This window comes from Dipteris shenzhenensis, chromosome 21 (genome assembly GCF_047967505.1).
Source record: "Dipteris shenzhenensis isolate YYH24624 ecotype China chromosome 21, Dip_SZ_1.0, whole genome shotgun sequence".
NCBI lineage: Eukaryota > Viridiplantae > Streptophyta > Polypodiopsida > Gleicheniales > Dipteridaceae > Dipteris > Dipteris shenzhenensis.
In genome coordinates, this window is record NC_141616.1 from 53,635,839 (window position 1) to 53,707,927 (window position 72,089).

General features: G+C 41.6%; 1 protein-coding gene across 2 annotated transcripts; it reads left to right on the forward strand.

Annotated features, from left to right (window-relative positions):
* Positions 1–14,658: 14,658 nt before the first annotated feature.
* EMB2816 (Small nuclear ribonucleoprotein family protein) lies at positions 14,659–34,731 on the forward strand. Of its 2 annotated transcripts, none has more exons than XM_087392666.1 (5): positions 14,659–14,798; positions 14,878–14,959; positions 32,324–32,395; positions 33,102–33,158; positions 34,306–34,731. In XM_087392666.1, exons 1-5 carry the CDS (start codon positions 14,796–14,798, stop codon positions 34,353–34,355), a joined length of 264 nt encoding a protein of 87 aa, XP_087248792.1. In that variant the 5' UTR covers positions 14,659–14,795; the 3' UTR covers positions 34,356–34,731. The 2 variants fall into 2 exon arrangements, with proteins under 2 accessions (XP_087248792.1, XP_087248791.1); XM_087392665.1 differs by having other exon boundaries at positions 33,102–33,154; positions 34,306–34,728.
* The last annotated feature ends 37,358 nt before the right edge of the window (positions 34,732–72,089 follow it).

The following is a 72,089-nucleotide window of genomic DNA, read 5'->3' on the forward strand; positions in this document are numbered from 1 at the left end:
GGGGAAAACCATACGGTGATGAGAGTACCGAGTTAACGACACTTAGAAATTAATAGGATACCAAGTTAATGATACTTCATTGATAGAGGCAAAGGAAATCAACTCATATATTGATCCAAATTGTATGTACAACCAAGACGCCTCAGCTTGCACTAAAGCTTCCTAACCTAGCAATCTCAGGTGAGAGGGAGAGCGTGTGCTCGTACTATCACTCCACTCATTTTCCCTATTACAAAGCTTTTTCTAGATGAAGCAAACCCACCTTGTAAAAGGTGGTGTGCTTGGTTGCTACATCACTACTCACCATTGGTCGACTTCCCTCTGCTTCACCATGTGCTGCTAAACCATACCTCTTGTGGCTTCTCATTCTAGCCATTGTGGCACTCGAACTCCTTGTAGGAACCACGCTCGCTCTTGTGGTAAGTTCCTTTGTTGGCCTGACTTAAGGGCTAACATTTTGCCTCGACTGATCTTTAACTAGATTCTCATGTGGTTATGGACTAGCAAGTAGTCATTGCTCGAAAGAGGCTTGGGGGTCAAAGCTACGGGGTCACCGTGCAAGATTACAACATCATCAAGGAGGCCTAGTAGAGGGTACTGGTGCAGTAGAGGGGCTAGCTTTGTTGGGTGCAGGAGGTCGGGGAGGCGAATCTAGATTAGAAGGGTCAAAAGGCATTAAACTTCACCGTTCTTTGAGAGGAGGCTATGTCTAGTGAGCTGATGTCCACTGATGGCCTATCTAATTGGGTTAGCTAATCCACTAGCCATAGCTCGGCATGACAAGGTCTTTATCTAGATTGGAGATGCCCAGTGTGATGTGGAAATGAGTTTCATACCTTTGAACAAGTGTGACTCGCTCTTGCCACTTTTTGAGGGGGTCCTTACATAAATCACGGATATTATTCCACATCATCGCTACCTCATTAGTGTGGCTAACTTTTGACTTCTCTGACTCCCACAATATGTTTGCATAATAAGATGGGGGCATGCGCATAGAGGGCTTAGGGAGTTGAAGGATGCATGCAACAATCAAACGCCACTCATACTTGAAAATGTTGTGATGGCACGGTACTCGTTCCTTGACAAAATAGTTGAAGGCAAGTATGGCTTGGTCATTAAAAAAAATCTCAGTTCGACTCACCCATCCTTGATGCAAAGATGGTGGGGGAGTAAAATTGATCTCTATCTCTTCAATTTGTCACCACCCCCTATATCGGATAGGTAAAACTTCTCAGCCTGGTACCCAATGAAGAAATTTGTGCCCTAGCATAGCATTAGGGAGATCCTGCCTTGGCAACATGGGCTTAACATCAAAACCTACTCGGATGATTGAGTCCTTGAGTCATAATTATTCGTCATTGCCAGAAATGAAACCTGCACTCCTACCTTTGCAAAATTGTTGTGGGTCAAGGTGCCCACGTTCTCATGCAATTTAGTTTCCACTCGGCCTGTACTTTGACAACGTACTCCTTCTATGATAGGTAAAGGAGTTTCTTCCTACAATCCTCATGCAAGGAATATGACCAGCATCACCCAAATCCTTCATGTCGAAGGCCTCATGTAGCTTCTGATTTAAAGCATCCACCTCACAAGTGTTCTTCCTAATGATAAGCATAGAGTCAATAACTAATTGGCATAATATAACGGATAATCCAATCCCCATCTGGTTGAGCAAAGATAATGCCTAGTGCATAACCAAAAGCATCCACATGCACATTAAAAATAACATCCCACCTTGGTTGCCTGAAAATCGAGGTAGTCACTACTTTGTCTTTCAATTCATTGAAAACCATAGACAACTTAGCAATCCATTCAAACTTGGCATCTTTCTTTGTCAACAAATACCATGGAGTTGCAATCTTAGCAAAGTCCCTAATAAAGCATCTATAGAAGCTGATAAAGCCCACAAAAGAATGCAATTGAGTTAGATTCTCAGGCTCTAGTATTTTTTGTATAGCATAGATCTTACCTGGCTCTGTTACCTATGCATATACCATCTTGAGAAATAACATAATCGAGAAAAATACCAACCCAAACACAGAACACACTTTTAGCCACATTGAGTGAAATGCTTGCTTGCTTGCATGTCTGAAATACCTTCTCCAAATAACCGAGATGATCCTTATCTAAGGAATAAACACAAAAATCATCCAAGTAAATGGCAATGAAGTTAGTGAGGTAGTCTCAAAAAGTTTCTACCTAAATTTTAGAAAGGTTGATGGGGAATTTCTCAAACCAAAGGGCATCACTCGAGTAAGGTATTGGAAATAGGTCAGGGACAGTTTGTGCATTTAGTTTTTCGTAATCCACATAGTTGGAGTTTACCATTTTTCTTTGGTACTACCACAATGGGAAATAGCTTATCACTACGGTCAATAGCATAAATAAAGCCAAATCATGAAAGTTGATCCAACTTGGCTTTCACCTGTTTGGCATAGTTTGGATTCATCCTATACCTTTGTTAATGAATTGGTTTAATATCTAATATCCAAGGTATTCTATGTTGACACAACTCAAGAGGAACTCCATAAAGGTTAGTATAGTTCCAAGCTAAAACATCCTTATACCTGGTGAACAATTCTTTCTTAACCTTTAGTTGCTTGGGAGAGAGATTGGCGCTTACCACCACCATTGCATGTTTTTCTTCTATTCTGAGATTAAGTTCTTGGGTTAGTTCTAGCACCAATTGTTCAGTACCAACTCGTGTTATAGTCACTAGTACCTCAGCTAACTCCCTTTTTCCTTCAATGTATTTAGTGTAGTTACTCGAAAATAGATCTTTTTCCTTGGCAATCTACTTGGCCTTTAATTTTTGCTTGATGTCTACAACCACTTGGAAAATGTCAATCTCACCCCACCCACAGAAGTTCCAACAATATTGACTCGACATCCTAAGGGAACGGATATATAACTTCCAAATCCTTAGGTCGACAACTTCTCAAAATCTTTCGAGGATTTGTAGAAATGTATACATCTTGATTCTCTATTTTAATTATCATTTCTTTTAAACCCCAATCATAGAGTATTTTTACACTTTTAAGCCAAGTTTGTTCCAACGATATTAGATAGGCATGTTGCTCCATGGAAATTATAATAAAATTCACTGTATAATAAATACCACCCACAAAAATGACATCTTGTAGCCTACCTTTCGGGTCAACTAGCTGTTGATCTACTATACGTCTCCAAAGAGGGATGGTTTGAAGCACTTGGACTTCAACCTCTTAGCAATTTCTTTAAAAATAATATTTACTCTAGAACCACCATCTATTATTACACCTGGTATAGTCTACTACTTAAATTTGATGGTAATCATTGTTGATACTTCTTCATCGACCACTGGAGTGTCAATGACAAGTATAGTGACTAAAGAATTCACCTCTTTTAGCTGCTTGGATGATTCTTTAATCTGCTAAGCAAAGAAGTCCCGAAAATATGGAGCTATGTACATCAACTCAGCAAATGTTAAACTGATTTGCATGTTCTTGAATACTTCCCATACTTGGGCTAGTTCTATGCTAGGATCTTACACAGTGCTTGGTTGCGACGCACTTGTGTTAGATTGTGAAGATTCGTCTTGCTCGAAAATAATATTGCTAAGACTACTCATTAGGTATCTCAGCAACAACTCCTTTTGATCTTTCCAACTAATACCTTTGTCTGAGGAGCCCATTTTTGCAAAAATTGTAGTTCTAAATCGTTTTTCCTAGTGATCACTTAGGCATCAAGTACATCTAGTACCTCAGCTATAACTACTTAGCATTTTGGATCCACTTCTTTCCATTCCATATTAGTTTTGAGGAATTTCAAGTGTTCAGCCCAAATTGAACAATCAAAACGGAGATGGTTTTCTCCACAACAAAATCATTTGATCTTAGATGGATCTATTTTTTCCTTACCATTATTACCTTTATCCTTATGCTTGGGAAGTGGTGGTTTACCACTTGATGTGGCTGAGTGTCAGTATGAGAGATCTCAACAACAGAAGCCAAATGGAATAGGGAGAGAGAGAGAGAGAGAGAGAGAGAGAGAGAACCAAAAAAGAGCCACACAAGTTTTGGTGGGTGTAGAACACCCTAATCTTCTATGTCATTCATTTATATATGTGTTTGAGTATTATACATAATCGGGATTAAGGTACACTGGCCTTTAACCCCCACAACCTCCCACTTAAAGACCAATGTGCCTTTAAGAGAAATAGCCAATGAGAATATTATCTAGTGCCCATCAATACATGACAATACTGAAACCAGTGACTCTTCGTCAGCATATCTGCAAGGTTATCCACATGCCTTGCATAATCTGACTCTGTGTACCCAAATACATGCATCTCTCCTCTGCCAAAGTAGATACACATCTCCTTGGTACCCTTCATGTACCTCATGATGCCCTTAACTGCCTCCCAATGCCTCTTTCCCGGATTAGCCATATATCGGCTAACAACTCCCATTGCAAATACAATGTCTGGTCTAGTATACATAAGACTCCCAATTGCTGATGCATAAGAAACCTTGGCATCATGACCTTCTTTTCATCTAATTTGGGACTATCTACCTAACTCAGATTCACATATGGACCCAATGGATTACTTACCACCTTCCCCTCCTCCATATTCAAATGCTCCAATACTTTTGTAACATACTCCTTTTGTGAAAGCCAAAGGAGTTTCCTACTCCAGTCACGCGTAATGCGCATACCAAGAATATGACATGTAGGTCCCAAATCCTTTATGTCAAAGGCTTCATGCAACTTGGCCTTTAATGCATCCAGCTCATAAGTGTTCTTGCTAGCCATATCATCCACATAAACTGCCAGGAGTATCATGCTAATATCATTAGCCCTTTAAATGTAGAGGCAGTAATGATCAATCTCATTTCTTCTAAAACCCTGAGACTAAATGAAAGCAACAAACTTCTAATATCATTCTCTAGGTACTTGCTTAAGACCATAGAGACTCTTTTTCAGCTTGCAAACCAAATGTTCGTTGCCCTTTTCTTCAAAGCGTTTCAGCTGTACCATGTAAATTTCCTCATGCAGATCCCCATGCAAGAAAGTTGTCTTGACATCCATCTACATAAGCTCCATAGCCTATGTTGTCACAAGTCCAAGTACACTTCTAAGTGCCTTCATCTTCACAACCGGAGAGAAGATCTCATCAAAGTCCATGCGCTTCTCTTGCTTGAACCCTTTAGCAACCAAACAGGCCTTATATTTAGGCACATCATCACTTGTGAGCTTCACTTTGTAGACCCATTTACACGACAATGCTTCCTTTCCATGTGGCAAAGAAGCCAAGTCTCAAGTCTTATTCTTCATGAGTCAACTCTTCTCTAATTTCATAGCATACTCCTACTTGTGCTGATCCTCGCCCATCATAACCTCTTAGTAGCAAAAAGTCTCCCCGTATCAGTAAGCATCACATAGTTTGCCCCTAGAACAAATCTCTCGGGTGGTCTAGACACTCTAGCTAATCTTCTCAAGGGCATTTCAACTTGTTTTCCTATCTGCATATCAGCCACATTTGGCTCATAATTTCCACCAATAGCTGATTCATCATTTGCCCTTGATTGTGTACCTGTGGGAGTACCCAGTGGCACCATTTCTTGCACATTCAGTGCATGGAAAGCTTGATGTCAACATATGCGGGTGGATTCACATCCTAAAAAGTGGTTCTCCTCATTTTCACATCCCTCATGGGTGCCTTATGTATCTTCATCGCATTGAAGACCACATCATGACTTTGTATTATCTTCTTTGGTTCTGGATCCTAGAGACAATAGCTCATCTCTCCATTTTCACCATAACCTAGAAAGATGCATGTCCTAGACTTAGGATCTAGCTTCTTCTGAAGCTCTTTTGGCATAGGTGCATATGCCTCACACCCAAATATATGCAAATGAGAGTAAGAGGGATTCTTGCCACTCCATGCCTCTTCTGAAGCTCTTTTGGCACAGGTGCATATGCCTCACACCCAAATATATGCAAATGAGAGTAAGAGGGATTCTTGCCACTCCATGCCTCTTCAAGAATACCACCATCCAAACTCTTACTAGGTGATCTATTGATCACATGCACCTCAGTTTTCATTGCCTTAGCCCAAAAACCACCAGAAAGACTTGCATTGGAAAGCATACATTGCAACGTTTCATGAATGGTGTAGTTCATCTTCTCTGTAACTGGATTTTTCTTTGGAGTATGAGGGAATGTGAGCTCCCTCTTGATCCAACATATATCACAGAAATGATGAAAATCATGAGAGAGATACTTTCCACTATTGTCAGTCCGTAGCTAATCAAGGATTCTACCTGAGTGATTTTCAACCAAAGCCAACCATTTCCAAAATACTTGGAACATAACACTCTTCCGAGCTATAGCAAAGCCCACACTTTCCTAGTTGCATCATCAATGAATGTCACATATTATTCAGCCCCTTCTAATGATCGTGTAGGCATGGGACCACATACATCTGAATGCACCCAATCAATCTTTTTTAACTCTTTTTTTTCTCTTCTTTTAAGAGCTAATTTAGTCTACTTCCCATAGAGACAATGCTCACAAAATTCAAAGTCAGAAAAACTCAAATGCGGTACATAATCCAAACTCCATAAGAGTTACATTCCATTTTGGCTCATGTGCTCCAACCGAAAATGCCACAAAGAAGGACTTTGCAGCTCAGTTATTGCAACAACATTATCAGACACCCCTGATACATGTAAGGGATACAGAGTCCCACACTTGGCACCTCTTGCCAAAACCATAGAGCCCTTCTGAATTTTCCAACGCTGAAAGCCAAAGGTGGTCTTAAAACCAACATCATCTAGCTGACATGCTGAAATGAGACTCTTGGCTAGCTTAGGCACGTGTCTCACATTTTTCAAAACAAAAACAGACCCATTTGCAAAAGAAAACTTTATGTCAACGGCTCCCACTATATCGCATGCATACTTACTTCCAAGATGTGCACAACCTATCTTCCCATTGTCATAATAAGTGGAGAACCATTCCCTATGGGGAGTAACATGGAATGAAGCATAAGAATCCAAAATCCAATCCTGGGAATATGCATCACTTGAAGTGGTAAGCAAGTCTGCAAGTAGACTAGACATGAAGAGAATGTCATTGTCACTATTATCAGTGACTGCATGAATCTCCTCATCTTAACTTTTCCTTTGTCCTCCCTTGGACTCCCTTCCTTCTTATTTACACCCCAATTTGCATTAATTTTCTTATTCTTTTGCTCTATTTTTAGCTTGTAGCAATCCTTTTTCATGTGCCCTTCTTGCCACACTGGTAACACTCAATGTTCCATATCGTGGATTTGCTATGAGACTTCCCTCTTTCTTGGGACTTCCCCATGAATTGTGATTTGCCCCTTTGCACATTTAAGGCTCCATCTTGATTTTTGCATAGAATTCCATCTAATATCCTCAACCAATAAGCTACTGTGACATGAAGTTGGGGGTAATAAACTTCACGCACCTCTTCACTTCCTACTGCTTTTGAGCCGAGTGACAAAGATGTTTATCAATGAGAAAGGGACGTTAAAAAGAAGCTTTTATGCCAAGATACCACACCATACTTTCCTCCCTTATATGAGAATGAAGATGGTAACATCCCAAGTAACCTTGTACTCAAGCATAAGGAGAAGGAAAGGATCATCAAAGGCCATAATCCCAACAAGCTGGTCTGCACCAAAGAGAAGAGCCATACATTGTTGAAAGAAGATCTTGCGGCTCAACATGACATGATCTGATATATATCGAGGAGTTTGAAGGGCCTGATTGGGTCAGATGGGTAGATTCCGGGGAAACATAACACCTCCTTCATAGATACCTTTACAATTAGCTCAAAACACTAAGAGGCAGCAGAAGCTCCAAGACTACTCATAGAGAGAGAATGAACTAGAGAGAGATGGACTCAAGAGTCTACATAAGAGAATATCTACAAGAGGGAGAGAAGGATCATGGAAGAGGCTTGATGAGCCTAGAGCTACAGCAACAGGAGGCCTAATGGTGGAAGAGATGATGAATAAGGGAGAGAAGGGCTCCTTTTATAGAGATTTTGTCACCCTCGTTCACCCATTTACAATTGCTTCCTGTAGATTCCTTTCCCCATCAATCACATAAGCCTGTTTGTCACCATCCATGTCCTTTTTGGCTACTCTTGCCATGTGTCCCATCAAAAGATGCTCAAGACTCTTAAAATATTGACAAAGTCAAAAGTCTCCCCACATGGAGCCCATAGGGACCCTCTCTTTTAAGGAATAAAGGTCAAGGTCCTTGGTGAGGGTGACATGGCACTAGACTAGGTGGATCTAAGGCTAAGGGACCTTAATGCATTAAATGTGCCTAGGGACAGATGAATTCAAAGATATCCCAAGAGAGGGGTAAATGATGCATTAAGGAAGGACCCTGAATTGAGGACATGTGGCATAACGAGATCCGTGGTGTGTATGAAAGAGGGCCCTTTCTTCTTGTCTTCTTGCCTTTGCATCCTCGTATCTTGTCCCCCATCTTTTCATCACATCACTATTAAGCATGCAAAAGAGGTTGATACTATTATGCAACTCCGTGTCTATTACTTTGTTGTGTCCTTTCCCTTGAGGCACAATAGAGGTCATCCTTAGGTCTTCATCATCTCTCCATAGTCGTGGGAGAGAGCTATCCACATCAACAAGAAACTCAGAATTATATACAAGTGACTCTTGTACCAACCAACCCTCGGCCATGCTACCTTTGGGTCTTGCATTTTGTCTCACGAAGCCCTTCAAGGTCTTCATGAAGCGCTCAAGGAAGAACAACCATCGTGCATGTGTAGTACCGCATATAGCAATCTCATCCACCAAATGCACAATAAGATGTAGTTGGCTTGTGAGAATAGAACGTGGAAATGTCTCCTCCACTAAACAAACCACCTCCATTGACATAGCTCAAGCATTCTCAAGCATGGTGGGATCTATTTCCTTTGAGCCTATGAACATATAGTTTCCTCTTCATTCCGCTGCTTACTAAGGGAGAGAACTCCATCCCTCCCTCCCTTTCAGAACTCCATCTTCTACTCCCATCCCTCCCTCCCTTTCTTACCTCCATCTTCTACACTCATCCCTCCCTCCCTTTTCGGTTTCAGGCTTGACACTCCCCATTCCTTCGAACAAGGAGGTCATGATCCTTCATCTCTACCAGATCTCCATCGACATCGAATTCCAGGATCTACAAGTTCATAACTAGAATAGCAAATTAGCAATATGCATTCGAACTTGCATGGAGCATTGATATGCATCATATTTTGTATCATGTAAAGTACCTCACAAGCTCGCCCATCTTCTTTCATGTCCTTCGATGCACTACGTGAAATGCTAGTAGGTAGTATGAACTGAACCCACGAGGAGGTGGTTGATTAGTTGCTTATAATTATTCACTCACAAATTTGAAAGGAAAAATATATTATGCACATAAAATACTTACTTGGAGCATCAATGCTCCACATGCCGTCTAAAATGGTCCAAAAGGCCATTTTTTAATGGTCCTTAGGCTCCAAAAAGTGTCTCCAAGCTTAAATACCATGGAGAAAATGGTCTCCTTGAGCATTTTGAACAACATGTTGACAAGCTTTCCAAAATGCTCCAGAGGACAACTATTTTCATGGTCTCTAAGCAATGCCTTAGTGGTGCCTATGGAGCATTTAAAAATGGCCATTTGGAACATTTTAGATAGTGTATTGACTTGACACGATCTAAAATAGTCCAAAAGTACTTTTGAAAAAATACTCAGAGGGCTCCTCACAAGCATCGTTTCCAAGGTCAGAGACCATGAAAAAAGATGAGTAATTGCATTGTTGGAAAAGGGGCCTTGGTGTGGTCCTAACGCCCTCATGGTACCATGGACAAATTAACAAAAATAAAGAAATAGAGGGCTAAAAAAGGCCCTTAGCATGCGTAGTTGACACATGGATGTAAGGGAGAAATCCCATAAAGACTATGTGGTGTATGGTTCCTTGGTATATATTAAGGTAATGGTCAGACCCTCCTTCAGTCTTGCCAGCCTTTTGCTAGGGGCTGAAGGAGGCTATGCATGGTTAGTAGGTCAGGGAATGGGACCCCCTCATACTTGACACATTCAACAACAAGTTACCATGTAGTAGCTTTCCTACATTCTTCTGAGGTCAAGGGTCCATGGGACCATGAAAATTGGGCCACCTTGAGGGAAAAGGGGAACCCCATGAAAAAATATGCTCCATAGGGGCATGGACTCCTTGCTCAAACACTATGACAAAATTGACATTTTGGAGCAGTTTAGACAGCTCGTCTGTCCAAAACACTTCAGAATGCCTTTTTTTGTCATGGTCTTTGAACATGGAGACGTTGCCTTATTGGAACCCATGGACCATGAAAAAAAATGGCCTTTTGGAAAATTTTATATGGTGTGTCGACATGCTACACACAATTCAAAAGGTTCCAAAAGGCCATTTTTTCAATGGTCCATGGACTTCCCAAAAGGATGGTTTCCAAGATCAAACATGATGGAAAAAAAGATGTAGGAGCATTCAATTAGTGTCTTCTTGGCACTCAAGAGACCATATAACTAAAGGACCATGAAAATTGGGACCACCTTAATGAAAAAGGGGAGCCCTAGGAAAAGTTGAACTCCCTTAAGGCATGGACTCCATGCTCAAAGACCATATCAATAATCGCCATCTAGATCATCTTGGATAGCTTGTCAACATCTTCTCCAAAAGCCCTAGAAAACCTTTTTTTTCATGATCTTTGAGTTATAGCAGTGTGTCAACATCCTATCTCTAAAAGACCATTTTTTTAATGCCTATTGGGCTGTAGAAATGCATAGTTTCCAAGCTTAGAGACCATGAAAAAATGGTCTTCTAGGACTAAAATACTTTTTTTCATGGTCTCAAAGCATGGAGTCCATACATTGGTGGAGCCCAAGGACCACTAAAAAAATAGTCTTTTGGACCATTTCAAATAGTGTGTCAACACACTATCTAAAATGGCCCAAAATGCTAATTTAAATGGTCCATGGGCTCCTCAAAAGCATGGATTCCAAGCTTAAAAACTACCCAAAAAAAGTTGCAATTGCATTCAATTAGTTTTTTTTTGGAGCTCAAGAGATAAAGGGACCATCAAAATTGGGATGAACTCGAGCAAACTAGGACTCCCATGAAAAAATGGGCTCTATTAATGCATGCACTCCATCTCAAAAACCATGAAAAAAAAATCTTTTAGGGCATTTGGGACTGCTTGTCCAAAATGCTCCTGAAGACAATTTTATTCATGTTCTCTAACCTTGGAAGCCATGCCTTTCTAGAGCCAAGGGAGCATTTTAAAAAATGGCCTTTTGGACCATTTTAGACCATTGTTGACACATTGTCTACAGTGGTCCACAAGAAAATATTTTAAATCATCCTTTAGCCCTAAAAAGGCATTTTTTCCAAGCTCAAAGTCCATGAAAAAATGGGTCTTCTAGAGCATTTTGGACAACATGTTGACAAGCTATCCAAAATGCTCTAGAAGACCATTTTTTTCATGGTGGAAATAGAGCTAATATGAATAAAGTCTTGGAAGAGCAATAGGTGAAATGGAACACAAACAAGAGGTTGCTATCCAAAAAATAATTTTGGATACAATCGGAAAGTAGGAGTTGCTATGGAACTTTGTAAGTTGGCTTATTTTGTTTGAGTTTTGTATATGTCGTGAATTACATTGATCTTAGACATGGGGATGTGCGGTAGTCAAGGCTATTTTCATTGTGTTTATGATGGCTATGACTCTTGCATTATGTTGGATAAATTGAGGTCACTTGCAAATGTTGACTTGATAATGGAGGAAAAGTGGTGTTTCTGTTGTTGGTAGAATCCAACATTTTCATGGATATGTATTTCATCTAGAGTATAGATGGTATGCTTAGTATGATGTAAGTGGGGTGTAATTGTAATGGACTCATCCCTGTTGTTGCCATGTGTTTAACATATGGATTACTAGAGAAGCATTTCTAGAGGAACCCTTTGTTGTCTTAGAGGGTTTTCTTTGTGGTTGTAAGCATGGTTCAACCCCTCTAAACCCCTCAAATTACTCCCTTTAGTAATGCCTTGAGGACATCAAGCTAAAGGGAGGAAGCACATCTTTTTGGCCTTAGAACTAATGAGGATAGCTGGATAAAAAGGGGCTAGAAAAGGAGATGATCTCCAAGCCGAAAACTTGATAGAGCTAGAACAAGCAACACATAAAATGGGCTTCACATAGTGGTAGACTTAAAACCATTACTTTTATTTGTTTTTCTAGCATTATTTCCATGATGTTATTCAATGTACAACATAGTATAAAGACTGATGTTGCAACAAAAGATGTTTTGACTTGTTTTTGTGTGTGCATGTACTTTTTATTTTAGGTTCCTCCTTCATTTGGTAAATAAGTGAAAAATTGTTGAGTTGCCCAGGCACTGCAAAGGCTAGACTGAGATTGGCAAGCCATCATCATGCATGTACCTACCATCCATGCATTCTTATGGGAGCTAAACAAGCATCCATGGTGGATTTTTTTTTGGCTAGAAAAGTCCTCACTAGGGAGAGGGTTTCCTTCAAAATGCATTCTTCAAAATGCGTTCTTCAAAATACAATCTTCTAAACCATAGGTAAATGTGGGCAAAGAGAATCCAAGGAGGACCACAAAACAAAAGAATGTAGGACTTGCCCCTATAGGTGAGTATTAGCTTGTCTGCCAAGTGAGATTTTTTTATTTGTTTTGAGATATTATTTTAATAGGGAAGGATGTTTATGTATGTAGAGATTGCTGTGGATAGCCCACCTTTGGAGGTGCACAATGATGCACAACAGGATGTTGGAGAAAGCCAACATGATGGTATGCATATTCCCCTCCTATTTTATTAGTTGGTCATGTTGGGGTGAAGAGTTTTGAAAGTGTTTGGTTTGTTAAAAAAAGGCTAAGATGATCAAGAGCTACATGTAATATAGACCACCACCTTGCATCACTTTAGTAACTACAATAGTGTCGCCCATGATATGGATGCTTGGTGGGAGATTATATCTCTAGGGGGGGATGATTTTGATTTAGGGAAGAGGAATGATAAGTATTCAAAGATCCATGATTTTTTCTTGTCAGTTGCAAGTTCTGAGAGAGCCACATGTGAATGGATTAGAAGGTGTAGTGGGCTCCTATAAGTATTCAAAGATCCATGATTTTTTTTCTTGTCAGTTGGTAAGTATTGAGAGAGCCACATGCAGATGGATTAGAAGGTGTAATGGGCTCCTAATTTTATTCTGTTGGGCTTGCCTACTGGTTACGATTTTGAGGATAGAGATGGGGTTCCAATGTGGAACGTATTGATCGAGGATGACATCCAACATGCACTACTAGTGGCTACTGCTACTTGGTAGGAAGTGGGTGGATGGAAAACATATGTCCCCTATCAGGTTGATTTCTTATTTCTTTTTGTATTGCATTTAGGGAAGCCTCCTCAAATTATGGGAATCAAGTGTTGGTTTTTGCATTTCCATGATTGTTGTTAACTCGAGTCAGTAAAAGAGATGCTTTGCTTTTGGAAATTCCTACCTTGAATTTGCAAGACCTTGCTTGAGTTAGTGGGACTACTATGTTTGGGTGCAAGGCTCAGAGGTAGCAAGGATGTTGTTATTCATGATATAGATACCATATGGATTTACTATGGAACATGGAGAGCATAGCGTGTGAGTGTGTTCGAACGGGTATGTCTAATACGTATTATGTCCCTTTTAAAAATGCACGATTTTCACTATCTTATGATCTGAATTTATGGTTTTCAATATGGAAACCCCATCCATTGCTCACATCTCTATGATCTTGATGTTGTGACATACCTTAAAGATCAAGAAGACCAACTACATCTTATCGGCAACAGTTAATAAGGAAGTCTTTTTTTGAAAGCTTATCCTTTTTTATTTAAAATTTGAGGTTCTTCTCAATATAGAAAACTCTGACATTGATATGAATCCCTTTTGTTGGGTTACTTGTATTAAAAAAATGAAAAGGACCATGTATACATAAAACATTAAATAATATTTCTTCAACCCCCCTCACACTTGTTCCGCTCGTCCACATGGCTTATCCCTTGCCCACTGAGCAAATGTTGACAAGTTAATCTCTCTCAAGAGCACAAGTTGTACAACACTTCTTGGTAGAGCAATGTTATTCATATGCTCCTTGCAATCCAAGAGTGCTTGGATGAGTTGGAACACAAGGCATCTTCATTTGCATATCACTAGACCAAACCCACAGGGTAACACAAGGCATCTTCATTTGCATATCACTAGACCAAACCCACAGGGTAGAGAATAACAATATGGCACAAACCTATAGGATTCCTTTGTATTCAATGTCAAGCTAATAACCAATATGGCACAAACCTATAGGATTCCTTTGTATTCAATGTCAAGCTGTAATGTGGCTTTTTGTTGCAATCCAAGGGATCAAAGACGAGGTGGTGGAACCATAAGCTTGACTGCTAAACCATGGCTAGCCGACTCCAAGAAGCACTTAAGGATATGAAATTTGTAATATATTTTCTTCTCTAGCGAAAAAATATTCGCGTTGTACTGAAATTGAAAAAATAAATAAATTGCCCACAATGCTCAAAGGTCAACAGAGTTTGACGAGAATCCAATATAAGTGAGTTCGTTGAAAGAGAGAAAGCATTTGTAAGTTGTTTCGCACTTTTGATCGAGGAGTAGGAGATTTTGTGGAGCTCTTTCATCGAGGGTATTGCCGCCTCTCCCGGCCTCGCATCCAAAAAATGGTACTCATTTGTAAATCTTTGCAATTCAACCTTGATTTTTCGAACATCCTCCTTTCTGATACAGTTATCTTGCTTTCAGTCGGGGCGGAAAGAAACAGTGCTGGACCTGGCAAAGTTCGTGGATAAAGGAGTCTCCGTCAAACTTCAAGGTGGCAGACAAGGTATGTAGGCTGTTTTGTCTCAATTTGGTGACCGTAGTATGATTTTTCAGTCCTCCACCATGTAGCAGTTGACATGCTGCAACTCGTGCATCTTGTTCGGTTGCTAGCACGTACCAGCTTTGTGGACATTTCCATGTCTACCGGCATCGCACCCGAGATCCTTTGAAGCAAGATTTGTGGAACCCTTAACTAGCTTTTCTTTTTTAAATTGTTTGCAATAAAGACTTTCCACTAGGCTTTGATATCGAGGCCAGTTCTAGGTGTGCATAACGTGAGCGTACAAATGAACGAAGGTATAAGCTAAAGCACTTCTCCAATTTAATATCACAACAATGCCTTTGGATTTCGTAACAACTTGCACATCTAACCGTTGGTTTTATGGACCTGTAGCTTGTATAAGCTTGTGTTGAGTTTTGGACTAGACTTACAGCCAAAATTTCCCTATTTATTGATGTTATACAATAGTACTATGTTTGTTAGTGGTGCAAGAATGGAGGGAAAAAAAATAGGTAAGAAAAGAGATGGATGGAGTACGATGAAGATGGCAGAGAGCATTAAGAAGATGCCATGGAGAGATGAAGATGGATGGAGTACGATGAAGATGCTAGGGAGCAATGAGAAGATGCCATGGAGTATCTTGTGATGTGAACATGATGGAGTTTATGGTTCGCAACCTTGTGACTATCATGAGATTGAAACTGCACTGTATTGTGTTTTTAGAGGATGAGTTTGGGCGGCTTTTTGGATTCGTCTACATATACGTCCCTATCTACTAGCAGACATGCAAATTTCACCTTGTAATGTTTTCATCCATGTTGCAGCTTGCGGTGACAATAAATTCTTACTATCTTAAGCGGTGTGTTGTCCTATGGGCTAGATTGTCTAAGCATTTTTGCTTAGACTTCTTGTTTGGGAGAGACTAAAATGAAATTGTATAGTCTTTGTAGTTATAGGAGAACTTGGACTATTGTTTGATTAGCCATCCCTTGTAGCGCTAGCCTTTGTCACGGCTGAAATCTGCCCTTCACTAGAGTGCTGATAGAAACTTAGTATAAAGACCTTTGTATCAATGGATGCTCAAATATGTGAGAATGTGTGGATTTGTATGTGTGAGTGCATATGTCTATACTATGGTCTACACCCATCCTTGGGGGCGCCGATGATGTCGACGGGATGTCATCGATAGCTAGTCCTTGCTATGCATGATGGAGTTCATGGTTTTCAATCACCGGTGCTAGGCACAGGTGGCAGTGACACTTGGCTGTACTGTCAGGAATTTGCAGATCATATATCAGAGTATTTGGGCAAGAATTCAAGGCCTTGAGGGCTTCCCAGCAGCCCAGGGGGCCAGCTGGGTAACCCTTGGTCAGCATGAGTTGCTGACCAGGTCGAATCAGTAGCCTCGGCTAATCAAGTCGGTTGACCCAACCTATAGGTTGGTCAACCAGTCGGCCATTTTGGCTGGAAAAGTTGGGCCACTACAGCCCTATATAAGAGGCCCGTACGTCCTCTTTTGGCATTCAGTCACGAAGCCTCCAGCCATAGTTCCAGCCCTCGTGCCATGCCTGTGCTCCAGCAACAGCTGTACAGCTGCCATACAGTAGCCATACAAGATCACAATGGAAGGCGAGGGTTCCATGCTGCACACAGCCCTGGATGGGCAGCATATGTTCGAGGGTTGGCAGCAGCATAGCTCGAACTCCCACAGTCACAGTTAGGGGAGTTTTCTCAGCTCAGTTTTGTATGCTGATTTGGCACTTGTGTACAACAGTAGTCAGAGCATTTATGCCATCAGTATAAATAAAGCAATGTAACTATGGTTAGAAAGATATATGGTGTCTCTCATGCTTGAGTTCTCCTTTTACATTTCATCTATTTTCTGCACAGCAAGTCCTTGCATGTTAGAGGGGGTCTTCTTTTATAGATGCAGGATGAGACTTGCTTCAAACGTGGGAAGTTTGGCCCAAGATGGCATGGAGAAGGTTGCTCCTTTGGAAATGGTGGGCTGCATGGGGGACTTGTGATGCCATTGGTCATGCATGGCCCTCCACTTATCCTCATAGGCTGCCATGTGTCTTGTGCGACCTCGAGCTGCCATGTGTCCCATGCCTGTCCCATGCCACATGCCATGCCTGCCACATCAGCATGCCACATGTCACATGCTGAAATTGCGGACTTAGGTTATTTTAACCACTTTTTATTTGCCTGTTTAATAAATTGAGGATGATCAATACTTGTCTGATTTTACTTCTGTTTTCACCCTTAGGTCCCCGTTAAAGGGCTAGTGTAGGGTTAGTTTGAGTTTGGTTGGCCTTCTCACTAACCTATTGGGCCTTGTTGGTCGTCTTGTCTTGAATCCGTTTGACTCTTTGATGTTCATAGGCCCACACCCAAGGCTATTGTAAAACATTCTCTTCAATAGTTGCTGGGTTAGTATGCATTCTATGCATTTGATTGGTTCCATGTTTGGGTACTTGGGTGGGGTGTGGTCTTTATGTTTCTCATAAAGAGATGTATCTCAACTTGTGGGACACTATTGCCCCTAACCCCTTCAATGGCGATCGGCCCCCAAATGCTAGACCTTAAGCCAACTAATATCTAACTAAACAGTAGTAAAACATATGCATTCTTTTGGCAAACATCCTAATTTAAAGAACTTGAAATTTCAAAAAATAAAGATATGCATTAAATGAATGACCAAGCAAATCGTTATGTGTTTTGTGAAGAAAAGTGACAAGCTGTGTGATAGGAATGATGTGGACGAGGAGGCCTTTATGGTCAAGGGTAAGTTTGGCAAAGGTAAGCCATTAGCCTCTACCTTTGGGTACCGACCTTGAGTTAGAATTTATTGACCTAGTAGAACAACAATCGTCATGGAACACGGTCCCTAAGGGTTGAGCTAGCAAGCTCACCTCCCAACCATAGGTTTAGTACCTCAAACCACCCTTGAGCCCGAGGTCTAGACCATCATGAGCTAGCTTGCGTGACAACAGGAACCTGCGTTCCATAGCATAGATTCTCAACTTCAAGGATGACCTCGTTAGATCCTATTAGGGGCATAACATTCTTCCCTCCTTGCAAAGGGTTTTTGTCCTCATAAATTAGGATTTATGTCCTCAATTAGAGGTGGTCATCTTGTTGCATCCCCACTAGGATATAACCCTAAACACAAGCAACAAAACATAATAAAGGACTCATCTCTTGTGTGCACATTGAATACCAACACAATAGCTTGGGCCACTCTTATATATAGGAGCTTCCCACTCCATGGAAAGCGGCGTGGCTAAGTATAGTCTTCAAGTTCTCTAGTCCCACATTAGCCTGCTTCTTTTAATCCGAGGGCTCCCTAACCTTGATGCATCAAGTATGCCAAGCTGAGGATTAGCGTCTAGTTACGTAACATTCTTCCCCTCTTTTAAGCGTTTACTTTTAAACGAAATTGGGAAATTTCTTTTGCAAACAAGCAATCAACTCCCAGGTTGAGTCCCTCTCAAACCTCTTCCACTTAACTTTGTGAACTCGCCAGTAACTTATTCCTAAGTTGCCTTTCCCCGAAATCGATAACTTTTTCAGGTTTAAGTGGAACATAGGTTAGATCCTCAACCTCCACAAGTTCTTAAGGCAAAAGGAGACATCCTCGAGCCCCAATGCCTCTTTCAGTGTACTGATATGAAAGCCCGGAAACTTTGACATCAGAGGCAATTCAGTTTATATGTAACCTCATTACTCTTTTTCAAGATTAAGAAGGGTCTGTAGTATTTAGGGGATGACTTTTCTACCAACTTTGTTCGTAACATCTTTGAATTCCTTGGTATTCGTAAGAAAATCGTCTAGGTGAGTGTCACCTATCAGCATAAAATTTGCTCTATCCTGAGCACTCCTAATAGATTCTTGTGCAGTCACACTAACATCTCTTGCATATCTTGCAATAAATCTTTAGTGGCTTCTAGCTGATGTTGATATCCGTACATAAGCACAAACAGACTGAAGTTAGTGGTTGTATGCTTAGCACTACTATATGCAAACTCTACCATTGAGATGTACTTCTCCCAATCAGATGACCATTTGGAGACCTTTGCTCGAAGCATATCATTTACCTTGAATACTGTTTAGCCAGTTCGGTATCCCTTATGGTTGTCTTCTTAGGTAAAGAATCTAGCCATCGTCGTCAGTCTATCCACCATACCCCAAATGATATCATGCCCTTGTTGGTTTTGTGGTCATCCCACAATGAAGTCCATGGAAATACTCTCCCATTCACTTTGAGGGATGCCTAGACTATGCAGCAATTTTTCAGCCCTTAGGTGTTTTGTCTTAGTTATGTCACACTTTTGGCATTTTACCACAATCTTGGCCTTCATTTTAGGATAGTAGAACATGAGAGTTGTTGGAATGTCACCTCCCCATCTGTAAGCCCCCATATGAGGAGAGTATGGGGGGGGTGAACCTAGGAAAAGAGAGAGGGAGGGGGCTGCCACATGGGCAGCACCTCATACAAAGAGAGGAGAGTACCTGGCAGAAGGAAGCTTGCCTCCAGGGCAGATCTGGCAGAGAAAAGCCAGGGGACTGTCAACGATAGAGCAAAGCAGATCTGCGCAGCATCTCCAGGGATGCCTAGACAATGCAGCAATTTTTCAGCCCTTAGGTGTTTTGTCTTAGTTATTTCACACTTTTGGCATTTTACCACAATCTTGGCCTTCATCTTAGGATAGTAGAACATGACAGTTGTTGGAATGGTCACCTCCCCATCTGTAAGCCCCCATATGAGGAGAGTATGGGGGGGGTGAACCTAGGAAAAGAGAGAGGGAGGGGGCTGCCACATGGGCAGCACCTCATACAAAGAGAGGAGAGTACCTGGCAGAAGGAAGCTTGCCTCCAGGGCAGATCTGGCAGAGAAAAGCCAGGGGACTGTCAAGGACAGAGCAAAGCAGATCTGCGCAGCATCTCCAGCCAGAATGAAGGCATGATGACATCAGCCACTGTACGGATCTGTACGGGCTGCTGCAGGGCAAGGTGTATGGGCAGGACATGGAGCCGGCAAAGAGCTACAGCATGGCGCAGCATGGTGGGGGTCTGTCGGATGTGTCAATTTTATGAGCAAAAACCTATGAGTAGGTTTATCCGAGCGTGTTTTTCAAGAGACTTAAAAAAATGTATTTCTTTAGGAAACATGGTTTTTACACTTTTATTTTCACTAGAACTAGATCCCTTTATCATAAAAGTATACAGACTAGTCACTCATTCATTTTTATACAACAAAATTTTCTTATTTAGAGACATCCCTTTGTACCCCTGTTATTACCTTAAAAAAGTGTTGATTCCTTTAAGAAACATCCTTCATAATCACTCTCAATGTAATAATACTATGCATATATAATTACTTATTAACACATTTAGATCATATGGCAATATATTTTTAGTGTTTTTATAGCATAAATAACAAGATATTTATGGACATGTTTCTAAAGAAGTTTAAATTACTAAAAATAAGTATTAACTTGGGCTTATATATCACTCTCATAAAATACATGTAATATTTAATACTATATATGCAATATTTTCCAAAATATAACTGCACAGATGTGCTCAAATGGGCTGTTCCGATCAATTTGAGTGGTTGAATGACTATATTTGGACATTGGATATGAAAGTTATGTCACTTTTAAAAGTGCTGTCCAAGGTAGTTTCGCCAGCGAAACTACCTTGGGAGACCTGCTTCAAAGGGGTTTCGCTGGCGAAACTACTTGGATGGCTTGCTTCAATGAGTTTTCTTTGAAGAAACCCTTTCATGAAGATAGGTTGTGAGAGGGTTTTTAATGTCACCCCCTATTAAGTAAAAGTTGTAAGAAGGATCATAAGGGAATTTTCACAGAGAAGTCTACTTTACATGTGGGTTTCTTCAAAAGCCATCCCATTATGCTCTCACCATTCCTAAAGATTCACCTAAAGATTTTTGTATAAAATAGGCATTGCTATAATACTTTGCATATTTCTAAGTGAAACTATGTTTTCTTCTGATCGATTTTTGCCATATTTATGCATAGTTGGAAGCTTTTTTTTTCCTTTGCTCGAATGCTCGGAAGATTTCACTCAGAAAATGCTCGTCCCCGGGTCTGTGGACAGGTGTACAGCGTGCAAGAAGGTCTCCAGCAGCAACAAAGGGCAGCCTAGCAGCAGCCCAAAAGGGCCTGGCTAGGGCCTTTATATAGGGCTGGTTGAGCCAGCCAACCATGCTGACCAGCAGGTTGGCTGGTTAGGGTTGGGTCAGCCAACCAAGTCGGCCAGAGGGGGTCGGTTCACCCCCCTGCTGGGTCAGCCATTTGACAGGGCCCTTGGGCCTATAAAAGGAGGCCATTGTGCCTCATACAATCATCCAACTATCCAGCAAGAAAAGGAGCAGCCAGAAGCCACTCCCTTGGGCCTCACACTGGGGGTGAAGGAGAGTGGAAGGTGTGCTGCAGACTGAGTTCCCTAGAGGCTGGACCTTGGCTGTCTTCTAGGGTAGTGAGGTGTTGTGATCATCATCCTTTGGAGCAGCAAACCTACAGCGGATAGGAGCAGCAGTTAGGGCTTTCTTGGGCCTACTCCCGGGAGGTGAAGGAGACCTACAGAGAACTGCAGACCGAGCTAGTGAGTGCTGCCTACCTAGGCTGATCTACAGGCAGCCAGGTAGAGAGAAACACTCTAGACAGAGAGTCTACATACGCTCGAGGTGGAGCACGTGGGCTCAGAGATCTAGAAGTGCTTGACATCTAGTAGGAGAACCTTTTGGTATTGTATCCTGTCCTACTTTGTGGACGGACGGAAATATAAAGAGTTGCTTCTATATTTGTCTCTGAGCATTGTCTATTTACTGGCTTGTACATCTATGCACATAAAGTTAAGAAGTTTGTGATTCCACACCCCACACACACACTGTGTGAGCTCCTGGGCAATACTATCAGTCTTCCGCTGTGCGTACCCTTTGTTGGGTAATTTCTAACAATAGTAAAATATGTTCTACTTAATCTCAGGGTGAATTTTTGTAGGACCTGTGGTTGGAGCATCATGACATTCATATGAGATCTTACTCCTAACCTCTGGATCATGAGGAACGCAAACCTTTGCATTTCGGAATGGCAAGCCATTTCGAACGTAGAACTAAGCACCTACCAATTGAACAGATGACCCTTGAGTCTTGGTCTATTCGTGTGGAGCTCCCTGTCTGGACTTGCTGCCAGTAGCGACTAGAATGATTGTTGGTCCTACATAGCCCTCTTAGCGAATCATAAAAGTAAGCTCCTATCTCGCTAAAACTCAAAAGAGTTTATCTCACCAATGCGACTCAAAGCATCAGCAATCTTATTCAAATGTTACCGTTCCTTTGATGAACCTTCTGAAGGGACACGGCCTTCAATTGAAGGCCCTATCTCCTAGAAGGCATGCAATATGGGTCGAACTTGGTACTATGGGTAGACCTGAGTTTAGGGGAAGGTGGGTACTATGGGTTGAATTTGATGCAAGACTTTCTTATGGATTAGATATCGGAAGGGTCGTGAACTGCTGCATCCCCCACTAGGATCAGTACAAGCACAATCAGCAAAACATAATAAAGATCATTAGGTGCCCCACCTCCCAGCCACAACCTCGAGCACATGGGCTAGAGATCAGACTCCCACCCATAGCTCTGGCGTCCTATACCACTAGATCGTGTCCATAAGTAACCATTAGCATAGTATCTCGTGATCCGCCTTGTATAAGGCATGAGGGTAGGCTGAAGATCTGGATCGGACCATCTAGTGGTGTGTGCACATTGAATACCAACACAAGAGCATCCTGCTTTATGGAAAGCATCAGGATTAAATATAGCCAAGTGGCCCTTTGGTAGTAGTGTTCAAGTCCTCTAGTCCCACATTAGCTTGCTTCCCTTAATCCAAAGCCACCCTTGCCTTGCGATTAAGTCCAACAAGGCGGAGATTATATCTAGGTACATAACACATGTGGCATCAATTCAAGGATTCTCCTTACAACGCTTCTTCTGATAAATTTGATTCCTTTAGTATTTGTAAGATAGTACTTATTATGATATGGAATCCTTTTAAATCCCCTGTAGGGTATTATGAGAGATGTTAGTTAAGAATCTACTAAGTAGAAGATTACATTTTGATCATGTTACAGTTAGTCATCTCTTGTTTGCCAGTCAGGGAGAGAGGACTCTGTGTGGTGTGCCCGCCCAAAGAGAGGTGTAGTCATGGTGTCCTTTCTCAGTGCATATTTTTGCAGGGCAGAAGGGATTTAGCCAACGCACAATGCGAGGACTAGAGGCCATAGTTAGGGTCTACTCCTAGTTTGAACTTTGAGGTCAATTAGAGGCCGGTTTGGGACCTTGACCAGGTCAGGATAACGTGACCTTGACCAGGTCGGGTTAACCTGACCTGACCTGACCAGGTCTTAGGTCGCTTGGCCAAGTCAGCTTACCTCAACCAAGTAGGGTTTACTCGACAGGACCAAGATTGGGTCAGTAGGGCCTTGGGTTGGGCCAATCGACTTGACCAAGTTGGGTTAACTCGACCAAACCAGGTCTCGGGTCAGTCAGTCTGATCAGTCCAAGTCTTGGGTCAGTCGGCCATGTCAGCAAGCCCCTATAAATAGGGTTATTTGGAACCTGGTTGTACAGTTATTTTGGGAGTTTTCTAGCTGTTGTTTGGTGCTATTTCCAGCCACTCCTTGGCTAGTGTGGGTGTAGTTTCCTTCGCACTCCTGTCAGTTGTAAATTGTAGTTCTACCTAATCATCCAGTGGCGCAGTTCTTCTCTGAAGTTGTATCACTTCCGTGGAGGTTTTCTTACCTATTCAGTGGAGTTTTTTCCTGATATTTACTGCACACTGCCATCTCTTTGCATCTCCATTTGTTTGGTGTCTCAGCTCGCAGATCTGCTCTCTTTTCTCTGTTTGCATATTCCATTGCAATATGACATGGTATCATAACTCCAGGCTGACTCTGAGATATTGTCTTGCAACCCATGTCCCACCCACCCTTATTGCATTGTGCATGGATGATATTGATCTTGTGATGGTGTGGTGCGTGTCAGAGCTCGAGTTTGTGTAAACGCTGATCCAGGAGATTGAGGAACAGATATTGATTTCTGAAGGCGTGGACAGCACGGGAAGAAGGTGAACCACGAATGAAGTTGTGTTGAAGGCGTGGACAGTCCAGGAAAAAGGTGACGTGTTGTAGAAGGTGTGTTGCAGGTGTGGACAACAATAGAGTCAAGATCCGTCGAAGGAGGCCACGTTATAGCAGCTCTTCTCTCTTTCTTCTTTCCCAGCCACCCTCCCTTCTCTTCTTTCTCACTCACCCTCCCTTTCACAAGAACAACCTCTCGCCCCCTTGAGATGAGGAATCTGATGGAGATGGTTTTGAAGCTAGTAAAGATCCCGTTGCTTCCCGCATTTCTTGTTGACCAGCAGTTGGATGGAAGCAACTACGGGGTTTGAAACTTCATGATGGAGCCAGTCCTACAGTCTTATGACGTGGCTGATTTCATATTGATGGAGCAGAGAGAGCCAGTTACAGATGCATACGACCTTGGCATGCTGGAGTGGGAGCAAGAGGATGGACATAGAAGAGTTCTATATTACGCCTTTAAATGGTTGTGATGTGTTATTGGGGAAACCTTGGCACTTACGTGTTGGGGCTGTTTTGGATACAAAGAATAAAACAATCACAATCACTCACCGTGGCAAAACCCATGTTCTTGATGCTAATTGAAGGGAGAATCCATCCGTGTTGTATCTGCTTCTTCCATTGGCAACATAATGAAAAAGCATCTTTCAGCGTACTTAGTGTTTGCATCTGAAAAGAAGTCAGTAGAAGAGGAGTCTCATTTTTCTAAGATGGCAAAACAGCGGACATATTTTCTTTTTCAGTTTAGGGAATGTTTTTCTGACTCACTTCCACAAGAGTTGCCCCCTTGAAAGGCCAGAGGACCATATGATAGATATAATCCCTGGTAGCAGCCCTCCTAATCAACCTCCTTACAGAGTCAGTGCAGGCCAACAAGAGGAATTATGAACCAGGTCAAGGACCTGTTGGAGAGTGGGATGATTCAGCCCAGCTCTTCACCTTACTGTTTACCGGTGGATCCTGGCGGATGCATTGACTACAAAGCCCTCAATAAAATACCATTAAGAACAGATTCCCTATACGTAGGATAGATGATATTTTGGATAGATAGCAGGGGTCTAGAATGTTGAGCTGCATTGATCTGAAGAGTGGTTATCACCAGATTAGAATTCAGCCAGAGGATGTTCACAAAACAGCATTTCGTACCACATTTGGTCTGTATGAGTTTCTTGTCATGCCATTTGGGTTAACCAATGCACGTGCCACCTTCAATAGAATGATGGGCATGATTTTTAGAGAACACCGAGCCTTTGTGGCAATTTCTTCGATGACATCATTGTGTTCTCAAGATGAGGCTGAACATAAGAAGCACTTGTGGCAATTGCTCTTGAGGAGCTACGGAAGCATAAGCTACTTGTCAATGCCAAGAAAAGCGAGTTTTTCATGCATGAGATCCATTTTCTCGGTCACATTGTTTCCAAGGATGCAGTTCAGATGGACCCCGCCAAGGTAGAGGCCATCAGGAATTGGCCACACCTGAAGAACATCCATGAAGTACGCAGCGTTTTGGGCTTGTGCTCGTACTACAGGAGGTTCATTCGGTATTTTGTAGAGATTGCATCTCCTTTACATGCCTTACAGAAGAAAGGGGTCACTTTCAGATGGGGTCCCAAAGAAATTGCAGCTTTTGACCTACTGAAGGAGAAACTCTGCTCAGATCCTGTGATTATTTTGCTAGATCTTTGCAAACCCTTCGTTGTCCAAGCAGATGCATGTGGGAACAGCGTAGGAGGGGTACTTATGTAGGATGGAGTCGTGGCATACGAGAGTAGAGTGCTCTAGGATGTTGAAATGAAATTTGGCATCTATGAGAAAGAGATGTTGGTTGTCTTTCGACCAAGAAGCATTATCTTTTGGGTGTTGATTTTCAAGTTCAAACAGATCATCAGTCATTGTGGTACATTCTCACTCAGAGAAAGCTATCTGAGAAGCATATAAGGTGGGAAATTTTTCTTTCTATGTTTCATTTTCAGATTGTGCATGTGCCTGGGAAGAAGAATGTTGTTGCAAATGCACTCTCACGAAAGCTCACTCCAGATTTAATGTCTATTAAGCCGCAAGTTTCAGTAGTGACCATTGCATATCATGATGCCATGAAGGATCAATATGCAAATGATGCTGATTTTTCACGGATTTATGATCCATTGGTCGATGGACAGAGGCATGAGCACTATACTCTCAAAGACGGTTTTCTGATGATGCATGGTAGACTGTGTGTCACGACACAGTTGAGGCCCAAAGTGTTGACAAAGAGTCATGCTCCACCCTATGTAGGACACAGAGGCATTGATGCCACCATCAAAGCTATGGAGTACTATTTCTTTTGGCCGTCATTGAGGAAGGATGTTGAGGCATATGTCAGGACATGCATATCACCTGCCAGAGTGTGAAATATGACAAACAGAAGCCAGTTGGACTGCTGCAGCCTTCACCTATTCCCGATCAACCTGGCAGAGCATTGCCATGGATTTATCTTTGACCTTCCTCGTACACCATCGAGACATGATGGGATATGGACCATTATTTGCAGATTCAGCAAGCAGGCCCACTTTATTCCCGTAAGGAAGAAGATTACAGCAGACCAGATGGCGAGACTTTTTATGTCTCATGTGTTTAAACATCACTGGTGCCTCAATCAATTGTCAATGATAGAGACCCGTGGATGACAAGTCTTTTCTGGAGAGGTATCTTTGAGAATATGGGTACCACGCTGAATTTCTCATCCTCTTTTCATCTTGAATCTGATGGGCAGTCCGAAGAAGCCAACTCCACTGCCCTTGATCTTGTCAAGTGCTATGTTTTGGATCAGCAATCGAAATGGGAGCAATTTCTGCCACTTTTGAGTTTGCTTACAACAACATTGTACACTCATCCACAGGGAAAACACCCTTCAAATTTGTGGCAGGCGAACGGAAGGTACCTCCCATTTTGCATATGAAAGAGAAGATTTTTGAAGCGGATAGATTTGTGGAGAGTTTGGATGTTGCTTACCGGAAGGTCAAAACAGCCCTCCAGAAAAGCTAGGAGAAGCACAAACGGGCAGCAGATAAGCATCGGCGCGAGCTACTCTTGAAAGAGGGCGATTGGGTGCTGCTGCGTTTTCAAAAAGCACGACTCAGGAAGATGAAAGGCAAGACCAAAGTGTACACAAAGCTAAAGATGAGGTATTATGGCCCTTTTTAGGTTTTTGAACACATTAATGATGTAGCTTACAGATTGAAGCTACCTTCCACTTGGACCATACTCAATGCCTTTCTTGTGAGTTTATTGAAGCCTTTCCAAGGTGATGTGCTTGCTGACCTGCTTCATGAGGATCAGCCCGAGGTTGAAGAGTTGGATGAAATCTTGGTTTCGGAATAGATTTTGGAGAAAAGTGAAAGGTAGAGTTTCCCGTCGCTACCTGGTGAAGTTCAGGAACTATCCTGCACTAGATGCGAAGTGGATGGAGGAGGATGACGTGGCAAAGTCACCTCAGATTTTGCAGCTCTAATTGGAAGCATTTCAGCTTGAGTCCACTGCGGTGCATGCTCCTACAGGTTCAGCAAAGTAGAGATATGGAGCATTGCCTAGTGCTCGAGAGAAGGGAGATGCTGCTTTCTGGCAGTATTTATGTCGTGAGGTTTCCATGATGGGTGTTTGCGACACTCCACATAGAGAATGCATTGATGTATGGATGGACTCTCGAGCTCTCCTAGCCCATATTATCATTGTAGACTGTATCTTTCAGATGATGCATATTCTGGTATGGGCTATTTCTGCCTAATTGCATTACTTTACTTCCACTATAATTTTTCAGCAGCAACTTGTGTAGTTTGCTGTTTTAAGAGGAGGGTATGTCACGGGGCCGTGAAAAGTGATGTAAAGTATCTTTATAACTCAACCCACGCTTAACCCAAGGTTAACCATGGTTAAGTGTAGTAATGATTTGGCTGTGAGGGATTGGCTAGAGGAAGTGCACGCTTTCTAGAAGTTCCTAGGGGCAAAGTCTAGGTGCACCACTAGGTCGTAGGGGCAAGGCAAAGGCTTTGAAGAGGGGTCTAAAGGTTGGGCCCAAGGACAACCAACGTTGTCCTTGGCATGGGGGTTAGGACTTTAATGAAGGGGCAAATGGCAAGAAAGAAGTGCCATTTGTCATGCATGTGTATGCATGCCCTTCCCCCACCTTCCATCTCTCTCCCTCTCCCCTCACCCTCCTAGACCATTCTAGGCCTAGCAAAAGCTTACACAGAAGAAGTCGACCCATTCCCAGTCTCCCGCTGCTGCATTCGCTACTGCTTGCCCACGTTTCTTGCCGCTGTGACCTCCATCATTGCTGCTGCACGCATTCCAAGGAGCTTGCCTTGCTGTACAGCATGTGGCATGAATTTCGAGGCATTTTTCTTGCTATACGGACTGCTTGGTGCGGAATTTGAGGCTCTCCGTTGCTGTACGACTTGTTGGGCACGCGATTCGAGGCTCTTTGCTGCTGTACGGACTGTGGGAGCACAGAGATCGAGGCATCAGATCCCAAGGTCGAGGCTTTGGGACAGATCTGATTACCTGTTGACCTCTACAGCTCTTTCTTGCATTCTCTCCGCTCTCTTCCTTCATTTAAATCACTCTCGATAATTGGAAGCCTCTTGCACCCTGCAGGGAGCTTGGACAGAGGATAGGTGCGAGGAAGGAGCTCACTCCTCTGCCACAAACAACGGGAGTTGGTTCCAGGTTCTGTTTTTCCTTGTTCTTTCTTGCTTTGCAGCTTTTTGTAGTGCATGCGTGTTGTTTGCAGTCCTTTCAGGACTCCTACAGGTTCTAGCAAGTACCCAAAGGCAAGGGTGTTCCTGTGGCATGCCTAAGGACTGTGTGGATGCATGTGAAAGCCTTGAGGCTGCCTTGAGCTCAGTTTGCCAATGGTTTGGATGCTTGACTGCCTCTCAGTTGGGTCAAATCAGAAGTGGATTCTTGAGTATGCCTTGCCAGATGGAATTCTAGTGGTGCACTTGGATTAGATGCCTTGAAGATAGGTAGAGGATTTGTAAAGAGGAATAGTGCAGGGTTGAACCCTTGTTGTAAAGCATTTCCATTGAGAATCATTAAATAAATACGGTAAGGGGCGCCAAGGCATTTGGGGCTAGTGGGTGCACTGTGTACTATTTTCATTGAGCAAGGGCATTCTAGCCTCACCTTTGTTGTTGTTGAAGTTTGTTTCTAAGTTGTGCTAAGTGGTTGAAGTGACTGAAGCTTGCATTGTGGCTATTTATGAAGTTTATGACTGAGCAGGAGAAGATCACTACCCTATTAGTTATTGAAGGGCTGGTTTCACTTAGAAGAAGATTCAAACAAACACATGAAGTAGGACCATGTACACTCGGAGAAAAGATAATGTTGTAAGTTGTAACTTATGTCTATCTTGCAGACCTTGCGTTGCCAACATTTTTGTAATCTACTATGACAACCTAACAGCCATGAAGAATTCATATTGAAACAATCCTGATTTCTAGTATATGGGCATCTTTCCAACAAGGTAAGTTGTTTTCTGATTACGTTACCTTGGAAGGGTATCTACAAATGGATAATGTGTTGTGTGCTACGAACCCTCTTCGAGAGGAAGTATTGAAAGAGTGCAATGAATCACCTTATGCGGGACACGGAGGAAAGGAAGCCACCCTCACAGCCATTGAAAAGTATTGCTTTTGGACAAAGAAAGGATTCGAGGTCTTCTTCCGGTGGAATGGTTAGATGAATTGGGCAATTAAACCTTGGAAGATATGTTGTGTTCTTATGTTAGAAATCAGCAAACAAATTGGGAAGAGTATCTTTCAATTTTAGAGTTTGCCTATAATAGTACAAAGCATTCAATAACAAGCTATAGTCCATTCATGTTCATGTATGGATTCCAGCCTAGAGCTCCGCCATCCATATGGATTGAGAGGGAGAGAGAGGGTACAAGCGGTCAAAGTCTTCAGGACATGCATTAGATGTTGAGGCATGCCCAAGAAAGTGTGAAGAAATCTCAAGATAGGGGTAAAAGTTATGTAAGTTCATATAAACTTAAAGTGGAATTTGAAGATTGCGAGAAAGGTTATTTGAGAGTACTTATCTCCTAAAACCTCAAAGATAGGTGAGGTCCTCAAAGGTATTGTGGTCCGTTTCCATTACTTTAGAGGATTGATGAGCTTGCCAAAAGGATGTAGCGTGCTTGAAGGTGATAGTCTAGTAGCAGAAGAGCTTTTGTAGATTTAATTGAATCCCTAGTGCTTCCACATGATACAGAAGGATTTTTTATGTTAAAGAAAGGCATGCCATGCTATTTTTCCAAAATATTGAGTAAGTGAAAGGATTGTTCATAAGAGAATGCTACATGGGAAACTGTAAGCAAACTCAAGAAATGGTTTCTGAGGGTGGTTAAACACTTCTATCGAGCTATTGTGAGGGGATTGATCAGGCTGATTAATTTAACACAGTCCCTACTGCAGGGCCTATAAATAGCCTTTTGGCACCTATTCGAGCCAATTGGCCCTTTATCATGGGCACACAGCTGGCTGTATACAGCTTTATAACAAGCCCTAATCTAGCGCATGAGTGCTGCCATGTGACAGCCTTCCATGCTGTCCAGATGGCACTTTACCAACTCTCTCTCTCTCTCTCTCTCTCCGCCCCCTCTCCAATAGCCTCTCCGTTGTACGCTCAACCCCCCTCTCCGTTAGCCTCTCTGCTCAACCTTGTGTTAGCGTTAGCCTCTCCAGTTAGCCCTCACTCAGCCTCACCAATGTACGCTCATCGTCTCCGTTAGCCTCGCTTAGCCCCTCTTTGTTAGTCTCTCCGCTTAGGGGCTCGGCTACTTCTCACAGGGGAGTAAACCCTAAGCCACCCCGGGCTGGGCTGAACCCTTGGCCCAGCTTGGGGGTTAGTCTTAGCAAAGGGGCTCCCAGCACAGGCCACCAAATGGAGTTTCCTAAAACCAAACTATTTGCTACGACCCCAGCCAGCAAGAAGCCCTCCTATGCTTCCATAGCTTCAACACCTTGCCCTTATGCCTTGAGTCTTGACCTACCATAGATTCCAGAGTAAATGATCAGATCTATTTTCTACAGCAAGAGCTCAGAGATGCAAAGCTTCGCATTGCCTCTCTGGAGAAGACAGTTTCGGAAACGAAAAACAAGGGCAAAGAGGAAATAATTCAAGGAGTTCCACAGCAATGCAATACAGCAGCCCCCGCACCACAGCAGCCCTCCTATGCGTGTAATCCGGTTATTCCAGCTCTGGTTTCTTGTTCTTTCACCCCCTCATAGACATCACACTTGTTGATCTTGGTATTCACCGATGCTGTAAATTGCTGTTTAATAGACTTGAGCTGAGTGGTAACCAATTCCTGTATCTTAAGCATAAGCTACCTGAGGGCTGGACTCTAGAATGTGGAAGTATTAAAACAAAGACTGAATATCTCAAGAAAACAATTCCCCAGATGGAATGGGATCCAGAAGAGAGATTTTTCCCACCAAAAGGGGACACAAGCAAGAGTAATCTTTCAAGACAAGACAACAAGGAACAAAGTCCTCAGACAAACCAACAAGCTGAGAGGTACTAGAATATGGAGCTCAGGGGAGCTCACCCCGACTCAGCTCAAGGCAAGAAATGCAGAACTGACAGAAGTAAAAGATTGGAAGGAAGGAAAATGGGCTGTTTATCGAGGTTGTATAGCACTAATCAGAGACTTCAATCCTAGACCCAAAGACTCAGTCTAAAAATTATGTAATGAAGGCCACTTCGTAGTAGTATTAGGTTTTAGTAGTGCGCTAAATAATTCGAGCTGAGATGCCTTGTGCACTCCTCAACTCTCTGTGACACTCAGAGACGTAAGGGTTTGCCTTTTTTGGATGTGCACTTTGTCTCATAGTCACCTGAGGGCTTCTGCAGACGTTAATATATAATATATATTATCTTTCTTTCTTTCTTTCTTTCTCGCTCTCTCTCAGATCTGCCTCCGTGGCAGCATCTTTCTCTGCCCACATGTGTCAATCCCTTTCTTCAGGTCATCTTCCCCCATATAGGGGCTCACTGTGGGGAGCTCACATCCCTATGCAAATTTAGTGTGTGTTATGAAATGCAAATGCAAAATGTGATGGTGACCATATCTGCAATTAAGTTTTGAACTGTAGTGTTGATGCTTCAAGTGAATATGTCTGATGTTTTTTTTTCCTTTATTGTTTGTGCCTGCAGTGACAGGGACCTTAAAGGGTTATGATCAGCTGTTGAACCTTGTTTTGGATGAAGCTGTTGAGAACTTGAGAGGTCTCTCTCTCTGAAGCCCCCCTCCTTTCTCCCCCTCCCTTCCATGCACAGGCACGCACATAACTTTGGCAAACAGGAAATCTCCATCCCCTGTTTGAGATTATTTATTGGCAACAGCTTCTGTCTTGTAAACCAATGATAAGACAGGCCTGCTTGCTGCATCTCCTCTCTGGACATATTTTGATGCAGCATAATGTTGATGGGCTGCACAATTCAAGATCTTGTTTACAAGATGCCACAGCATTTATAATCCTGCTGTCATTCTACACTCTTTTTTTACAGTTTTGTGCTATTTGAATTGCACATGTCTTTGTGCGTGATCATGCTTGTAAGTTCTGAAATGGTTTCTTTGTGCACACTTGGATGGGGCATTAGTTGAAGACCTCTTGACTCGAGTGTATTGAAATAAGATTGGATCATGAATCTATGATAGGTTGTATGAATTGATCAATGAGCCCTTGCAACAACTATCTTTTCTATTCTTCGCTCTGTGTTTTTGTGTGCACAATGCAATGGTGTATTTTGCAAGGTTTGCATGTGCACGTGCATGTGCATACATGCATTTAGTGACTACAACATGAGTCCCTAAGTAGTGTGCTTTGTGCTATTTATGAATTCTAATGGGTGCACATGGATTTTCTCTGTGGTCTTTGGAAATGGGTTGAAGTGAATACTGAAAACATGCATCACTTGGTTGATTCTGCAGATCAAGAAGACCCTTTGAAGACTACAGATCAGACAAGGCCTTTAGGCCTCATTGTAGGTGACGTTTCTTGAGGTTCTATGTGCAGTTTAGTCAAGGCTGTCTTTATCCCAGATAACGATCATTTGTTACATCTATAAATGACAACTTAAGTACCAACACATAAATAGGATTGTGGTTGACTGAGACAGCAAGATCCTAACTCATCAATCAGCAAGGACTAGTAGCTGACCAGGAACAGAAAGGAGAACAGCATAATAGGGGGTCTTACAAATCTAGTGTTAAGGGTCATAGGGACAAAATTGTGGCCTTAGTTTTTGAATTTTTAAAACTGCTCGTGCATGAGATTGCATTTCTGTTTAAACTTTAATTGTTACTGCTGATTCCTTGGACCCTTTAAATCTGTGATGCCTTCTGATGGACCGTTTCCCAACCCTCCTACTTGTACTCGAGTGTTGTTGAAACTAATGACCCACTTCAAAGAACTCATCCAAGGCTGACCAAGTCTGCTAGCACAAAGGTCTGTCAACCATTCGGTTTACTAAGATGGTTTTTCGTTTAGTGTACATGGCCCAAATCGGTGCCTTATGATGTCGACATTGAAAGCTTCCCTTGGCCTTTAAAAGGGGGTGCTATCCCACTGATCATCCAGCCCTAGTTGAGGTTGTTAGGCTTTCCACGTGTAGTCATAGTAGCTAGTCCCTGCTATGCGTGATGGAGTTTATGGTTTTCAATCTTATGAGTGACTATCGTGAGATTGAAACTGCACTATGTTGTGTTTTTAGAGGATGAGTTTGGGAATGTTCCTGGATTCATCTAGGTATATATTTCCACGTGTAGTCAGTCTCAGCTTCCTTAACTGTAAGAAGAAATCCCGACTCCCAGAAAATGGCATTTGAGATATTCAGGTTCAAGTGCATTGCTTAGAGGATGTTCAGTACTCCAGATGATTATTTTTTATTCTAAAAAATACTCCTCGGAAAGGGTGTGCTTTCCGTGGCATGCTGTAAAAGTTTCTACATGTGTTCACTGCCGCTAGAAATGATGAGTGCATTGCTTTGCGGAGGTTCAGTACTCTGCATCCTTGGAAAGGATGTGCTTTATGTGGTGTGCCATCAAAGTTTCTGTGCTCATTGTTGCTAGAAATGGTATTTTCATCGGGTTGAACTTTGGATGCAAGCTTATGGTGATATCTGTTATATTTCAGGTTTGCAGAGGCACTGCGGTTATGCTAGTTGCTCCAACGGATGGAACTGAGGAAATTCCTAATCCTTTTCTACAGGCAGATGCTGCATAGCTATTTTGTAGATCAATTCTGCTATACATACCATGGTATGTTTTGCAAGAAAAGCTTGCGAAGTGCACATCATTGATGAGTTTTTGCACCATGCAAATTAGGGCAGGGTTCAATATCACCTTGCTTGCTTGCAAATGCTAAGTTGCTTCTTTTTTTCATGGCAACTTAACTGTGTATTGGGACATTTGAACTAAGTGTCTAGTTTCTGAAAGTCAACTTCTGAGTTTGTGAAGTAGAGTTCTGGCATTTTGGAAACACCAGCATACCGAGCTGGGAAAGAAGCAAGCCTCAGATTGTTGTAACGAAAATTTTTAAGTTTCACTTAATGCTAAAATTTTTATGATAAATAGCTATTCAAACAACAATTAGGGTGTCAATAGAAACATAACGGTGGTTTATTGCTTGATAATCTTTGCCCATGCAGCAAGGAGACAACTTTAAAGTCTACGCACTCTCATTGTGCTTATTTTCTGCTATGGATAGTGAAAAGATCCTCCATTTGTTACAAGTCATTCAAAGAAAAACTAGTGTGTGTGCATGCTTATGATCAGTTGTACGATCCTTTTTGTTGCTGCTATCATACTGTTGAGTGTCATCAGCCTATTGCCCTTTGCCTTTTTCTGTCTACTTGACTGCAGTCCAGCCTCCTGCCCTGTTTTTAGAAGTTTGACAGCATTGATGTGCATACATGAAGGATTTTCCATCATCTAAGTTCAATCCATATCACACGAGAATCTCTAGGGGAGTGCATTATTTTTTAGTGCCCTTCTTCTGGCTTCATTTTTGCATTGTTAAATATTTTATCGATATCTTATGCCATTCTGCTCTCTTTCATTGCTTTCCAGGTGAAAAGTAATGCTTCTTTTAGCTCTAACTGCAATATGACCAAGAATCTGTCATGACCAGTGACTGGGACTACATCATGATAACATTTCTGTTCTCCCATCTCTTTTTCCAGCGCTGATTTCTGACCCGAGTTGTAAATTGAAGCCCTTCTCATGGAACAGGAATGCCATGGCTAGTGACATCACATTCGCATTTCTGCTGTTGTCTGTCTTATTCCCCCTTGTCTTTTTCCAGCCCTGATTTCTGAATTCTAATTGTAGATTGAAGCCATTCTTGTGTCATGTAGATGAATTTTCAGGGAATCCACACATGCTAGTCTGTCTCACTAGAATGCAGAAATGTGAGCTAACTGAAATGTAACTGTTGATGTAAGCATGAAATTAGAGACAATCGTCACACTGACACCATGGTAAACCATTTTCACCTGTCCCTCTCAAAGAGTGTGTATGCTTTATGCCCAACAGCCTAGTACAATGCCATCCTCTCTGCTCTTTGAGGCCACCTGTTGACAGCAGACACTGAACTCAAGGCTGGGTGTTGCGGTAAGTTTGATGCTAGGGATGGTCCTAGGTCTATTACATCCTCGCTAACTCTTACTGCTTTTTCTGAGTGGATGAAGACCTGTGGGCTGCATGGAACCACCTTTGGCCTGTTTAGGATGAACCATCCTGGAGGAGCTGGATCTAGGGTTTGTAATCTTACTCCCTCTGGCCCTGGAAGCCCTTCTTAATAACTATTTTATGCCTGGCAGCTATGCTTGCACATGGTGCCGCACTGAGAGGGCTGGATACCTGCATAGATAATCTGATGTCTATGGAGGTTGCATTGACTCTTTAATGGTTGAATGCCGATTTATTATGCTGGCATGGGTGCATCATCACACACGATTTACATAGAGGTTGCATTTATGTGTAGAGACATGCAAGCCCTCACATAGATTGTAACACCCTCCCCTCCCCCTCCCATATCAGGCTGGCTAGGGGGACGGACTGACCTGATTTGAAGGCCTTCCAGCCTGGTCACTGCTGGTTGGGCTAGCTCTGCTGTTCCAAAGGCCTTTCCATTGTTTGTGTGGTTTGATCTGCTTTTGCGGCTGCTGCCTTCATGGCAGCCCATGCTTTTATTGAACTGGACTTGCTTGCATGGCTACCTGTGTGGCAGCCCATGCTGTCCTGTCTGTCTTTTGCAGCCCTTTTTGCTGCCCTAAGGTCCCAGCTGTTGATAGATTGCAGTAAAGTAATTGCTACAAATCCAGTGGAAGGGTCGTAAACCAGTATATGTCAGTAATTTTGTGTTGTGATTTTCTCCATGCCATATTTATGGAAGCCACTAGCTGCTCTGAATTTGATTTCGTTCTTGCTGCTGATAAAACCATTCCTCGTTTGCAACACAAAAAGTTACTAGTGCAAAGTCAAAGATCAAGAAAATATTTAAGGTATATATCAAGCTTATGCTTGGGTACCGATGAGAACATAAGCGTAGCTTTGCTTATCAATTTATTATTCTTTTATATTTTTCTCAGTTACTGGCGATTGTGTCTAAAGTTGATTACAAACTCCCTTCTTTCCTTTTTTCTTTTGCTTGTTCTATTAAAAAATTTAGCTTGTAAGATATTCTAGTCTTATGAAGGTATATATCAATGTCTTCTACATCTTCAAGATCAACGTATCAATACACATTCTTCTTCAGCACCTTCCTCTTTGATGAAGATGCATGAGGTGAGGATGATTTTGTGTTCCTCAACGACAAACTCTTCTTATCAAGAGTTCATTTAACTGCGGGTTATCTTTGTTTGGCTAGTCAGTTAATCCACAACATTTTACTTGGCTTGATCGATGTAAAGACTACTGCAGAGTCTTATGTTAAAAGATCCAAATCCTAAGGTTCTTAAGACGCATCTTCTCCAAACATTGTAGCCCTGTATGGGGGGTTTGTGCTAGTTCCATATCGCAAATTGCAAAGATTTTGATGGCTCAACAGTTTGTAATAGAAGCTATAAACGATGATCGTAATAGAAGTTAACCTTCTTTGCTAGGGTGGAGAGGGAGCATTGAGTTCCTTACATCTAGATTAAGCTTGGGTAGCCATATGCCAATTTAGTAATTCCTAATATGTTGAAAGTGGGTGGCCTATCCAATCGAGAACCAAGGACCAAATGGCACATAGAAATACAGTGTATGGCCCATTTAGCTAGTGAGGGGATGTGAAAGTCACTTGAAGTAGTCTGGATTAATAATAGTAGCTCCAAGACCCGTTGTGAAAAGGTTAGGGTCCAAGCAGTGTCTCTAGAAAATGAGTAGCAGATCGAGAATGTGCTAGAGTTGGATCGTCCTTGGTCAGCACATCCTCGTCCTTAAGATTGTATTCTATTCACTAGATGCACTCATGTTTATGGCCTTAGATTGACAAAAAGGTAAAGAGGAGGAAATTCTGCCTAACTATTTGGAATACATTAGGAAGTATGGCACTTCACATGTGGATGGACTTGCACATCATTTCTCAAGATGGGTGCTTTTTGTTTTGTTTGAGCTCATGCTAGGTGTTGGCCTTGCAAATTCCATGTTTAAATAGCTAAGAAGTAACACAAGTTGACGCTATAATTTCTAGGTATTCCAATGTGAGTTTGTATTCCTTCCATTTCCTAGATTGATTCACTTGAATGCTTTAGGTGGAAAGAATTGGCCATATGATATACAAATCCTTGCATAAGATGATGTACTTTATAAATGCTTACATTACTCTATGCTCACATCCCTTTGCATTAAATATAAACAACTCCTTATGCATTAGAGTTCCTAAAACCATAGTTTATGCATCGAAGTGATTGGACTCAACTAGCTAGACATATCCTCATGAAAATGGCTCATATAACATGTACCCTTCTAGACTAAATACCCTAGTGTCCTACTACCAATATATATGTTCTAAGTAATACCACAGATACGAGTTATAGATGTGCTTTTGTAGTTAACATTGGAGTTCTTCACCCTAACCAAAGAGTCATGCTTGGTTGTAAACTAGCTAAAGAATAAACGAGGAAGCCATAATTTCTCGAGTCAAGAGCAACTAGGTATTCATTCTATTGAATGCTACCAAAGTGGCCCTAGTTAGTATTTATGGCGTCCTATACCACCATAGACCACCCATGAGGGACCTATGAGAGGTACGCCATTTAGCTTGGACCATCCTTTTGCCTTTGTGCACATCACATGATGTTGGAAAGTCTATTTAAATCAATTTATGGAAGTTTATAAAGGTTCTTTATCTTGAACACACCATGTCCATATCTACTATGAATTATATTAATTCACATTGTCTTCATGGGCATGTGGAAGTAATCAATAGATGCATGGAAGTATACCTTCACACATTGTCACTCAGACTTGCATTAGGAAAAATTTTGGGGCCTTTTAGCCCAGAAGGAGAAAAGCCCTCCGCGAATCAAACGAGGGCCAACGTAACGTTGGAAAAAAACAAAAAAGGGGGGAAAAAGAAAGATCATCGAGTTTGCATTCAATAAGGATATCTAAGCTACTTTATTACATTTGACAAGGTGTAGAATTTGGTGTTTTTGACCTCATCGACATGTTCGGAGTAGGCCAAAACCCTTGAAAATGTTAAAAACGGACAATTGGAGGTTCGAAAAAGCCAAAAAAGACTCGGAAAAAAACTATAAAACAGAATTCGATTTGATAGATTGGGGACTCGGTTTAGGGTTTAGGGTTCTTCCTAGAACACGTACTTTGCTTGTTTGCTTTTTTATATTATCCATTTTTGAAGCAAAAAAAAGAGAGAAATATAGCAATTTCTCTCAGGGCCCCAAAATGAGCTCTCATTTTTCATAATGTGACAGTAAGGCTTCCACAATTTTTGAAATTTCCTTTGTTGCAAACTCCGAACAACCCATTTGACATGAGAGGTCACAATGTATACAATGATTGATGGAGAGATCTCACATAGAAAATAAGATAAGACTTTAAAACTAGAGAAGATGAATGGATTTATAAGAATTTCTTTATGAGAGCAAAAACCCACAAAATAGAATTAAGTAATCTTGCCAAGTCATATGACTAGTCTTTTGACACTGTAATGAATCCAAAATCCACTACGAGGTCAATCTATTATCCACCATTTCATTTCTTGAGTTAGTGAACAAGTTCATCTCAAAGAATAAGATCTTTGCCCAGGGCTTTTGGGTCATCCATAAGTTATGTAGATTTATTCATCTCTTTCTTGGTTCTAACATTGTCTTTAGCCTCACTTATATAATCTTCTTGGTTCCAACATAGTCTCATCTTAGTATCTCACTATGAATCAAAGGATTATTGGTGGGTGTGATCGCATAATCATGACCCCCAATTTTTTGCATCTCCCTCCTCCATTCGAGCTCTCTTGCAACTTGCACACATGGCTCCACTGATGCATTCATCACATAAGCATCCTTGTCAAATGAGAAGCATGGTCATCTTGAGGCTTAACAACCTTTCATGGAGGTGCAATTCCTCAGCCCATCCCCAAAGCCAATCCTCCGAGGACACATCAAACGTTGATAAGCTATCCAAAATGCTCCAAAAGATTATTTTTTCCATGGTCTTTGAGCATGGAGTCCATGCCTTAGTGGAGCCAATTTTTTAATGGGGGTCCCCTTTTTCCTCAAGGTGGTCCCAATTTTCACGGTCCTATGGTCTCTTGAACTCCAAGGAAACACTTAGTGAATGCAATTAGAAACCATGCTTTTGAGGAGCCCATGGACCATTAAAAAATAGCCTTTTGGACCATTTGGGAGATTGTGTCAACATGATGTCTAAAATGGTCCAAAAGGCCATTTTAAAAATGGTCCTTGGGATCCTCCTCCCAAGTTAAGAATCCTTTTAACTAGAGCAGGATGGAGGTTGACTTAGATGAGACATCCCATCCTCTCCAACTCTCCCCCTAGAGCTCGTGTTGTGTGCATGTGAATCCAACCTATGATGTGATTGCCACTCCTCAGCTCATTGCCTTTCACTTGCCCTACCTTGCTTTTAGCTGGGAAAGATATAAAATCAAATTTTCAGACCTTTTTGAGTTCCCACCTCTCAACAAACAACCTGAGTTGCAATAGACATTGTCTCCTTCCCTAGGTGAATGCGACAACCATGGAGCCCCTTTTTCGTGATTACCTATTGGCACCCAAGATGGAGGTCAAGGAGGAAGTAGTGGACGTGGCTTCACAAGCTTTGGTAGACCCTCTTTTCTTGGCAGAGGAGGAAGCTTTCTAGGGAGGGGTACAGTGCAACCCAATCGTAACACTAGACACACTGGAAAATTTTTTGCTAGCAAGGCAATACAAGACGCTAAACCCTACACCTCTTATGCTGAGGTGCTACAATAGACAAAGGAGGCTTCTTTGGAATCCCTAGAAGATGGTCTATTCTAGTAGCTACCTGACCGGTGAAGCTACAAGAAGAGAGACAAGAACAATAGAGAGAAGGTGAACATGTCAGTGCTGAAAAGCCACAAGTGGTGCACCACCATGCAAGGCCGATGAACAACCATCAGGAACCACCGACCCCAAGGGAGGAGCACGAACACCTAAAGATACACAAGTGTTTCATGCAAAGGGTGGCCTAGTTGTAGAAGCAGAGAATGGTCATCAAGCAAGTAATTTGGTTACCACAGTCATCAATGAGGAAGCTCTAAAAGATGCATAAGATTTTCTATCTGACCACACACTCGTTGCATGGTCCTCATCCCCTTGTAGCCTACTTAGAAGGATGTTCCTAAACAAGAGTGTGAAAAAGGGACTAGGTTTATCAATGTATGCTTCTTATGGAGGGGGTATTTCATCTTCCCCTTTGATAGTCCCGAAACTCCCGAGTTCAATATCACACAACGTACCATCTCTATAAACATGCTTCACGCTTGCAGTAATGAGAGGGATGCTGGAGAGGATTGGGATGAACATTGGTATGATCCACTGCTAGAACTCAAATTCTGATAGAATTGGAGGCATGTCCTTGCCACCATAGACACGATCAAGAAGATAGGGACATGAATGGTGGCCTATGATTCCAAGGTGCCCCAGTCTATAGTCACCTTAAATATGATTAATGTTTTGAGGGCACCTAAGGATGAAAAGGGGATACAAAAGGGCAAGATTGACCTCCATTGGTTGAGATATGTCGGTGCTATTACAATGCACCACAAGTTCTCTTCTAACAGGGGAGCTAGATAAGACAAAATTAAGGACCTCCTAAGATCCCTAAAGGCAAAGGAAACCCTCTATCCATGGCTAAGGTCCCACTAGAAACTAAATCCCTATAGGGAGATAAGGCCCCAAGGGTAAAAAACACAAAGAATTCTCTTAAGGAGAAGCAACTTATCCCAAAAGCTTTTGGAGCATGACAAAGAAGAAGAGGCTATCCCCAAGCATTTTAACACCTACACATAAAATATTTCTTAAGCAAGAAAAAAGGACCGTTGAGGAGGGGAACCAATATGGTTATGATGTTTCAGCTAAGGTCAAGGAAGTGGACCTTGTTTTAGAAGGCGAAGACCCTTAACCAGTTTACATAGCCAATGATCTTACAACTAAGCAAGAAGAGACCCTAATTGCCCTCTTGTATAATGAAGAAATTACCTATCATGGGGTGTGCCTTCCAAGTCTAAAGGTCAACTCTCACAATTTGTTCATCCTTGCACAAGTAGATTCTATTGGAGGATTAGTCATGGACTAGAGTGTTGCAGGCATGAAGGGTCTTCCTCGTTTTTGAAAGCAACATTTTCCATTTTGCTAAATCTTGCAATGACTCCTTGAGAGGCATTCCCTCGTCTAGGTGGCACAATCTTTAGGCTTACTCAAAACCTCTTGATCCAAGGATGGATCAACTATAGGAAGGGGGGAATTTCAACCACGGGTTAACATTGCCACATTTTGTGCCTTCACACAAACTCTTGTGAATATGTGCAACGCTTTCATGAATCTTGTTAGAAGTTGCCTTGGAGTGGTAGGCAGCCCCAGAGAAATGTAGTACTGGGAATAAGATAGTAGAAAAGATAGAAAGAGGAGTGAGAGCATAGGGTTGGCCCTTCACAAAAGGTGACTTGTATAAAAGGCCACAAGTCAAACTATGGTCTTCAGTTGTTACTTGCAATTTTGAGAATAGAAGTCCGCTCCTTTTGAATAGTGTGTCTTGTGTTTCTATCATCTCTTGCCTTTGTGAATGCCTTTCATCACCGTTCCCCCCTCTTTCTTCTTGCTTCCCTACCATGCTTCATCTCCCCTTCCCTCCCCCTCTGTTTCTTCTTGCTTCGCTACCATTCTTCATCTCCCCTTCCCTCTCCCTCTCCCTCTCCCTCTCCCTCTCCCTCTCCCTCTCCCTCTTCCTCTCCCCTTCCCTCTCCCTCTCCCTCTTCCTCTCCCCTTCCCTCCCCCTCTTCCTTCTCCCCTCTCCTCTTCCCTTTCTTCTCATGAGCATTTACATTGCAACAACTCCAAAAGCCATTTGTGTGACACTTACGGGCCATACATGCTTGTATTGCTCCCAAAAGGAGTAGCATGGATGAGGAGTAACTTGTGCTGTATCTAAAGTAGCTATAAAGTTCGAATCTCTAAAGGAGTAACTTGTCTCTAAAGGACCAATTGGAGCTTTAGAGCTACTATTGAAACTTTTGAATCTCTGGCACTTTAGAGCTCCATCTGTGTTGGCCAGATGGAGGCCCAATTGCCAAATACACTAGGGTGAGTTTGACAAATGAATTTACCACTAGGTCTTTCAAAATGGAAGGGATGACAACAAAGTCATACCAAAGAATTTGGAATCTATACTAGAAGATTTACAACCAATATCTGATGAAGATGAAGTATACAGTAGCACATAGGGTAGCCCAAGCCCACATCAACAAATAAGGATAGGAACACCATCGGTGATACAATAGTAGCAGCAATGACAATAAGAATAACAATAGCAACAAAATCCATAAGTGAATACATTTTTAAACCTGAACTGATCAATCTAGCAGCTCAAGGAGTTTAGGCACACCTGTTGGACCAAAAGCGGTTATCCCATATGTGCCTCTAAGTGCTCCTTCTATATTGAATCCCAATGCAACAAGTTGAATTGCAAATTCATTGAGTTCAAGGGTTGCTAAAAAGAAGACACAAATATCCATGTAGAGCAATTTAGAATGCAATGGCAAGGCAGTGGCTTTAAGGGTGGAAGCATGTGAAGGTGGTACACTTGCATGTGCTAAACAATGGTTCCCAAATATTGTATGCATAGTAAGACCTACTAGGGGTGAGTAAAGGTTTTTTTAAACATGTACCTAAACCTCATTAGTGTAACTGCCTCATGATTCAAGTGACTCCTTTACCTAACTCTCTCTCTCTCTCTCTCTCTCTCTCTCTCTCTCTCTGTGTGTGTGTGACAAATTAGAGAGGAGAGGAAAAGGAACAGTTATTACAAAAATAGAAAGAAGCACAGAAAGAGAAAGCAAATAATGTTTTGGCTTTTAGAGAATTACAAAACTAGATTTGCCCTCATTGTTGAGAAGGCACAGAAACTACAACAACTACTGGCTACAAAAACTAATATTGTACAAGATATACAAAGATGGCTTAGAAAAGTGAAAAATACTTTGTCAGAGCGATTGAGCCATTTAATGGAGGGGAAGGCTCAACTATCTTCAGAGAACACATTGCTATAGGGAAGACTGGGTCCATTGACTGCTGTAGAAAATCAAATAAATTCAATGTCTGATGATGATACATTAGAAATTGAGGGTGTGTTCATGGGTGAAAAAAGGGTTGAGGAAATGCAAAAGAATTTGCATGAGTACATGAAGAATATGCGGTTACTAGAGTGAAAGAGAAATTGATGGTTACACTTGAATATCCATTTTCAAATCACATAAGGACTGAAGTGTCAATAAGGGTGACAATATTACAAGAATAGTTGGAACCTCTCCGAAAAGAAGTGTATGAGGAAAAGAGGTCAAATTAAGTCATTTTTATAGATTTAGTCTTAGAATTGGTGGAATCTATGTTCACAAAAGATGAACCAAAGAAATCCAAGGAGTAGGAGGCAATTAGTGCCCCTCGAGTAAAGGCTTATATAGATCCAAAGCACAATATTGAAAAAGAAGCAAGGGATATGCCTAAATAGATAGTTGATATGCAGGCACAGCTAGACCTAGTAACACAGGAAGGACCCAATGTTGAGCACATGGAAGAGCAGAGCATAGCAGCAATTTATATATTGATATAAAGTCCTAGCAAGAGTTTATTGATCTAGTCTTTTTAGTTTCACAACATTGATAGAAGAGAGTACATTTTTATATATTTTCTTTTGAAATTAACAGAAAAAGATGTAAGGGCCTCGCAAAGCTTTTTTTTTTTTTTTGCATAAAAGATCCAAATTTGGCAAATGTTTCAAATATTTAATTTTATTAGGGCATACAAACTTTTGACAATAATATAAAAGTTTTACTTGCAGATGTCTAAATACAAAGGCAGAGCACACCAATACCTCCATGAAGTATTGATGGTGGTCCAAAGCCCAATCAACTCCCCACTTGATCCCCACTTCAAGCCTAGAGCTTGTACGAAGTTTTAGTGGCCTTGTAAAAAGCTATAATCACCTAAAGTGCTCTAGCCCTAGGAAGGCATGCTCAAACATCTTTACTATGCATGGGCCCTTTTTAAATGAAAAAGTATTTCTTTTGTGTAACAATTGAAGATATGAATTATGACACCAGAGCAAATCTCTTAAAACAAGTTAATCAATTCAAGTCTATTTAAACCTATTTTTTGTGTAAATGTGTTAAGACCTATAGAGACATGTTTAAACTTATTTTTAATTATGTGTTTCTAATTGATTTAAAAATTAATCTATTTTTAAAGTGTATTTCAAATCTTTGTAGATATGTTTTAAACTAGTGAATCTGGTCCCAAAGTTAGAAAACATGTAAGAGTAGGAAAATCCATTACAATTGTCCATCTATGTGAATAGCCCAATTGTCTCGCATGATGAAGCAAAAGCCATCTTACAATCGAGGAGGGAGTATGACAAATGGGGTCAAATCCATAGAAGGTGTCTGGACATTTAGAAAGACTACAAACAAAGCCATATTGACCGGTCACCATCCCTTTGTTGGATGGCCCTCAACTATTGTGCCTGCCTGATCCCCCACCAAAAATGGTACTGGCACCTCTTGCCAAAGAACAAAGAGTCATTATCCTAGACTTGAATGGACTTCTAGTAAAGGTTTTTGAGTCGTTTCATGGTGAGGTGCCCCCACCCTATGCAGACCTGAGGGATAGAGTTCAAGAGTACTAGGGACACACAATGTTTGTTCATAGAAATACTATTGCCTTCTTGGAAAATTGTCTTTCATGGTTTGAAGTGTTGATTTGGAGCACGTCCTGGAGAACTGAACAATATCCTCCATGCATGTTTTCCACAACATTTAGGAAAGATAAATGTCTTGGCTAAGGAAGATTGTCTCACGATGTAGTATTCATGGTGAGTGAGAAGCCTATTTTCTTCAAGGACTTGCAATAAACAATTTGAAGTTAGTTCTGACACTTGTCGATAGCTAACTCTATTATTTTAGATGATTTATTGTACAAGTTACATAGAAACCCAACTGGGGCATGGTTAGCATTGCCAAAGTTTGAGATATAAGAGCCAAAAGAAATATCCTCCTCATTGATGGAGCATGTGTAGTCATGGCTATTTCTCTGGCTTCAAATGGAAGATCAACAACCATACACAACACTATTTTCGTACAACTTGTATAATGATGAGATTTCCATCAAATTTTTGGAGTACATGCTAAAACACAATTTATAGATTACATGGAAAATTTATGGCATGCCTTAAAAAAATTGCTGTGGATGGCTGAATCCATTGGTTGTCTTTGTAAAACACAATGATTCACATTATGGTGGTGGTAAATTTTTGTACAGTTTTGATTATGAAGTCACTTTTTAAATGACGTGTAATATGGTACATGATTTTTTATTTGTTCTGTGATGTGGACTTTTATTATTTCATTTTTTATGTGAATGTTCACATGGTTGAATTCATCCATTTTGTATCAAAAGTTTAAAGTTTTAGACGTCGATTTTGGTCATTTTTGTGTTAAAAACACCTTTTGTGAGGCATAAAAATGAAGGGTTCGTGATTCTTTTTTTTAAAGAAGCTATGTTTGACCTTAATATCCTCCTCTTCATCATCCTCTCCATCTAGTCTACTTCATCCCTACTACCTCTCCATCCTCTTACTCTAGACTCTCCATCGTTCTCATCATCCTCTCTATCCAGCCTACTCCATCCCTTCTGCCTCTCCATCCTCTTACTCTAGCCTTTGTTGCCCCAGCCTCTCTATCCTTCTCCTAGTCCTCTAAGCTCTTCTACTCCTTCTCCTCCTCCTCCTCCTCCTCCTCCTCTACACCCCATCTAGCCTCCCCTCTCTATCCCTCTCCTCTCCTCTCCCCACTCCATCCTCCTCTATATCCGACCTCTCCACTCTCTTCCTCCAGCCTATCTTGCTCTGGCCTCTCCATCCTTATCTTGCTCCTCTAAGCTCTGCTAGCAGTACTCTTACTCCTCTCCTTATTCTCTTCCTCTTTCTCCTCCTCCTCCTCCTAGTCTCAGTCTATAGATCATAGTATCTGAGATGTTGGTTCTTGAAGCATGCTACTGTGATATGAGTCATGACTTAATGCTAAATAGCATTAAGATCTATAACATTACACAAGGACTGTACCTAAAATCAAAACTAACATTAAATTGAGAAATTAGAACTGTTGAAATCAGAGCTGTACCTAAAATTAAAAATTTATAAAATCAAAACTATATCTAAAATTAGAATTGTAACATTGCACAAGAATTCAATGGTATGCTAGTCATGAGCACACCTATTGTTCTAGAACCTAGCATTTTCTCTCCACTTCCACCCTCCCAAAAACCTAGCTTGTGCTAAACAATGCATTGCAATCTGCTAAGTGCTTCTTCACTTCCTTCGTGTCCAAAAACTACAGATGATAACCCTGCAGATATGTTGACGAAGAGTCTACCTAGTCAGCGGTTTGAGTATTGTCATGTATTGATGGGCATTGGATAGTATGCTCATTGGTTGTTCTCCCTTAAAGGCACATTGTCCTTTAAGTGGGAGGTTGTGGGGGTTAAAGATCACTGTGCCTTTACCCCAGTTATATACAATACTCAAACACATATATAAATGAATGAAAAAGAAGATAAGGATGTTTGCTGCAGTGGGAGTCCTCTTCATTATGTAAACTACTGTAGCAATTGCTTCAGCCCAATAATAATCTGGTAGGTCTTTTTCATTTAGCATGGCCTGAGATACCTCTCCAATATGCCTGTTTTTCCTTTCTGCAAGTCCATTTTACTGTGGGGTATGACTGCATGAATATTGTTGCTTTATGCCATGCTCCTACAGGAACCTTGCAAACTCATTTGAGAGGTACTCTCCCCCTCCATCTAACCTTAGGCATTTTATTTGCAGGCCTGTTTCTTTTTAACCATAGCTTTAAAAGCTTTGAAATGCCCAAACACTTCACTTTTCTTTTTCATAAAATACACCCAAAATTTTCTATTGTAGTCATCAATAAAAGTGACAAAATAATGACAACCTCCAATAGATGCAACTTTAGTAGTCCACACATCAGAGTGGATTAAATACAATGGCTTCTTACTCTCTTGAACATGTCTAGGAAATGGTTTCCTTGCCTGTTGTCCAAATTGACAGGCTTCACATACCTTATGCATTTCTGCAACCTTGAATTTAGGCAATCTTGCAATAATATTTTGGGCCTGCATTGATTTAAGTCACTGTACATTAACAATTATGCTAGATATTAATATCTGCAACTACACTGGTCCCATGTGCAAACATTGCTGCACTCAATTCAGGCATGTCTGCATCCAATGTAAACATCGTGCCCTTCTTCTTTCCTTTTGCTATCAAGCGACCGTTATTTTTCATATCCTCAACAAAGCATCCATGAGGATTAAATTTGACCTGCAAGCCCTACTCAACCATTTGACCAATAGAAACCAGGTTCTTGGTGATATTCGGGACATGAAATACATCAGATAGGTATTTCTTTTTCCCATCCTGCATAGACAAAGGAATTTTACCAATCTGCACAATAGGATGTGCAGTATCATCACCAGTCTCCACAAATCCTGGTCTTTCCATTTTCCTTGCATCCTGCATTCATTCTGCATGACCTATCATGTGGTTTGATGCACCTGAGTTAACATTCCACACATCATTGCTTACTTCTGCACTTGTCAAAGAATTGGTCATGTGCTGCACCATAAACAGATGCTCATTTCTATCATCACCCTGTCTACTAGAAGATGCATAATTCCCTTGCTGCAATTTTCCATTCATGATGTCATTCTGCTTTTTATAGTAGTCTTTAGCCATATGACCCATTTTACCACAATAGTTGCATTCAACATTGATGTTTGCATTTTGGCCTTTCTGCCATCCACCACGACCTCTTTGGCTCCTCCTACCTTTAGAGTTACCACGTCCTCCTCCATAGGATTGGTTTTCTTGAGTTTTCTACATATTTTGATTTTTGCCACGGCTTCTAGATCGGCCTGCTCTACCTCTGCCTCTACCTCTTCTAGCATTTGAGTAGAAGACAGTTTCTTTTGAAGTTGCTCCTAAAGAAGATGCACCACCATTTCTCTGCTCTTTAGAAATTAGAAGAGCAAACAACTCCTCAAAATCAGGAAATTTTTCACGGACAGCAATGGATGTCCAGAACTGTGCATAATCCTATCCTAGACCATTCAAGGTCACAGAAACTAAATCATCATCTTCCACTAGCGACCCAATGGAAGCAAGTGCATCTGCAATTTTTTTCACTTTCATGTGGTAGTCATTGATGCTCATATTTTCTCTCTGCACATTGTGCAACTCCTGCTTGAGCTGCATTTTCCTGGCTTGCGTATTTGTGATGTACATTTTTGCAAAAGTATCCCATGCCTCCTTTGGCATACTTGCATCCTGAATATGCACAATCATAGAATCTGAAATGCTGATTAACAGCTAGTACATAACTTTTCTGGCTCTCTCATGCCATCCTTTAAATGCTTATATTTCCTGTTGATTAGGAACATTAGGAAGAACTGGTTCTTCTTCATTTCCTATAATGAACTCCCAATAGCCTTTTCCCATAAGGAAATTCGTCATTCTAAACTTCCATGCTTGGAAGTTGTTCTTGTCAAGCTTTTCAATGACAATCTGTGAAAGAGAATCAGACGCCATTACAGAACACTGCAAAATATTCTACCACTGCAAAAAGCACAGCTTCTGCCTCACAAGGGCAAATCTACAAAACTGACGAAAGTGGTATTTGACCAGACAGTCACTTCCTAGTGACGATTTTGCATCAACAGGCAATAAGGATGATTCTACAACTCCTAATATCTCTGCACATAGGCATACGATGCAATTTTTACGGTAACTTTTCACCAACCTGCAGAGCAGTGGTCGCACAGCAAAAACAGGGCCTTTTTCTCAGTGCTTGCAGAGAACTTCCGCCTCCAAAACGGCCCCGAAATGGCCTCAAAATGCTGCAGAGAACTTCCCGTAGCATATACTACCCTCTCGCCACACTGCGAAGGGTGTCTCAATCTGGGACAATGCACTTTTGCATTTTTCGGCTGTACTACCTGCAGAGATTTGCTCCCAAAACCAAAAAAGGAAAGCAACACTGGTCCTCTTGCTAAGACACCGTGAACTTGGTTTGCTTTCTTGAGCTCCTTACCATGAACCAGGCTTTGATACCATGTGAAGATAGTGGGAGAGAAGGAAGGAGTCTCACTTGCGGCTTTCTCACATACACAATGGGGGAATACACACAAAGGTGGAGGCTGAAAATAGTTTTCCTCTCTTAGTTGTGAAAGCGAAAAGAACTCTAGTACAAAGAAATAGAAGAGCCCTATATGTGGGTCTCAAACCAAACTCAGCTAACTAAGGTGGCATACTAACTGAGCCACGAACTAGAGTACATAAGGATAGCTGTCATCCAGCTATTATTCATGGGCGGTGTACCAACCGCATCTGTAGCTAAGTCAGTGACATAAATGCACAATGGTCACCCTGGCATATCACGAGTGGAGCTCGATATCTCAACATGAGATAGTACTAAGCTAATGTAGTCTCACTTCAAGGAAACAATATTCCTCGTCCTAGAAAATGGAACTATGCTTCTTTTTAGTATATCCCAAACAACGACCATGTTGATTTTATTAAATTATTTTTATAAATCCCAAACGGTAAATCCCATGCTTGTTTTTAGTATATCCCAATAACCACCACGCTGGTTTTCCATAACGAATCCACACATCCACAAATCCATTCATCTTGTAATAATAGAAGCAAACCACTGTGCTAGTGGCTGTTAATATCCTAGTGCAACCAACCACTGCGCTAGCGATCACTCATCATGCACTACTACCGTGTTATCCCTATGCTACTACCTTGCTATCCTAAAATTTGTTGCACATTGCTATACTAAAATAGTCCCCTTTAGACTGTTTATCATTTCATTAACCATCAGATTTCATCCCATGCTTGTTTTTAGTATATCCCAACAACCACCATGCTAGTTTCCCATAATGAATCCACACATCCACAAATCCCTTCATCTTGTAATAATAGAAGCAAACATCTATGCTGGTGGCTGTTAATATCCTAGTGCAACCAATCACTATGCTGGCGATAACTTATCATGCACTACTACCGCGGTATCCCTACACTACTGCTATGCTATCCTAAAATTTGTTGCACAGTGCTATACTAAAATAGTCCCCTTTAGACTGGTTATCTTTAACCATTAGATTTCAACTACCAGGCTACTTAAAACATTTAAGTACTAACATGGAAGCAGGTCGACACAAAATCAAGTATTACAAGCACCATGAGAAAGTCCACAAGTCCAAGAAATGTCTGCAAGATTTTTACTTTTTCAAAATACAACGAGATTTTGCAGCTCAAGGAAATTCTAAACTCCCGACTATCTTATCAGTCTCTCTATAGCAAGCATCTCCCATCTCTTTAGGCCAGTCTGATGCACAATGGTAGACCTCTTCACACTCGGATTACACACTGCTTGGTTGACTTTGCCAACTTGTGTGCCCATAATAACTCCTCCTTTCGCTGGGGGTCCTCTTCATCCTGGACTTTGCGCTCTATACATCTTCACACCTCTATCATGTCCTACCAAAAGAAACCTACATCATGAGCTTGACAAGTACCTCAAAGGAGCAGGAAAAACAATAGACACGGAAATTAATATTCACCATCTGTGCTGACTCCAAGTAATACACCCACCACCGAAGCATGTCCTCCTTGTAGCTATTTTCCCCCTTCTCTGGGTATATTTCTGCAAGGAGGTCATCCAACATTACTTTCAGATAGAACAAAAGCATTCGAAATTCTTTTGGGTATGCCATAGATTCACATTAGGTGGATCGGTGTATAGAGTTTTGGGGCTAGATATCTTAGTTGTGTCTACACTGCACTTAAATAGGAAAAGAGTTCATTGAGCCCGACCTTCTCATTCTTCAGTCTCATGTTAGTTGTCTAATCGAAACCTTTGAGTTCATTGAGACTGACCTTCTCATTCTTCAGTCCCATGTTAGTTGTCTAATCGAAATCTTTCTCACATTAGTTGCCTAATCAAAATATTTCAATCTCACATTAGTGATCTAATCAAAATCTTTCGCCTCATATTAGTTGTCAAATCAAAATATTTCGTCTCACATTATGGTCCTTGGCGTGGATCAAATGACACTATCTAGTCACATAGCTGAGAAAACATTGCCCAAGTAAACTCTGGAGAAGATTAACAATTCAATCTAGATTACACACAGATTACATAAATTACATCTCAAAGACTCTTTTCCTTCAGATTATATCTCAAGGAATCCTTGTTGAGCTCCCTGATTGTTGCAAGCTCGGCTCTCCTTGCTCCTTTCCAGAATGGGGCTGGTTCCTTCCTACAAGGGCTTAGCTCCCTGATTGTTGCAAGCTCGGCTCTCCTTGCTCCTTTCCAGAATGGGGCTGGTTCCTTCAGATTATATCTCAAGGAATCCTTGTTGAGCTCCCTGATTGTTGCAAGCTCGGCTCTCCTTGCTCCTTTCCAGAATGGGGCTGGTTCCTTCCTACAGGGGCTTAGCCCCTCCCTTCATGCCGCTTCCTCTTTCCTTGATTTGAGCTTCCTGGTTGTAGGTTTGGCCCTTCTTGCTCCTTTCTTGAAGGGGACTGGTTCCTCCTTTAGGCTCCTTTTCCTCGTAGTCAAGCTCGGTCTTGGCCTTCTTCAATTTGAGCTCCTTGTCTTTTGCATCTTTTGCCCAAATGGCAAATTGAGCTGCAACATCTACTTTCTCATCATAGATAGCTATAGTAGGCAAGCACATTTGATCTTTCCATGACCTAGGCAATGCCAAATGGCATTCTCTACATAGTCATTTTGTATGCACAAACACCCCAAAGCAAAAAACGTGCGCAAGGTGGTAGCACGCAGGCCATCAGATCATGCAGTCATCTATGATGAGGGTATGGCAGACCATGCATTTCGGAACCTGCTGCATAGCAAGATAGGCATCCAATTTAACTATTACAGCCGTCAATACCATGTGCAGTCTTGCTCTGTACATGACGAAGTTGCTTCTTGATTCGTTTCTCCCTCATCCTAAGGTTGTGGATGTTCTCCTTCATCTCCTCCACTCTTTGCTCACTCTATGCAACAGCGTCATCTGAATCCCTCAGCATCTGTTGAAGCTGGTTAAATTGCTCAAAAACGTTAACATGGGCCATTTCTGAGACTTCCACTCTAGTTTGGAAATCTCTCAAGACGATGTACGTGCTGCTTTTCATAACTGTCGAAAGCCACAGAAAGCTCGTGCACATCCCTATCAAAATCTTGTTGCAAGGTCTTGTAGCTTACTCTTTGGACTTCCAATAGTGTTTCAAAAAAACAACCCTCACCACGGCTGCTGCAAATTGCTCCACCGTGGCTACTACAACTTGCTCCACTGTGGCTTCTCTTTGCATCCTTCTTAGCCTAGAGAGCTGCCTCATTGTCTTCTCCACCTGGACTGCTCTCTGCCCCATCCTTCCTACCCTTGAATCTCTCTCGCAGTTCCTGTATCACTTTCTGGTTTTTGCATTCTCCCTTTTTTCAATTCCTCTATCATTTGGTCTTTTTCAATGTTCAATGTGTTCTGCATGTTGCAGAGCCGTTTGTAAAGACCCTCCTTTTTGGCTCTCTGATCTTCAAGCTCCTTTCGCATCATTTCTAGCTCATTTTCTGCCATGTCCCTATCCTTTGGACTTCGAACAGTGTTTTGGAAAAACAACCCTCACCATGGCTGCTGAAACTTGCTCCACTGTGGCTTCTCTGCATCCTTCCTGGCCTAGAGAGCTGCCTCATTATCTTCTCCACCCTAGCTATTCTCTACCCCATCCTTTCTGGCCTTGAAGCTCTCTCGCATTTCCTACATCACCTTTCTGGTTTGTGCATTCTCCCTTTTAAGCGCCTCCATCATCTGGTCTTTTTCAATGTTCAATGTGTTCTGCATGTTGTAGAGCCATTTGTAAAAACCCTCCTTTTTAGCTCTGTGATCTTCAAGCTCCTTTTGCATCATTTTTAGCACCTTGTCCACCATGTCCATGTCGCTTCTCACTTCTTCGAGCCTATCTCAAGGCTCCTTCATGCGCTTCTCTGCTTCTTCTGCCCTTATCGTGGTGGTTGTATGGAGATACATCTAGAAAAATACAATTAAACTTTCAAAAAATGCAATTAATAATATGGCCCTTGAGGGGTCCCCTCTTGGCACAAGGGCCATATCGACATATGTTATACAATATCCAGGATGCCATTGGATAGCAATGGCATGTCAATATGGCCCTTGCCCCTAAAGGGGACCCTCAAGGGCCATATCATCAATTGCATTTTGCTTTGTTGCACAATGAAATACATTTTCCTTGGTACACAAATAACTCCAAGTACCAGTGCGATGGCTGTCATAGATCTCCTTCTATTTGCCAACATGCTAGTCTTCATAGAGCTCCTCCTATAATAAGTAAAAATAGGTAACAGAGCTATAACTCCAAGAACTAGCATGGTGGTCTCTCCAAGACAACCTTGAATTTTGGGCAATGATAGGTCATCAAGCCAGAGACTACACTGAGGCGATGCTTAGAATGAGAGATTGCATTTCATTATTATGCCAAAAACTAGTGCAGTGGCCTCTCCAAGCCAACCTATGATTTGCATGGGCAAAGATGCAGCAAAAGGTTGCACGATGACAAGTGGTCAAGCCAGTTTCTGCGCTGTGGTAGTGTTTAGAATGATAGATTGCATCCCATTATTATGCCAAGAACCAACGCGGTGGTCTCTCCAAGCCAACCTTTAATTTTAATGATCTGCATGGGTGCAGTGCCTAGTGACAGGTGGCAAAGCTGTGGCAAAAGGCTGCACGATGATAAGTGGTTAGCCGGCTTAGGCCAGAGACTATGTTGTGCGAAGCAGTGTAGAGATTCCGTGTGTTAAGGTATGTGATCTTTAGAATAAATAGATTGTGTCTCATTATTACACCAGTGCGCCATCATGACATCGAGAAAATTTTCAATGAGAGCATAGGTCCACGCAAAATTCAAATATTCACCTAAGAGCGCATCGCGTCGTGGCCCCAAAAATAGTTCCATGATTGGCTACATCCAAGTAAACGTTGACCCGTATGCAAGTATTAAAATATCAGCATCATCCTAGAGGATGATGTCCTTGTGATGAAATGATCAATAGGATGTGATTGCAAACCATTACGATGGAGGAGGGTGTTTAAGGAAGCTGCAAAGAGTGGATGTGTAAAATTGAGGTTGTGTTGAATGGCAATGGTGGAAATGGTGTAGAGGTAGAAATTGAAGGTGTCTTCAATTGTGCGAATGAAGAAAGAAAGTGAGGCAGTGTGTGCAAATGCATACATTAGTCTCTCTTAGGGTCTATCAGGATCCTATTGAGGAGGAGATGCCATCTGTGATGCTTGCAGCTACATTCCTAGAGTTAGATATTCTGTTGCTGCCATTGGCGTAGTAGTGCATTAGCTGCTCAATCTAACTATCTTGCTAAGCAAGTTGAGTTTCCAAACCTAGGTTATGTTCCTACACCTGCTTGTGCTACTATCGATCTAGTGTGGCTTGGTGTCATAGTTTGTGTGAATTGCGTCAACCCAAGAGTGCTCCGTCATGAGAGTTTCTTGTGTTTCTTGGAGCTTGGCCTTTAGGCCCTTATATATCTCCACCGCCTTCATGCCACTGGCCTCTATGACCAATCGGTCATCCCTTTCCTTCTCAAATACGGCCTCCATTCTTCGAAGTTGCTACTTGTGGTATTCACTTTGCAGTCGAGTATTGTGTGCAGCAAAGGATTTGGCAGGTTGTGTACTCTTATTTATGTGCCAGCATATTCTGTGCTATATGTACCATGGCTATTAAGGCCTCCATTAAAAACTATTCTTTTTTGCAAGGTACTCCTATCCTCTCACATTAATTAAGCATATTGCTATGCAAAGAACTATAGGCTATAGATGTACGCACTTCAAGTGTCGTTGGGAACAAGGCAATTGCGGTTGTGCTTGACCCTATTCTTGTGCTTAAAGCTTGGCCGCTGCTTCCTCTCAGACCTGTTTGGCCATAAGATTCTCTAGCTTGCCACCTGTGGGACTCTATGGCGAGGTTTTCCCCTATTCTTGAGGAATATCAATGAGAGGCTTTCCCTAATGTACTAGATTTTTTAGGGCACGTCCTTTCCTTAGCCTCTCTTCTCCCTCAACCTCCTTTTTTCTATTGTCTTCCTCTAGCTTTTGCTTTAGTTTAGCCTCTTGCTTTTGAAGAGATTCTTGCTCTTGTTTCCTCTTTGCCTCTGCCCTGCAGCCTGGGCTTCCTGTGCTTACTGGCTTCCCTTTTCTTCATGGGCAAGGGCTTCATGGGTATGGGCAGTTTGGGTCAGAGGTGACAACCATGTGCTAACCTTGGAGGCACTGCCAAAACCTTTAGACACAAGATCATCAAATTCGACCTAGTTCGTTTCCTCTGGCTGATGTAGGTGAGCAAGTAGGTTAGGGAGTATGACACTATGATGTTCTATATGGAAGATTTGTGCTAGTAAGGCAACTGCTCTAGCCGCTTTGGTAGTGATAGGGTCGCTGATCAGGTCGATAAGGATCCCACAACTATGAATTTTTGTGTCATAGTCTACGAGCTCTTGGAGCCTTTGATCCACATTGTGGTTGAGCTGTGCATATGGATTAGAGATATTGGGCATCCAAAATGACCTACAAACTATGGCAATGGTGAACTGATAGGGCTTGTAAGTCCCATCCACATGAAGTCATCCCATTGTCTTTGAGGCATTGGTGAATTTGTCCACAAAATCCACCAACTGACCGAAGGCCCATTGCACAGGAACTATCTGCCATTGACTAAAGTCCCATGGCCTAAATAAGAGGAGTTACTTCTAGGACCTAGAGCACCTAGTAGCTCACTGCATTATGGTATTTTCACCTATGGTCGAACTTTCTATATTCACCTATGTTGTGGGTTGCCTATTTTCACCTAGACCTAAAGACATGATCAATGAAATCAATTTTATGGGGACTTAGTGTATCGGGCCTCTTTCCAAGCCACATATTTGCTAAGTGCACCTATAAATAGGCTATAGAGATACACCTTAGAGTTATAAGCAAATGGCATCATCATCTCATCTAGATGTTGAATTGCATGGTTCAAGCACTAGCATCTATTGGGAGTAGTATGGCCTTAAGGTCTTTGTATACTTGAGGAATAGCTTGATATTTTGTGGCACTTGTGGGAATGTCCGTGTCTGAAGCTAGTACTTGCAGTGATAAGGGAAATAGTAGGTTCTTGTGGCACTACTCCATTTTTAGGAGCAAGTTCTTATGGATCTACCATGCCATCGATTGATGTTGAGGTAGAATCAAAAGTGGTACTAAGTGGTTTTCCTTTGGGAACCCATCAAGGCACACCAGGTGATTGGGCCTCAAACTTCTCCTTAGATGCAACAGGTGCTTATGGTTCTGCTCCCTTTATAGGAGTAGGTTCTTGTGGTTCTACTTCCTTTATAGGAGTAGGTTCTTGTGTGACTGTGCTGCAGTGGTTGACAACACCCTCCCTTGTAGCCTAAGAATTTTTTAGTAGAAGAGATTTGCCTACGACTTTTCCTTGGTGAACTTTCCTTTGAGAGTCTAGCAATAGGTTCTTATGGGGCTACCTCCATGAGACCTCCATTTGGAAGGTAGATTCTTGTGGGTCTACCTCTATTTAAGAGTGTAGGTCCTTGTGGTGCGACTGTTGCCTTACCGTTTAGGTGACACCAAAGACTGCTTGATATTAGTGTGGATGGCTTTTAGTGTTTGAATAATTAGGGGACCATTATAATAATGCTTGAGCTTACTACCATTAATGTAGCCATCCATCTCAACTCTATCAAGGGTCATGATATGGCATGGCCCTTGTGGCATGATTTCACAACTCGATATGGACCCATGCCATGATATTTAAGCTTACGCTTCATGTTTCTTATGCTATATAATAGTGCAAGGTTGCCTTCCTTGAGGTCCTTATTTCAGAGAAATTGCAGTCAAACCACTTTTTTCGGCAAAGTTTTTTGACCTTGATAATGCACCACTCTCAATCTCATCTCATTGAGAATTTCAAGCTCTACTAGATTTCAAGAATAGCCTTGTCTGATAGTCTATCTCTAATGGCCACTCTGAGGCTTGGGACTATAAATTCCATGGGCATAATTGCTTCAACCCCAAAATCAAGGCTAAAGGGTGTGCAGTTAGTCACAACTTTGTATGTTGTGTGGTATGCCTAAAGTGCCACATTGAGTTTATGCTCCCAGTCACTATAACCAACCTCCATTGTGCATGTAATTGTTCAGCATAAAGTCAAATTAGAGTTCTCCTCTTGACCATTCACCTTCAAGTAGTAAGGGGTAGATTTCCTACAGACAATTAGGAAATACGAATGGTGTCATTGATAAAGTGAGTCCCTCGATCACTTACAATCTTGAGTGGGAGGCCAAAGCATGATATAACATTGTTGTATAGGAACTTGGCAGTGGTTGCTCTCGCATCAACCTTCCTAGTGGCCTTGTCTTCTGCCCACTTCATGAATAATCTCAAAATAGTCAGTAACCATAATGATGTATGGAGCTTGTATCCCTTTGGCTACTGCTACATTAATTTGACCTATAAAATCAATGCCCCATTTTTCAAATGATTAATCGGTCAGGACTCTAGTTAGAGGCATATAATATTGTTTAATAGGTATGGAAGTTCGTTGGCAAGGGTCGAAGTGCTTAATGAATTTGGTTGCATCCCCAAAGAGAGTGGGCCACCTTAAACCCACTTGTAGTACATTACAGGGTGTGACCTGTCTTGCAAAATTTTCTCCTTCAATATCCAAATGGTCTTCATCCAACATCTCTACAAAATCATTTTCATAGACTTAGCAGTGCAGTATACAATCCTTACCCATTCAGTAGAGTGGGCCGGCTATTAGTTGGTATGGTGTTGCATATTGAATGAGTTTCTAGGCCCTATCCTTATTGAGGGCAGGAACCCATTGGCCAAAAAGTGTCCAATCTCTTGGATCATTCTAGTATTAGATAAAAAAGGAATAATGAAGCGTCAAGGAGATCATTTTCCACTCCCATTTTTGATTTTCCATTTGGAATTCAAGACATATGGTCAGCCATAAAATGGATGCATCCCTTTTGTATAGCTACTGTGAAATTAAACTCTAAAAGAATAAGCATACACTGCATGATGTGTCCACTCATGCAGGATTTAATCACTACGTATAGGAGGGCCTAGTCGCCCACAAAGAACACAACCTTGTTTTTGAACAAGCAGTGTCAAAACTTCTTTGCAGCATAAACCATCGCAAGGCCACTACTCTTTGTTTTTGTGTCATTCACCATTAAGCTGGCAACTTGCAAAATATATCGGATAGTCCAAATTATACTCGCTTGTTTGCACCAATAAACAACCTATTATGAATTTGGAGGCATCTATATGGACATGGATTATTAGACCCCAATTTGGTTCTCATCATGGAAGAAGCTAGAACGAGTTTAAGGGTTTTGTACGAGGTTTGGCAAGTCTCTGTCCATTGGAATATGATCAATAGCTTATATAAAGGGCAAGCAATCTCAGCATAGTTATAGATAAATCTATGATAATAGGGGGATAATAGCCCCTATGCCCAATAAATCTATGCATGCCCTTTGCATTAGTAGGGGTTGGTAGCTCCAAGATGAGCTTCATTTTGTTTTAATCCATGGAGATCCCATCTATTTGACCCAAATTTGGCATTTGAAAAGGTTGAGGGAGATTTTGTAGAGACAACACGATTCGAAAACAAGTTGAAGATATTTAAAGTGATCATTCCATGTGGAATGTATACATGAGTCATCTAAGAACACCTCCAAGAAATCTCTCAGATACTCTTAAAAAGCTATGATCATTAATTGTTGGAATGTTGTGGGAGCATTGGTGTGCCCATCACGTTGGAACCATATACTACCCATTCCATGGCAAATGTTGTCTTGTGTTGATCCTTTAGTGCTATGGATACTTGATTGTAGCCAGAGAATCCATCCAGGAAGCTATAAGCCGCCTTTCCTACAACTCTTTCTAGCACATGCTCTGTAAAGGGCAGTGGCGAGGATAATGGTCTTTTTGTGTTGCAGCATTTACCTTTTTTAGATCAACACATACTTAGATTTTCCCATTGTTTTTTTTAACAATGACAATGGTGGACACCCAATCCATATGTTCAATCTCATAAATGAATCCTACATCAATTAGCTTTTGTATCTCTTCTCTCACGATCATCGCCTATTTTGGATTCATAATGTAGGGTCTCTACCTCTCTTGTCTAATGTCATCCATCATTGGGATGGTATGTTGCATGACCTCAAGTGGCGCATCCTTTATCGCCATGTACTTCCAAGTGAAGCAATCTTCATAGGCCAGCAACCCCATCATTTTTTTGTTTCAAGTCTGTACAACAATAGATCATTAAGGTGTGGGGCAAGCTGATCCTTGACCAGGATGCCTCTTCCTTTTAGCAAAATGTAATCAAGGGCACTCAACAGATATTAAAGAGTGCAAGAAAAAGTTGGGCCAGTATAAGGGCTAGAAGATTGGACAAAATCAAGGGTCATTGATGAGCTAGAGCTGCAGGCACAGGCAAGGGTGCACCAGTGCTCAAGTAGAGCTTCTAAATGCTAAATCGAACCTGTTAAATTTAAAAAAGGTCAAAGTTAGGGAGACATGTGTTTACCTCAAGAACTAGTAGGTAGGTAAGATGGGCAGACCAACTAAGGAAGTATTTAATCTTATCACAGTAGGAAGAGATCCCACGAGGTTATCCCTCTTTTGGAAGTAGCCAAAAATCAATGAGCTAAGAGTGAGTCAGAAAATTAAGAATTTACCTCTAATCAATTTTAGAAGCTACGTTCACCCTCTCTCTAGGTAACTCCCAAGATCCACCAATCTTGAGAAAATGCAAGAGGGCTGGGAAGGCTCGGGTTCAATCTTTTGATCAAGCATACCTTGTAGGAGGGCTAGGAAGTCTTGGGTTCAACCTTTTGATCAAGCATAGCTTGAAGCCCCCTTTCTTTAAAAGAGCTCAAGGAGGCTGTTAACTCAATGAAGGACAGGAAAACTCCTAGGGAAGATGGGCTCCCTATAGAGTTCTACAAAACCTTTTGGGATGTGGTAGGTCCATGGCTTCTTGCTGTTTGGTAGAAGAGCCTACATAAACATCAACTACTTGATCATGTAAATGTTGGACTCATCAAACTTATCCCCAAAGGGGGTAGGAAAGACATACTCAAGAACTAGTGACCTTTAATTATGTTGAACTACAGCTACAAAATTCTAGCCAAGGTGTTAGACTTAAGGATACATTTGTATTTTTTAGGAGCAAAAAGGTTTCATCAAGGGATGCCACCTCTTGGAAGCCATGATCAACTTGTAGGAAGGCTGTGAATATGCTAGAGACACCAAATAGGATGTATGCTTCATCGAAGTTGATTTTTATAAAGCTTATGACCGATTTCTAAACCAGTCTCTCTAGGACATGGTCCTTGGCCCAGAGTTTGTCGCTTACATCAAACTTATCCTTTCTAATGCTTCTGTTAAGATATGTGTAAATGGAGTCATGTTTGCTTCTTTCCCCCTGAAACGATCCATTAGACAAGGCTACCCCATTGCCCCTCTCTTGTTTTCCATAGGTGCAGATTCCTTAGGGTGGCTCCTCTCTTAGGGAATCCAACAAGGGGCCATTAGGGGCATTGAGCTGCCTTTTAGAAAGCACTGGGTTAGCCAACAAGTTGCTAATGATATAAGTTTGACTCCCATGACCACTACACAGGATGTCAATGCTGTAATGGATTTCTTAGATATTTTTTGCATAGCCTTTGGGTCCCTCATTAACCACAACAAAATGGGGTACACTATCCTCTAGTGGCTAGCAATAGCCCTACTTGGATGCCCTTGGCTACCACACATTACCTCCTGGCAAGGTGTTCAAGCTGCTGAGAATCCCCAGGGCTTTGGGGTCAATATGAACGACAGATGGGATTGGGTTCCTGACAGGTTTGGTTCCAAATTAGAGGGTTTTGAAGCTAGCCTAGTTGGCAGGAGGATGGTCCTTAACCACACTATCTATACCCTATCGCCATCTTCTATTTGTCTTGTTGGCACCCCAGTAGTAATGGCTTGAATTAGCTAAATTGAGACTGTAGATTCTTCCTTTAGGGAGGTAGCTCTGTAGGATACGTAAGGTCAAGTAGGATTTTGGCACAAGACCTAAGTCTAAAGGAGGCCTAGGGGTGTTGACATCCAGCTTTCTTCTACCAAGCTTGCTGCCTCTTGGATCATTAAAGCGTTAATTAAGCTTAAGCGAGATTGGGCCCAGCTCCTCTTTAGAAAATTTTCTCAGATCCCTCCCTTGAGGAAATAAGTAGAAGAACCTCTTTTACTAAACGTAGTTAGCTTTGGAGATCTTTGTGGGAGTCAATCAACTCCCAAATCAAGTTCTCTAGCAAGAGATCCTTTATGGCTCTTGGCTCCATTTGGATCTCCTCTATACATAAATTTTCCCCCTTAAAGGATGAGGAATTTATCATAGCGTATGGTCTCTTCAAAAAAGGGCTGTAGAGCTGGGGCCAATTGTGGCAAAGGGAACAAAGAAGATGGAAGACAAATTAGAAGAGAATTTCATCTTTCCAACCAATAGGCCCCTTTAATTAGGGAGCAGTTAGCCTTATGGAAGATAATATTTAGTGGAAAGGAGGTACAATACTGGTATATGATCATGAATTTAGTTGGGTGCACACCTCCCATTTGCTCCCTATACTGACCCCTTTTCAAGATATAGAGGAGGTTTATAGGATGTTAAATGCTAGATGGAATCTTCATGACAATCCAGCTTGCTGGAAGTGCATGTTTCTTAAAATTTGGAGCAAGGAAATCCCAAAAAAATGTCTACCCTCCTTTGACTTATTCTTCACAAAGCTATTTGGACCAATGCCTAAAGCCTAAGGATAGGGAAAGGAAATGGTCATTGTGCAAGCAATGGTCGGGGTCCAAAGAGGACATTTTCCACTTATTTGTTGCATGCTCTCATGCTAGAAAGGTCTACAAAAACACTCAAATCTTGCAAGGGGAGCCTATAAACTGGAAATCTATATTGTTGGGTGATGATGTAAAAGTCAAACAAGGTTTATGGACAGCTACTAGAGCACATGCATTATGATTTATTCGGCTTTCCAGAAACACTTTCTAGTTTAATCAAGAAATTATGAATGTTGAGCTTTTGATGTTGGATTAGCTAAAAGGAAAGAACAAGATTATCCCAAGTGATCCAGCTTTACAACAAGGACCAGTGCACTGAGATTTATGAACATGAAGAGGAGTACGAAGGTCCTTACACAAAGATTGCATGTTCCAAGGAATGCTTGAATCTACTTTAGAATCACGAGTGATCTTGCTTACCAGTTTGTGTTGCACGACCTATGCACTGGTTTATAGTATCTTGTCGGATGAGATTCCATGCAAAGTCAAATAAAAAAAGAGAGATGCTAAAATAAAAAACTATTCCTACCTGGCAAGGTGGAGAAGGAAGTGGAGAAGCAAGTTGCCCCAAGTGTGAAATCCTTGGCCATGGAACTTGTCAATTTTATAGGTAGCCATGAGAGGGTCTTACCTTTATCAGGCAGAGGAAAAGTAGGGTATTCTTAGTATGCAGGGTTCCGAGGCTTTTTGTCACGTACAGATATATCGGGGTTATTGTTTGTAGTATATGTGTAGCTTAGGATCTCGAGTCATATTCCGGTGAGAGACATAGGCTTAAGTGTGGTACGCAAACATACTGCATGCATGTGTGAAAGGAATGTGCATCATCATGGTTGAGGTAAGCTTTCGCCATCATTGGGGGTTGAAGGGTTTAGGAGGAGTTTAAGGGTTAGAGAGAGGTTCAAGGGTTAGAACGAGGTTCCAAGGTTTAGAGAGAGGCTCCAAGGTTTAGAAATAGGTTCCAAAGTTTAGAAGAGGTTCCAAGGTTAGAAGGAGGATCCAAGATTTAGGGTAGAGTACATGGTCGAGAACTCGTCTCCCTCGTAGATCATGGAGGTTAAGGGTTGAGGAACTAAGGGTTTAGGGGGAGTATAGGAGTGGGAGAGGAAGAAGGTGTAAGAGCATGGCGAAAAGAAGAGAGAGGAGGGAGGAGGAGGAGGAGGAGGCGGGAGAAGGAGGGGGGGGGAGGAGAAGGGAGGAGGAGAGGGAGAGGATGGGTTGCAAGGTTGGAGGAGAGGGAAGGAGGAATTGCAAGGTTAAAATATGGTTTTGGACGTGGAGTGCAAGGAAGCATGGACACTTGAGACAATTGCTTGGAATACCAAAGTAGAACTCAACACAATGCCCCAAAGAGTGTGGGCTTCATTCCATTATGGGGTATTTATACAAGTTGGAGAGCTTCTCCCTCTTCATGTAGGAATTGTAAGACATTCTCTCTCTACATGTAGAACTTGCATATAGAAGTTGCATGTAGGAGTTGCAAGTTGCATGTTGCATGTAGGAGTTGCATGTAGAACTCACATGTTGCATGTTGCATGTTGCATGTAGGACTCGCATGTAGAACATGCATGTAGGAATCATATGTAGGACTTACATGTAGCAGTTGCATGTGGAACTCACATGTAGGAATTGCATGTAGAATATGCATGTAGGAGTTGCAAGTAGAACTTGCATGTTGGGGATTCCTAAGAGAGATTATTCCTAGCCTTATGCAAGTACAAGCAGAGCTTTGCTGCTACTCTACACACACATTATGTACTACCTAAGTCCATGTTGGCACAGAGACAACATACTCCCGGATCCATTTTATTACCCGTCCTCAGGTTATGTCTTATTTTGATTTTGGATTTGGGATGCCATGTGAGTAACCCAGTGGCTATTGAGCTTGTGGCATGCGATTCATTCCTCTATAATGCTTTTGCACCATACAATTTGTGGTCTGTAGAGTCAGGAAGCTAATCTCCTCTTGAGGAGGGGTAGACCACTGTGAATTTTAGAGGGGATCTCTTTGCTGAGGCTATGGACTCTGCCATCGAATCTTCTTGGAAAGAGGTTTGGCAAGGGTCTTGTTATTGCTAAGACTAGCATTTCTTGCTATCTTGCATACATGTTGGATGTGATTGCACCCGTATCATTGAGCTTGTAGATAAGTTTGTATGCAAGTCAGATATTTTTGCATTTAGGAGATGGCTGTGATGCTTCGCGGCATCTCATTGCTGAGGCTGTGATGTTTGGTGGGGATCTCATTGTTGAGGCTGCAGACTCTTTTACCAATTCATCTTGAGTTTTGGCATAGCTTCTTGTCCTGCTTGTGAATTCATTGCATGCTTTGAGAGTATGGAATGAAAGTATGTGATACTATTATTGATGCAATCTATTATGTGCCTATGCAAAATCGTGTGAGTGTGTCGATTAGGTAGGGACTAACTATATGCTTATTTATGGGACTTAATAGGGAAACTAAGAATCAATCATCCCTAATACGAAATTGATTAGGTCTTCCTAAATGTGCAAAAACATGCATATGCCAGTGAGTGTGCGTGTAACAATCTAGTGCAAACTATATGTGCAAAAACGTGCATATGCTAGTGAGTGCACATGTAATAATCTAGTGCAAACTATTGAAGACTTGGGGTTCCCAAAACTTCATTATTGTCGGCGATGGCTTGCGTGTTGATGTTGTATCGCTTCAATTGGCTCCCATTTATGGTAGTGTTGAGAGTGCTCTCAACGGAGCAAGAACGGAAGAGGGAGAGAGAGGGAGAGAGAGAGAGAGATCCACACAAGTTTTGGTGCGTGCAGAAAAACCCTATCTCATTTGAAAATTTTTGGTTGCATTGCCTATGTTCATGTGCCAGATGAGTTGAGGTCCAAGTTGGATCCAAAAGATGAGAAGTGCATCTTTATTGGTTATTCTCTGCAGCAGAAAGGGTATAGATGCTATAACCCTTCTACTCATAAGTTTATAGTGAGCAGAGATGTTTTTGATGAGATGAGCAGCTGGTATAAACCAGTAAATGTGATTGATGATGTAGATGCACAAAATGGTAATGCTACATAGAATTCACAGTAGCAATCACAAAATATTAGTGGACCTACAGTGTCCTCTAGCAGTGGTTCACATACTTCGCCATGGATAGGTAGATTGAGATCAGGAGAATCTCCTCAAAGCAATGCAGATAGTGGTATGCAGGTATCACAAAAAGGAAAAGAGACGGTAGATCAGCCCATGTTTGATGTGAATGCAGGTCACTCTTATGTGGATGGTGAATCCAGTGGCTCAGAACAGAGCATTGATGATGAGTTGGGTATTCCTTCTGTTGTTACACCTGGAGTAAGGAAGACCAGGGATGTTTTGAGAGCACCTAGAAGTGAGCCTATTTTGCGTAGGTCTACCGGGGATAGGCTAAAATATGATGGATTTACAGCCATTCACTATGCTTATATGGTCAAAGTGATACAGGAACCAGAACCCACTTCTTTTGAGCAAGCCACGAGAAAGGAAAAATGGGAGAAAGCCATGGATGAAGAAATGGATGCCTTGGAAGGAAATGCTACATGGGAATTGGTTCCTTTGCCTAAAGACAAGAATGCAATTGGCTGTTAGTGGGTTTATAAGGTTAAGCACAATGCAGATGTTTCTGCAAACAAATACAAGGCAAGATTAGTTGTCAAGGGATATGCACAGACATATGGCATTGATTATGAAGAAACATTTAGTCCGGTTGCAAGGATGGCAACCGTAAGAGCAGTCATTGCTATGGCTGCATCAAAGGGATGGTCTTTACATCAGATGGATGTAAAGAATGCTTTCTTGCATGGTGATTTGCAAAAAGAGGTCTTTATGGAGCAGCCACCAGGTTATGTTCATGCTGTTCATCCTGGGTTTGTTTGGAAGTTGAAGAAAGCCTTGTATGGCTTGAAGCAAGCACCTAGAGCATGGTTTGACAAGATAGGATAGTATCTTGTCACTATTGGCTTTTAGATTTCCAATGCAGATTTCTCACTTTATGTGAGAAAAATAGAGAAAGGTATTGTGCTGCTTGTCATTTATGTTGATGATTTGATCATCACAGGTGATAGTGATGAAGATATCCTTCATGTGAAAATGCTATTAAAGTAGAAGTTTGAGATGAAGGATTTGGGAGAGCTGCATTATTTCTTGGGCATTGAGGTGATTAGATCACCAAGTGGGATACGGCTCTTGCCACATATAGGGTTCTTCTATTTCTTTGTACTAGAGTTCTTTTGGCTTTCACAACTAAGAAGAGAAAAACTATTTTCAGCCTCCACCTTTGTGTGTATTCCCCCATTGTGTATGTGAGAAAGCTGCAAGTGAGACTCCTTCCTTCTCTCCCACTATCTTCACATCTCAGTCGTCCTCATCCACCACTCCAAAAGACACCCCAAGATGTGCTCATGCACACGTCTAAATCCAATTTTAAGACACTCTTGCCCTTCTTTCATTGTGGCACAGGTTGCATCTGGAACTTAATAGCTCTTACTAGATGAGAGTACACAAATGTTTGTGGACTCTTATGTAGCGGTTCATAATTGCGGCCTCTCTTGGATGTTTTTTTGTACCAAAAGCTATGACTACTACATCCCACTTCTCATAGGTTGTTCCCTAATTATCCTTAAATGTTTCCTCAACCTTGTGCTTAGGTTTTGTGCACTGCAATAGAAAGTATGGGTCATCTTCCTCATTCTCCCCAGATGTTATGACAACTACAAAGTTATCCCCCCTCTTCCAGACAGTCAGTGAGGTCATCGAAACTCTCCCCAAACTGTGGCGAGTCATTTGTCTCTCCATCTAAATGTAGAGGGAAAACTTGAACTCGCTCCCATGTCTTCATAGTTGCAATGTTCTCACAATTGTCATGATTCCCTATGATGCATGCATTGCAGAAATAAGAAAGTTTTCTTGTTTTAATCAGTTGGTTGTTTGAAAAGCCCCATATGCTGTGCAAACCACAAACTCCTTTAATTTTCTTGCAATCGTGCTGGCTTCTCCTTTTTGCACTTCATCCACTTTCACTTCATGGAACACTATGCATACTACACTATTCTTAAGGCTTTGTTTACTGTATGTTAAATGCGCGCCTGTGGAGAGGTTAGCTATAAGCTATGTTACATCATCATGGGCATTATTGAGTTTTTCTTGAGGGCATGCTAATTGGAGTTTAAATTGAGCTTGCTTAATAACACCACCACATCCATCATGTTCATCCTTGCCATGGCTAGACCCAAATAATTAATTCCACATCATGTCTAGATCGGTTAAGGATTTGAACCTTGAGATGAAGTAGAATCCATGGGTCGATTTAAATTGAGAGGCAGCACCATCTGACCACACCCAATAATGTTTTATATTTTTTGCATGGGGATTTTCCTTTTTTAGCCATCCCTAATGCAGTAAAAATGCATGCTGCATAAATAAGGTGTCATGTTCCCTATCATCTGAAATGTAGAAATGGTATGTGTGTTGCACTGACCTGGAGTCTTGTGAATCAGCAACAAGCAGATTAGCATCAAGTGTGGAAGAATCAAGCAAATGACTATACATGATATGCATAAGAATTGTTATCTACTTGTTGTACCACTGAGCACTTGGTATCTCACCTTGTTCTTGAAATGAATAATTTTCAACAAAATCTATGACAGACAATAGTGTCATGGGGAAAATTGGCAAGGCACATCATGAACTGCTTATCCCACCAGTTGGCCATGAAATTATGAAGCACATATTTTGGGATGGATTGAAGCACGTGACCTTAAGCTCCCTTAGCTGATTGCTCTTATATGACAGTAGCCATCTCTTTTTATCGTATCCTTCAACATTGAAATTTTCAAATCTCCTCCATTTTAGAGCAACATGGTTGTCTTTCCTCATTTCATTTGGATAGACATTAAATGCCTTCTTCTTCAGCTTCAAACTACAATGCTTGCATGTGCCATGAATGCATTCAATCTGGTACGCTCACGGTCTCCGTTTGAATAAACCACTAGCTCCCACAAAGATCTTAGGCTATAAAACCTACCCTCCCTTGCAACACATGATGAGAATCTAGGTGGCCTATAGATTGTGCATTCATCAGGGAGGCCTGGGCATCGATCCCCATGAAGCAATGCTCCAACACGACCAGATCTCAAGTCATTCATAGCTTGTTGGGTTAGGTCAAAGTCTATGTGTGTTTTGCAACAACAAACATTCATGTCTTTGAGTTTTCGAGGGGTTTCCCGCTGACATACCAGGGCTTACAATGCTCAAAGCTCCTCTACCCAATTGAAATGTCCGGATTCTGATCCATAAACTTGAGATACAACTCCGTCTGCTGACCCAACATGTGGGAACAACAGAACACAGTCTAATTAAAAGAGGACAAAACACAGTCTAATTAAAGTATATAATGAAGCAAAATAATTTTCAACCACCGCATTGGTTTGGGATAGTCACAATTTCCATCACCGGTCTAGTTTAGGACACGTTCAGGACAGTCAACCACTGGGTTGGTTTAGGACACAATTAGGACAGTCACAATTTCAACCACCGGGATGGTTTAGACACTGTCACAATTTCAACCACCATGCTGGTTTAGCCTAACAGTCTCAACTTCACATAATTAATAGACAATAACAAGTATATTGCTTTTCATTTTTGAATTTCATAATTAGAAAATAACAATAAATTGCTTTTCATTTCTGAATTTCACAACTTCAATCACAATTTATGTCAGTAACTGCTTTGTTGTGAATCGGCATCGAGATGGTTTAGGATAATCACATTAGGTCCTAGCCATCTCAGTCTAGAAATAGTGGTATATGACCCGAATAGCAAGAAATTAAATTTAACAAATTTAAGTACTAAGAAACACAATGATTTCAACCACCAGGCTGGTCAATAACTAATGTTTGTTCAACCATGTTGGTTCAGGACAATCACATAACTAGTGATTGAGTTAAAGCATCCCTGGTTGCATGATGTTCCAACCACCGGGCTGGTTTAGTGAAATAACAATATATTGTTAATTTTTGCTCAACCATGCCATCGGGCTAGACAACAGCTAATATCTATTCAACCATGCTGGTTCAGGACAACCACATAATTGGTGATTGAGAGCTGAAGCAGCCCATGGTGACATGATGTTCCAACCATTGGGTTGGTTTAGGACAATCACATTTAGCCCAAGCCTGGTTTAAGAAATGAAACAAGTAAACTATCCCAAAGCTCAATCACAAACAACCATTGAGCTGGTTTATGCACCACTGACTTGTGTTGTATCTAGGATGTGTATGATGTGCTTCTCAAACACCTTGCATCCCGTCCGCTTCTTATAGTTGTCCTTTCTATCTAGAGAAACTCTCGTATTTTTGTGCCAAAACATCGTCACTATAGCAATGACTTCTGCACGTAAGCTGTCTCTCCTTTTCTTGTGTTCTATTGAAGCCTAGAGATTTCTCGGATCGGGATGATCGTGCATTGCTTCTGCTCTACGTTCAACCATTGGATTCACATCGGTCCTTTTGATTGACAACATCTTGGACATTATGTGCCCAAGCCATTTAGGGACACCAACATAGCTAATGCCACCCTCTTTACAGCTAGTTGATCTAAACTGTGCACCCCTTTCACTTTATGTAGGCCATTCCTTAAGTTAGAGAGCATCACCTCTTGGGCATGCATCTCCTGAGGTGTTGGTAGGGTTGTTACTCTATGAACTTTAGGGTGCAACCTAAAGCTTATAAAGACTCAAGACTGGTAATCACCTGAATAGCCTGATGTTGCTACCTCAAATGCTCCCACCAATTGTGACACCACAGCTCGTGTTCTTCGCTCTGATGCCAATGATCAAATGTGTGCATCTGCAACTGCTTCTTACTACTGCTCTACAAGGAGTCTTCTTTCTTCTCATTGTTTCTCTCTTCGCATTGCAAAAGTGTCTTCCATTGCCATTTCACTACCATGCCAGTGCTTTCCTCGATTCGCACTCTATTCCTTGTGCCTTGACCTAGCTTTTCAGCTTTCCTGTCTTGCAGCCTCTGTCTGCTTCTCTTGCAAGCCTAGTGAGCTGCATGTTTCCATTGAAGCCATGGCCATGCTCAGTCTAGAATAGACCCAGAGAACCTAGTTGGTGAGGCAAGCAAAGAATAGAAGACATCTTACCTGAAAGAAGACAATGTTAAACCAAAGTCTACACAAGGTCACGTCGAGGTGCATGCGGGTTACAAGGTAGGGGAAGGTTGTAGGTACTTAATCTTCCAAGATTTGATGGGTGGGAGGTGTGAAAATTCAAAATTTGCATAGGTAGCAAAATTTTAGCCGTCAAATTTTTCCTCTCCGGCGATACACGTCAGCATAATTGGATATCCCAAACAAGTGCAATGTGCCTACAATGCTTCAAAACACAAATAGGCCAAAGGGCATGCTATCAAGTCTGATCCTATGTATTATGAAATGCAATGGCCTTTGGCATGCTTATGAGCCATATAGCTCCCATATAGCAAGCAAGTGCATGGAAAAAGAAACAATTCAAAATTGTAAATAGTGTTGGATTTATTAAAATATATTTTCACATGCACAAATTGCACTTTTCTAGCTTCTTCCATTTTAGGGTGAATCTAGATACCAATACCAACAACTATCAATGTTTTAAGACCACCATGCAATAGTCCCACTAGTTTGGATTCCAAATTTTCAATCCGTTTTGATTTTCAACAAATCAAAAAAAAGTTATAGAGCCTGCCCTCACATGGGTATGCATCACAAGTTAGCACAACATTGGAGGCCTATTAACCCATGCCTTATATTCTCATTTAGGCATGTCCTTGGGTTGAGGAGAAGCTCACGTAGTGTACTTTTGAATGGTTATTTGGTTGCATGTATGTATAGAAAAAATTTTTGATGTTTTTGAATAAATTGCTATATCCTATTGTCTTCAAGATGCATGCTTCACATGCGACATAGTACTTGTAATGCTTTAACGGTCTTACAATGCTCAAAGCTTCTCTGCCCAATTGAAATGTTCGAATTTTGATCCATAAACTTGAGATACAACTCCGTGTGCTGACCCAACACGCGGGAACAACAGAATAGTGAGCCCCCTTTTTGCTACTACTAAAAGAAGACAAAACATAG

Bases quoted from the DNA above. Each gene is read 5' to 3' on its own strand.
- EMB2816 (XM_087392665.1), top strand. The intron at 32,396-33,101 runs GTCTCTCTCTCT...TTGATTCTGCAG, and splicing joins AGCTGTTGAGAACTTGAGAG to ATCAAGAAGACCCTTTGAAG. The intron at 33,155-34,305 runs GTAGGTGACGTT...GTTATATTTCAG, and splicing joins CAAGGCCTTTAGGCCTCATT to GTTTGCAGAGGCACTGCGGT.